The 72089-nt window shown below is 36.5% G+C and overlaps 2 protein-coding genes across 2 annotated transcripts; one reads left to right on the top strand and one right to left on the bottom strand.

The window, feature by feature from the left end:
- Positions 1-41545: 41545 nt before the first annotated feature.
- Positions 41546-56163, top strand: LOC135746155 (tetraspanin-1). Its single transcript, XM_065264689.2, has 7 exons — positions 41546-41602; positions 45565-45771; positions 46050-46124; positions 49828-49926; positions 52263-52409; positions 52835-52918; positions 55125-56163. Exons 1-7 carry the CDS (start codon positions 41546-41548, stop codon positions 55188-55190), a joined length of 735 nt encoding a protein of 244 aa, XP_065120761.1. The 3' UTR covers positions 55191-56163.
- A 548-nt stretch (positions 56164-56711) lies between these two features.
- On the bottom strand, positions 56712-71734 carry pomgnt1 (protein O-linked mannose N-acetylglucosaminyltransferase 1 (beta 1,2-)). The gene is made up of 22 exons (XM_065264661.2): positions 71597-71734; positions 71098-71280; positions 70815-70917; positions 70531-70646; positions 69877-69942; positions 69619-69732; positions 69173-69290; positions 68935-69033; positions 68720-68847; positions 66070-66140; positions 65774-65849; positions 65611-65694; positions 65487-65528; positions 65345-65403; positions 65084-65156; positions 64830-64958; positions 64477-64602; positions 64306-64370; positions 64160-64204; positions 63937-64072; positions 63062-63171; positions 56712-57996 (listed from the first exon to the last, which is right to left on the bottom strand). Exons 2-22 carry the CDS (start codon positions 71215-71217, stop codon positions 57915-57917), a joined length of 1962 nt encoding a protein of 653 aa, XP_065120733.2. The 5' UTR covers positions 71218-71280; positions 71597-71734; the 3' UTR covers positions 56712-57914.
- Between the last annotated feature and the right edge of the window lie 355 nt (positions 71735-72089).

Here is a 72089-nt window from a genome sequence, read left to right as displayed (position 1 = left end):
ACCAATTTCTAGGATGAGAAACCATATCAACTACCTCATCGTCTTATTAGAGATGTTCGGAGCCTGCAGAGGACAAGAAATAAAAGCTAACACTGTTATCTGCTCAATAGAGAGGTCTAAGAATTAGATCAAGATGTGCGAGTGAGAGTATATTATCAAATAAAGTATATATAGATAATCTATAGAAGAAAATAAACTATATTACAAAAAATGATAATGTATAGACAGTGTGGTTCAAAAGAATACAAGTAGAATTGCTTTTTTGTTGAGTATTTTTCCAGTCGGGTCCAAAAGTCTAACAATCAAACTGATAACCGATGCGGCCTCTGCTCACACAGATGGCTTGTGCAACATATCCAATTCAATCCCCAACACGGCAAATTAAAACCAGACATTCTTGGCTCTGCTTAATATAATTGAAAGCATTGAAGGCAGCCTTGAGGTGATAGTGGTTTTCTCTATTCACCTACACACAAATGCACAGCCAGGCAGAGCTGTAACATAATGGCAAATACAGCAATAAGATCATCAAATGCCCCCCAAGGTCCTATTTATAATTAAAGTTTGTATTAACAGTGTATACACCCTTGAAATAAAGGTTTGTGCTGGCTGTATGGTTTCAAAGAATCTTTAACATCCACAGAACCTTTCTGCTATGCAATGAACCAATTTTATAGCATTATTTATAAACGTTTCATGGGACACATGTGCGTTATCACGGTTAAGCGTCTGGTCCGAACTTTACTTCCAGTTGAACATTTTTAATGATCTGACTAGTTGTTAAACTGAACTCTTGAACAAATACCTCGTCGAAAATAACAAATATTTTGGTTTCCTAGATAATCAGAGTTTACAGGAAGTTACGTGTTGACCACGAAAGCCGCTTGTTTATGTTGTTACTACTGAAACCGTCTATACTTGGTGTAACGAAGTATGTATATATGTGGAGAAGAAGAAGGCGGAAACCGGAACACATTTAACATTTTAATATCTACATAAACAAAAACCAAACGAAAGTAAAAGCCGGCAGCCCCTCACAGACGACTGCCGGTTACAAACAAAACATCAACCACATTATAAAACAATGTCCAGGCCTGGTCCTCTCTCGTCCTCCACCGTCGTCAATCCTACATTTATACTTCCGGACTCCTCCGTGGGATACCAGACGGGTGTTCTCATTAACAGTCGCATTACCGCTCGCGCCCCGCTCTGACGGCTCACGCCCTCCCTGCTCGTCACACTTAGGACCCAAAATTCTCAGACCCCTAGTTAAATAGATTTTATAAAAACCCAGTTTAAAAACTGAAAAAAAAAAACCCTGAAAAAAACCTAACATGAATTTTACATATTCTTATTATCTGTTATGTCAGACATACTCTAAGGAAGTTTGGCCAAAACCTGGTCATCCATGTTATCCCCAATCTCACGGAAAGTTGTGTTATAGTCACAAAATATTTGATTAATTTATTCGTGTTCAGGACACGAATTTCCGCAGTTTTTCGTGCTACTGAGCACAAATGTCTTTTTTGTGTAACTCGGCACAAATTTCTACAAACAGTTTTTCATGACCGTGGCATGACTTTCTTTTTCCTGGTTAGATTTTTCCTTTTTTTTTTACCATTTTCACTTGGGATTTGGGTTAGAATCACTTTCTGTTACATTTTTAGACATCCTAACCCAAACCCCAATTCTAACCCCAACTCCAAGCGAGAATAGTTGTGAAAGCGAAAAAAAAAACATGTAGAAACCAATACATAAAATTACATCCTAACCCAAACCCCAAATCTAACACTAACCCCGAGCAACAATGATTTAAAAATAGGAAAAAACTACGAGAACAAACAAAGATACGAAAAAGAAAGTCGTGCCACGGACATGTTAAATTGTTTATAGAAATTTGTGCGAGTGACACAAAAAAGACATTCATGCTCAGTAGCTGAATTTTTTTTTAAATTTGTGTCTCGAACACAAATAAATTAATGAAATATTTTGTGACGATAACACAACTTTCCGTGAGATTATCCCATGGATGATTTCAAAATTTCCAAAATGTGTTCTTTAATGGAGGCAATTAAATCTGACCTTTACAAAGTTATCATGGTCAACTTCATGAATTTATTTAACAATGACCTCGAAATAGTGCTGAATCTTACATATTTCATTCAACCCACTCCTAAGCTGAACCGAGATACATGTTAGAACACAAAGGAATCTTCCTTTTCTGCTGTCCTTCCACGTCCGTCTCTGTAGTGGGGTAGAAAATGGTGTCCAGTCGGGTGTGAAATTTGGCTTGTGAAGAGATGAGGTCGAGATAAGAGGCCAAGATCAGCCGCCTGATGAAAAGTGTACCTGGAAGAAAGACTTAATTTAAAGATAGGCTACAGGGCTGAGAAAAAGAGAAAAGTTGTGTGGAAGAAAATGAAGGACTCATTGTGGCCAAAATTTTTCAGAGCCTGTCTAGTCTGTGTTCTAGGTTTGAGCACACGGGAGTAATGCAACCCATTTGTCTCTGCAGGTAGGGACCTGCCACAGCATCCTCCTGCACATCACTGGGGTTGTCCGTCGACATTTCTGCTTGCTATGCAAGGCAGGTCATCGCCATGGTCTCTAGAGAGTAAAAAAGCCGTAAGATTGAATAGACATGGTGATGGAAGGCGAGAGAAGAGGGCTGGACGGGAAATATGAAAGTTCTCAGTACCTTGTCAACCCTACATATTACTTCGTGAAGATAGATTCTTATGCCAGTGAAAGACTGAGGACTTAATCTGCTGTCAATTTGATACAGCAAGGGGGCTCTCGCCCTCATTTTTTAACCCCACACCCCACAGAGTGGCGTCAAGTTAATAGCCTCCCAACAGCAGGAGCCCAGACAGGGCGAGGAAGGTATGGGACAGAAAGAGAATAAAGAAAGATGGAAGAAAGGACTTGCTTGGTCATTATGCATCCTCTCTAGCTTCCAGGGATCATCTTTGCACACATTTTGACATTGTTTGGTGGAGCCATCGATCAGAAAGCTCCACATAGCGCAAGGAACACAGAACAGGTGAAGCTGGGGGAATACAAAGGGGGCTGATGATGATTGAAGATTATGATCAGCCCTATATTGGGTCAGTTTTAATCAAACTCCAACCCCATGCTGTGCCTAGCTGACATTGATGATGATGACGGTGTTGACGATTATGATGATGCTGATGATGATACCCACCACTGGGGTAGGCTGTCCCTTTAGGCAGCGCACTGACAATCTGACAATCCCCCAAAACGGTCAATCAAACCAACAACCGATGCGGCTTCTGCTCACACAGATGGCTTTGCACTACGTATCCAATTCAATCCCCAATACGACAAATTAAAACCAGACCTTCTCAGCCCTGCCTAATGGGATTGAGAGCATTGAAGACAGCCTTGAGGTCAAAGTTTCTCTATTCTCCTACACACCAAACACAGCCTGGCAGAGCTGTAACATAATTGTAAAAACAGCTATAAGGTCATCAAATGCCCCCCGAAGTCCTATTCATAATTAAAGTTTTTATTAACAGCTGTCACTGGTACCTGAAGGCCTCTGGGAACTTGGTTGACCTTTTGGAAAAAGATTTCTTGAGTTATAAACTGTGATCGAGAGTAAACTTACAAATCAACCAAAACGAAGGTTACATTTCCTAGAAGCACGTTCACCTGTGTGCCATGCTGTCAGTTTTTTATAGGATCTAAAGCTGAGAGACTCTTGTTGTTCTCCATCTATGATGTTTTGGAAACATGACTGAGGCAATTAAAGCTTAATAAATTAGTCATTGCCTCACCCTTGGCTTGCAGGTGTTATCAAGCTATCAATAAGATCTAATAAAGCTCCAGCTAAAGCTAGCTTTGTATGCACAAAGCAGATCTAATGTCATTGGAGAGGACATTTATGATGTTTTTGAAGTTAATTGTATGTATGGTTCCTTAATGCAGAAAAAAAACAACATAATGTAGTTTGAAATAGGACCAGAGAATTGTAACAATGTTCCCAGTGGCTCCAAATCTCTCTCTGATGGTGTTCACATTGCACAATGCACTTGGAATGAGCTAGACGATTTCATATTGATAGCCAATTTCATATTTACATGTAATACACATGCCTGAAAAAGAATATATTCTTTATAAAATAAATAATAGAATTGAAGAAAAAAGATTTTATAAGGCCTTATAGTTATTAAATAACCTGACCAAAGATAAAATACCATTAGCAGAGTAAAGAGGGAGTGGAGTTTTGCTCTGCCCGCAAGCGTAATGAAGGTGTTGGGTTTATAGGTATTTTAGTGGCTTGTGAAATACAAGCGGTGAAGCCAAACTGGTAAAGTTTTCTGCTTGGTTAGCTTAAGCAGACTGAATTTAGTACACAAAGAAGCAGTGTGCACACAAGGGAACAGCTGGCATGTAACATTTGGCACATGTGAAGATGCAAATAGAAACAGAAACACAAACAGCTAAAATTATTATTATCATTTACTTTAAGCTCACTGTAAGTCTGCCAAGCGTAAGTGTAAATGTAAACATACCGCCACATATCTTATCCACTGGTATGAATAATAATGCATAGTGTCAATAAAATCATACATTTCAGTATTTTCATGTTATGAATAAAAGTTTAACTATTGTATATTGAAGGCTTAGATTTTAATCTGTCATTTACAGCAATAATCACAAATAAAATATATTTTTGATTTTGTATGGTCATGATGACTTTTACAGGTAGGATCATTAGAAACATTTGCTTTTTTATATTTGTAAACCTAAAATACACTGAAATGGTGCCACCTTAAATATAAACAAATTTAATCTAAAATATTTCTCACTTTAGGTGAAAATTTTAAGTTGAAATAAAAGAACTACAATTTTAATGTGTTACTACATAAATTAATTTGTTTAGGTCCTCAGTTAAGGTCCCTGTGATAATGATGAAGCTTAAATACTGTAAAAAGTTAAATACTTCAATTGGTAACACCTACAAAAGTTTTTTCAACTTAAACATATAAGCCAAAATTAGATAAAGAACAGAATTTGTGTAAATGCATACAGCATGTACTGTATTATATGTTCATCATCAAATACTTCACTTTAGGCCATTTAGAAATACCAATGTGGCAGAATACGTTAAACGGCGCATCGTTTTTTTTTTAGCAAAGTCCTCAAAGTGCATGAAAGATGAATGTTTCTCACATTCATATTTAGGTCCCTTGTGAGTACATTGACCTGAACACAACCCAAATGTGGCTGTCACATGTATCAAGGTGCTTCTACTGTGTGGTTTAGTTTCTTCTTATTTTTACTTTTATAATTTGTTTCTAAAGGGTACATTTCACAAGACTTTTTTAGAATGTCAAATAAAACTTTGGTGTCCCTTTCTGACATCACAAAGGGAGCCAAATTTCAATGACCTATTTTTTCACATGCTTGCAGAGAATGGTTTACCAAAACTAAGTTACTGGGTTGATCTTATTTACATTTTCTAGATTGATAGAAGCACTAGGCACCCTTTTGACTCTTTCCCCGCCAGCGTTTAAAAAAAGTTGCCAGTCAGGGCCAGCGTTTTTTTATGATTTTCACAAAAATGTAATGACTTCCAGAAAATGTTTTTCTTAAAATATATAAACATACAACATATCAAATGAAAGAGCAGACCCCAGAAAAAAATCCTACCTTCATTACTTCTCTTTTATCACTTCTCAAATAGGTAGGTTTCTTCAAAAACACCAAATTTCGACCAAAAAGCTGAAATAATTCAATTGTGAAGGACTTTTGATAGAGATCAGATGCAGAGCGATCCTTAAAACTTACACGGACATACAGCTGTTTGCCCTAGGGCGATACTTCCTGGTTTTATAAGTTGCAGAAAGCCAGAAATACTCGTCATTGGCAGAAAAGTGAACTCATCAATGGAGGTGAAAGAGTTAATGATTTTGCTGTTTTTTTTGCTGAAGTTTTACTGTGTCATCTCCAAATAAGTGGATTTTTTTTTAGAAGTGGTGTTTGCCAAAGCTTGCATGCACTTTATTACCAGGTGTTATTTTTCCACCTAAAGTTACTGTAATAAAAATATACTAGAACATATACACGTTCACATTAGTTTTTCTATTAAAACGTTTTATTGAAATCTGCTTTTATATTAAACTACTGATACTTTCAACCACACCTTATCAGTCACACAAACATTCTTGTATGTTCAGATTTTTCATCAAGATGTTATTTAGTCTGTTTCTAAAGAAATTGTAACCTGGGGCCAAACGTCATAGCAGTTAAAAACAGAAAATATAAAACTGATGAACACTGTTTTATAGCTCACTGTGTGGATGCACTTTAGCCTGCTATCAGTGAAGAACAGGCTAAAAAACCTATTTAGATCCCTTTGCCCTCCTCCCCCCTATTTCATACCACGGCTTCCATCATCTTTATAAGAAATCTTTATGGCAGCGAGGTGGATGCGTTTGTTGTATCAGGTGGTAATGAAACCACAAAGGCTTGATATTGGGAGCCACACACGTATACACATCCATGCAGTGGACTGTAATACAGAGCTCTGATTGGGTTAAATCTAATCCAATCTGACGGTACTCTTTGGCGATCATTCCGTGAAATTACAACTAATCAGTCTTGTTGGTATGGAAGGTTTCCCTTGAGTATTCCTTCTGTGCAACATGGACACAAAGGCATCCATACATTATCTCTGAACTCTGCACATATCTTTCTCAACCCTTCAAACAAAGCAGTCAGTTTTTCACTATGTTCGTTGAGATCTCATCATGGCCAATTGCTGTAATTCATCTCAATCTGCAACCTCAGGCTCACTCTTTTGCTGTCTAATGAGGTCTCCGGGTCAGACCTCATTCGGCACCCCACCCCCATTTACTTCAATGATACCCTAAAGTGATGTATTCCTGAGGATCAGTCCTGGAAAACCTAAATTCATATAATCCAGAAGCAATCAGTCTGGCGGGTTGTTTGAAAGACATTAACGGGTATTAACAGCAATTTTACAGTGTACTTGTGCGATCATATATGTATATATATTGAGATGACCTGTAGTAATGCATAATAATGCATGCTCGCAAATAGGATCACAGTTTTAATCTCCCTTCATCTCCATCGCCATGCATACCATGTTGCAATTATATTGAGGGGTAAGGGCCGATGGTGAATTTTTCACCTGTCAATATCCCTTCCTTGACTGACAGTATCAGATGAAAGTATAATTTATTGCGCTCAGCCCTGAATAGTAAGCAATCGGCCTTCGCTTTGACATGAGGGTTTGAACACTATGAGGTCACAGTGCACGGAAATGTCTCATTTTGTAGTATGCATACTATAAATATGGCCAGGGACATGTGTACAAGTGTAGTTTTGACATGCATATATATAACTATATTTTCATTTGATGCATATTGGCTGTGTCCAAAAGCTTAGGAAGCTGTTGCCTCTGCAGTGTTGTATTCGAGACCAGCTCATTCGAGTCTTAGTCAAGACCGAGTCCAGAGAGGGTTGAGTCTGAGTCAAGACCGAGACGAGAAAAGGTTGAGTCCGAGTCAAGGCTGAGTCCACATAAAGTTGGGTCTGAGAAAAGACTTAAGGTCATAGTCTGTGCTATGGCATTTCTGATCTCACTCAATTCATGTTTTATTACAAATTTAAAAGTCCTACAATATACACAGGTCAACTGTAATACAAACCACAGCATTACAAATTTACAAAATAAATGGTAGCACTTTATTTTACACTTCGTGTACTTACCTTGTACATATATGGTAAATAAGTTGTACTTACCGACAAATGTGTGGTACTTACTTTTAGGTATCTACATGGTAATTAATTGGTATCATTACTGTACTTAACAGTGGTACATACTTGGTAGTTATTATGTAACTCTAGATAAGTACTGGGTAATAACAGATACATACATATAATGTAAGTATACTGTAACTAACGAGAAACATTACTGTACTTACAAATAAATGTACAATATAAGTATTTAGTATTTACAGGTTAGTAAGGGTAAATGACAGGTATTTATAGTGTACATATATGATAACTAATATCAAACACTACTGTATTACAAATTGTATATACACAATAAGTGTGTACTAGTGAATGTACCCAGTAGTTAATGCATAAGGTAGTCAATGGTTGGGTTTGCCTCACAGTGACATGTACTTTAAATGATGCTATATCTTAGGTGGTAGGTCCTATGCAATAACTGTGTAAAAAGCAACACTTTATTTTACAGTACTGTTTCCATGCAGTTACCATGGATGTACTAGTGAATGTACCCATTAGTTAATGCATACGGTTATTTAAAGCTTGGTTTAAAGGAGAAAGACACTGAGTACCGAAATGGCACATCAGTAATGTTTGTTCTTAGTTATCATATACGTATGGTATAACTTACACTTGCTTGCAGGTACCACACACTTATCGTTTATATACAATTTGTAAGTACAGTAGTGTTTCTCGTTAGTTACAGTATACATACACCATATGTGCCGGTCATTAACTTATACTGGCCTACAGGTACCATATACTTATTGTGTATATACAGTTTGTAAGTGAAGTAGTGTTTCTTGTTAGTTACAGTATACATACACCAAATGCCTTTCATTAACTTACACTGGCCTACACACTTATCATGTATATACAATTTGTAATATAGTAGTGTTTGATATTAGTTATCATATATGTACACTATAAATACCTGTCATTTACCCTAATTGGCCTGTTAATACTAAATACTTATATTGTACATTTATTTGTAAGTACAGTAATGTTTCTCGTTAGTTACAGTATACCTACACTATATGTATTTTTTATTACCCAGTACTTATCTAGAGTTACATAATAACTACCAAGTATGTACCACTGGTAAGTACAGTAATGATACCAATTATTTACCATGTAGATCCCTAAAAGTAAGTATCTTACATTTGTCGGTAAGTACAACTTATTTACCATATATGTACAAGGTAAGTACATGTACTGTAAAATAAAGTGAGTTTACCCTAAAACTTGACACTTCCGTTTTTATTTGTATACAGTTTTTAATACTATATGTAATGGTAATGAAATTACTTTCCTAGGATGTAACAGTCATGAAATTACCAAAAATGAGCAATAAAATACATAACTTGTACGTTGTGTGTTAGCTGAGGACTCGTTTACTGCTGGAATTATGTGTAGTGCCAATCTAATGCTTAAATCTCACTGGACGGGTCCATTTTATTGGACTGCCATGAGGTAAAAATCATGGCAGTGCAAAAACCTCCTCAGGTCTGACCTTGCGCCAGTCTGTTGCGCGCAAAAAAATCACCAATCACTGTTCATGTCAATCTTACATCAGTTTAAAGAAACAGTAATATATATTTTAGGGACTCGTGTGGACTCGAGAATAATTCCAAATGTATTCGAGTACGAGTCGAGACCGAGTCAAAATGCTCATGAGTCCATGACAAGATAAATATGCCATTAAAATATGGTCTCGAGACAGAGTCTAATGCGGCTTTCACATAGGACGGGGTGTGCGCTGCGCTATGAAACCCATTCATTTCAATGGCTTGCGCCGCGCGAGGGTGGTTTGTTCTTGCGTCGAGCAAAGCGCGAGCATAGCGGAGTCAAATAGCTTATTGTAGGCAGGCAGCTTAAAGTTACATGAAATGGGGACGGGAAACATCAGTCTCTGTATTCCTCATCGACTATTTAACGCAAATATAAACACTGTAGTAATTTATTGAAAACCCCGCCTACTTTGGTCTGGCCATCAGAGCACAAATCGCTTGGCTGCGCTGAACACAGCGGTGAGCGCAGTGCACACCGCATCCTATGTGAAAGCCGCATAAGACAGAGTCCGTGTCTCAAGTACTACAACACTGCCTCACTGCCATAAAGGCAATGACTTTGCAGGCAACTTAAATCAAAGGTAGTGCTTATTAATACCTTAAAGGGAGACTTCACCCATTTGCATTAAGCTTTGTATAGTAAGAACCCCAGTCATGTTTTTGAGTGGTCATGGATAATTTTCTCAGTTGCTGCTGAGACAGGATCCACAGATTTCAGTGTTGCACCTCTTTCTTTCAATGATGTAAAAATCGTCATTTTGCGTCATTGAAAGCAGGAAGTCTAATATCTTTGTTGAGGGGTTGAGACTACAAACACCCCTTTTTTCGGTCAAATATGCACCAAATTCAAAATGTATGATACATTTCGACTACAAATATGACACACTTTCAATAAACATTCATGTTTCTACGGGTGAAATGCTCCTTTAAAGTCACTTATTGGTACCAAATGTATACATTCTGAAAACAAATGGTGCTAAATAGCACTAAAAGTGGTTCTTTGCTCGTAATGTAGAAGAACCATTTTAAGTGCTATATAGCACCGGTGAAGCACCAATGAAGAACCATACGGGGGTCATTTAGCTCCACTATAGCACCACATATGGTTCTACATAGCACTATATGGTTCTACACAGGTGCTTTACCGGTGCTATATGGCACTAAAAATAGTTCTTATATGATTACGAGCAAACACTTTTAGCGCTATTTAGCACTGTTTGCTATTTAGCACCTATTAAGTGGTACATATGAGAACCTTTTTGCCACAGTGACAGTTGGACCATTTTTCTGACAGTGTAAATGAAGGCCCAATAGTTTATGTGTACCCACGGTTGTGTACATGCCCTCGTTTGTTAGTATAACTTACAGCTGTGTGTTTTTTAACAAAATTATTCTTTAACTATGACAAAATGCCTGCAGGAAATGTATGTACTGCCCTATTAGCAACATGTTCCTACATAAAAACTCAGCTCATTACATGGGTAAAGAAAATCACTCAGTGTAAGTGCTGGACTGAGACTAATTAGACCTCCATCACTTACTAACTCAATTACCACGTTCATGCTATTGAAAGCAATATAGCACAAAATGGATCAAAGAGCACAATTACAAAATTACTTAGTGGCAGGTGTACGCGGAAAATCATATTGTTATTTTTGACAGAGAAACGGAACCAACTTCAATCTTATTATAGAAGAAACATTCAGCTTCTAACTATTTGGCCTAGCACACTGTTGATTTCCCCCGGGCACAGCCAGTGTCCCCGCTTTTATGGTTATGGCCTATTAAATTCCATGATGGAGAGACCAAGTTGAGGATGGCATCTGTTCTGCCGGCCGTCCCAGATGGATACTTGCGACAAGTTATCCAAAGCAGACGAATTCTGTAGAGCTGAATATATTTGCTGAAAAGGTCAGATCGATTTCAGAATCATTTATTGTCTCCTTTAATGTCCTGTTCAAGCCTGTTGGCTTCTTTCCACCCTATATATTATCAGCGGTTGGAGCGCCTCAGTGAACTGTGGAGAGCTTTGGAGGAAATGTTCTGTTTCGGAGTGACCCCAGATTTCTGCCATTGACTGTTGAGTAGGAGGAGATGGACAGGAGAATACACTGGATGTGTTGTTTTGTTTGACAGCACGGATAAAAGCTACGAGGAAATCAAAAGGCAGTAGTATGTGCAGTCATCAGTCCGTTGGTAATGACTTCAATTTTGTAACACAAAGCTTCAAAATGACTTCAGAAGAGCTAGAATATGACACAGTCAGATGGACTTTTATAGAGATTGAAAGCTCTCAGCCCCCATTCACAACAGGAAAAAGGGCAAATGGTAAATTATTAAAAAATTCTCCTCTTATGTTGAAAGAAAATCATATACATGTAGATTTAGAATGACATAATAGTAGATAATAAAATAATAATTATTTCTGTGTGAACGATTCCTTTAATCTGGCCTTTTCCCTATTCTCTTTCTCTCTCTGTCTTTCGTTTATTCTCTCTCACTCGATTACATAAGAATTCAGCTAAGTTAATGTGAGGTCAGCCTTAAAGGGACATTCCACTTTTTAAAAAAATATGCTCATTTTCCAGATCCCCTAGAGTTAAACATTTGATTCTTACCGTTTTGGAATCCATTCAACTGATCTCCAGGTCTGGCGGTACCACTTTTAGCATAGCTTAGCATAATCCATTGAATCTGATTAGACCATTAGCATCACGCTAAAAAATTACCAAAGAGTTTCAATATTTTTCCTATTTAAAACTTGACTCTTCTGTAGTTACATCGTGTAATAAAACCGACAGAAAATTAAAAGTTGCGATTTTTCTAGGCATGTATGGCCAGGAACTATACTCTCATTCTGGTGTAATAATCAAGGACTTTGCTGCCGTAACATGGCTGCATCAGGCGTAGTGATAGCGTAGGGTAATATCATTGTCCCTCCTTAAGCTATGGAAAATTGCAACTTTTAATTTTCCGTTGGTCTTTGTACACGATGTAACTACAGAAGAATCAAGTTTTAAATAGAAAGAATATCAAAACACTTTTTGGTTATTTTGGAGTGTGATGCTAAATGGTCTAATCAGATTCAATGGATTATGCTAAGCTATGCTCTAAAGTGGTTTTAGGAGGTCCTAATATGTATTATTTAGGTACCAGTATGTTCCTCCAATGTATCAACAAATATGCACCGGAACAAATGTTACTTTTTTTAAAGGTCCAGTAATAAACTTTTGTACCTTGTTGTATTTGTTTTCAGTGAGTTAATATCACTAGAGGAACGGCTTACTTTTACCTTTGTCTTTTTTAAGACTTGTGATGGCAAAGTAAGGGCAAATTCCAATGTATAAAAATAACAAACCACTTTATATATATTTTTTGTCTTTCAAAGTGAGTAAATGATGACTTTGATGCATGCGGTTTGGTGCATCAACCGTAATGAAGTCAACAAGAAGCAGTGGAATCATTCCAACTTGTTGGCCAAACACATCCCACAACTATAACCCAGTTATTGTTCCAACAGAAGGAACAAAGCTACCATTTATGCCTATTTGGAAGACCTTCTCCTCAGTTCCATTTCCATCTCAATGACTTCCCATAATAATGGACCAACGAGTAGAATGGGAATTACAAAGGCATGGATTTTGAGGGATTAAACAGTCCAAAGACTGACATGGGTAAATGTCAGCACCCTGGCACAATTTAATATTCAAAATAGTCAAATTAGTCAAATGTCGGAATAACAAAGAAGAAATAAGCCGACGGCATCTGGCCCAGTAGATAAAACAGAAGCGTAATGTAAGCGATCGGGTTTTTACGCAACATCTAGTTAACCTTCCTGCTGCTGTTCTCATGAATTTCACATGATTAAAGCTGGAATTTTCGGATGGAATGGGGTAGGAGGGGATATTGTAGTTTGGGGTGACAGATCAAACAGGACAGCATGAATCCATGCAGGTACAGTGGCACGTGCTGTGAGCAGGTGAAGATTTGTAGGTTTCAGGCATGACAGGCGGCTCATTGTGTCGTTTATTTTCCTGCTTAATTTCCAGAGGATAACCGTTCTCCCCCACAGTATCAAGCACTGCCTTATCTACAAGCAGCCGGCGTAGACATTGTTCTGTGTTCCTGAAATATCCCTGGCACAATTAAGCTTTGACAGATGTATTATTCCCAACACTGACCGAGCTGGTGAAACAAAGAAACATACACCGCTTTAGCTCCACAAGCTTTTCTGATGCACGCCTGCTTCATCGTAATGATGTCACATGCACCGTGGAGATCTCCGTGAGAAATGCCTCAGATACGACTGCTCCGTTTATCATTCCAGCAGAGCGTTCCTGTATTGATGCGTGGCATTAGCGGACAAATAATTGCTTGTGGTTTGCGTGTTCAATCCAATACAGGTCCTGGCATCTGGACAACCAACATGCAATGCAAACAGCAGAGTACCTGCCTCCAAGGCCAACTGGCTGTAATGCAATATTCACAAAGGGGACTTCAGTGAATGGGTCAAATCCATCAATCTAACAGCACTGGGAACCGCTGCTAGCCTAATGGGCCCACCCAATGTCAAACTGAACACATTAGCATGGCTGGTGTTACATAACCTCCCTTAATGGATTATTAAATATCAGGCCAGGGAGGAGCAAAATGCTCATGAAACTATGGAGCATCAGACACACTCGTTCCCATGGGATGGTGAAGGTATGCACAAGTATTATGCTACAGGACCTTCAGAGCTTGAGAAAATCCACAGGCCCAATGCGTGTGCCAAACCTAAGGCTAAGAGTAAGGCAAACGGTGGCAGATGGTTGCCAAAAAAAAACAAAGAAATGCTTTGTACGTGATAGTACATGCTAACTGTCCCACACAAGGGATCTTCTAGTCGTGGTGTTTTTGATTAATGAAATTTGTAAATCATACTCAAGGGGGTTAAGCGAATTTAAAGTAGAGCAGCTGAAATCGAACAAGGGCGCTTAATTTATTCTTCATATCCCATGTCAACAAAACGTTCATGTGTATTCCAAATACCCTATGTGCTTCAAACCCAAAACAGGCTTTGTAGCTGGATGTTCATGGAAGACGGCCACGTGTAGTCGTAAACATGAAAGGGTAACAGTGTTCAGCGAACATTATTAAAACCAGTTAAAATCAACATTTCATCTCGCGTGCCAAGTGGCTTCAATGCCAACCATAAAAGGAACTACGTGCGTAATAAACCGCATGTGAAAATCTGACGTGACTTGTACAGATCTCAAATCACAAAGCTTAGTACAGAATTTAGTGAAACGCATATCATGTGTCCCAGCAACATTACCATAACCACTGCAATTTCCAAAGTATTTAGTGATTTATAGACAGCAAAATGAACAGAAATGAACTGCCTTAGATAGCATCTCATTCTCAAGCAATGGAACTCAACATTTCTTTTAATGATCTGTGTCCACACAAAACAAGCCAACGACAATATGTTAACGGTTTCCCAGAGTCTGTCTGCACTAACCAAAACAAATTAATCTTGCAAAAGTACAGGGCACACAAATCTTGACTAAAACAATCATTATTTATTCTTTTTTTAACTTTTTATTCATGTATTTTGGTGAAAATATGAACGTATTGGGGTGGTCTCCTGAAAAGGGCTTATACTAGTCCCAGACTAAAATGCATGTTTGAGATGCCTTAACTAAAAAATGTTTTGCATCTTAACATATATCAGTGCTATTATTTTGTATGAATATGCACACCAGAATTGTTTTTTGTAAGGTATGTTTTAAAAATGACTTAAATGTCCTAATATAACTAAAGCCTGAGATACACTAAACGATTTTTGGCTTTCCCAGACAAAAGATTGCCATGGTGGAACAATCTTCACGATTTATGTAATGGTGGCTCTTTATCGGTGGTCCTACATTGTTGTACAGTGAGAGAGGTTCAAAGACGACCGTGCCAGCCTACGATAGTTTTCTGACATTGTCAGAAGTTTAGCATGATCAATGCACAGTGTGTTTGCTGCTACCTAAACGCTGGTATTTGTTTACCATTAGTGTATGCAGATGACGTTAGCTAACGTGTGTCGCAGCCGTGACAGTCTACGATTCAAAAGGGGTCATCATGGCACATTTTACATGCTTGTCGTAACCAGGTTTAAACGCTCCATGTCGCACAGTGTGATAGGATGGCAAAAATCATGCAGTGTATTCCTAGTCCTGTATTAATCAAAACCTTGTCTGGGAAACTGCCCAATAATCAAAATGTACAGGGACTTTTATGCAAAGGATACAGTATGTCTGATATTGCTTTAAAAAAAAAAAACAATGGCGCAGGTATGAGTTGTCTTAAAAGGCAGCATAATTAAGTTGCCTACCATTTGGAACAGCATTCATGTCAGTAATGCCCTAAAATGCTGCCTATGAAACTGGAGACAGCTCAGGGTTTTGGAACAGAGCCCCAGTGTTGTCTTTATCCACCCCAGCCTACTAAGCCATCCCATATAACATGAGCCCCCAAACAATACCACAGGCTGCACTGCCAGCCGCATGTGCTGGGAAAACACTCCAGGCATGAACATCAAACAGCTTGGCACACAGACAAATCTAGCCTTGGCATTGGGTACGCTATTTGTTAGAGAAGTAAACCAGAAGCAATGATGAACAACCAGAAACAGGAGCTCAGGACTGTAATTGTTAACTGTGTAAACAATATTTGTGTAAGTTATTTTATTGTACTGTCTGTTAGTATAGAGGAATCTAGTAAAATACAGGCTAACGTCTCATAATCTAATTCATGTATGAGATTAGGAGCATTAAAGGGACACTCATTTAAATATTTGATTTTTACTGTTTTGGAATCCATTCAGATGATCTCCGGGTCTGGCAGTACCACTTTTAGCATATCTTAGCATAATCCATTGAATCTGATAAGACCATTAGCATCGCGCTCAAAAATAACCAAAGAGTTTCAAAATTTTACTATTTAAAACTTGACTCTTGTGTTGTTACATCGTGTACTAAGACCGAGGGAAAACTAATAGTTCAGATTTTCTAGGCCGATATAGCTAGAAACTATACTCTCATTCTGGCGTAATAATCAAGGACTTTGCCACTGTACCACGGCTTCAGGAGTCGTAATGATATTACGCAGTCCCTGAAAATAGTCCCCTTGGTAACTTTCAATAGCAGAGGACTATTTTTATCACGCCAGAATGACCAGGTCTATGCTTCTCTTAACTCTTTCCCATCCATTGACGAGATATCTCGTCAATCTGCAATACTGCTATTATCCACCAGGTGGCGCTCTTCCGCAACTTATAAAAACCAGAAGTATTGCCCTAGGGCAAACAGCTGTATGTCCGTGTATGTTTTAAAGATCGCTCTGCATCTGATCTCTATCAAAAGTCCTTCACAAAAATGGAATTATCTCAGCTTTTTGCTCAAAATTTTGTGTTTTTGATGAAACCTACACATATTTGAGAGGTGATAAAAACAGAACACATGAAGGTAGGAAGAAACTGATTTTTTTGTTTGAAAGCAGATGGTCTGTTCTTTTATTTCATATATTTTATATTTATATATTTTAAAAGGAGCATTTTCTGAAAGGCATTAAACTTTTGTGAAAATCATGAAAAATGCTGGCGGTGAAAGAGTTAAAGAGACAGTAACCTTAAATAACTTAAAAAATCACTTCTGTAGCTCTAAAAAAATTATAATTATATTTAATTCATACAATAAAGACAGTGTTATGATTTATTTGATTGGATTTCTGTACCTAATGCTAATTTTAGCCCTTACTTAATGTGTTTCTTAATTTGTTCTTTTTATAAATGTTTGTAATTTCTTTATTTTTTTTATAAAAAAAAAATGGTGGGAGGTGGGCCCCCAAACAAATTCTGCTTAGGGACCCCAAAAGGCTCGGGCCGGCACTGAAATGGAGTGTCCATTTAAAGCTTCATTTCAACCATTGATTTTATATTTCAATTTTAACATGGCTTTTCTCAATCAAGAAATCAAAGTTACATTTTCACAGAAAGTTCTTTACATTATGTAGGATGATTTTATGTTGAAAACGGTAAACAAATTACTTTAGCTGGTATTTACAGGCAGGACCACATATTTCTCTGCTATTTTCTTATTTCTTTAACAACACCCCATGTGACCCTTAGAGCAAAAGCTGCATTAATGAGCAGTTTGGAAAAGGCACAGTTACATAAACTTTGCTGTCCATCCCCTGCGACAAAAATGAGCTTGTGGAGTGATGTTGATGTAGTGGGGTATTTTAAGGGCAGCATAATGAGGGCATCTTAAAAACAGAAAAATACGACAAACTAAGTGATGCATGATTTAAAACAAGAAGACATTAGGCATGATGAAAAAGACAAGACTCTAAAAATACACTCATCCACACTCTAAAAAGCCATGTCCACAGTTATATAACATACAGATGTTAGGATTCATTAGAAGTGCAGAGTAAGATGCTACCCATGCATGCAAGCAAGCATATGCCACAACAGTGTGCAGATCTATAAATGGAATTTATGTGTACTATTATAACAGGCTGTACTGTAATGCAACTAAACACCTCTGATGCACTTAAGCCCTATATGAAACTTGCAATTGCATAGCACTATACTCTTGCTAATAGTGTCCATATCTGAAGATTTAAAGATCTGATTAAAGATCTCATGAACTTCCACTAATCTATGGTACTACTAGGCCTACTGTAGGTTCTCTGTTATACGACTATGTTTCCTGGTGGACCAATTAAAACGTGAACGGTCTATAATACCCTATTCATTAGCAATAATAATTTCTATAAAGTTTTTAAAATTAGAGCAGTTTAAACCCATAAATGGAAATGTGATAAAAGCTAGCAGCACTGGTCAATATCCACTATATAATAAAGCACTTTCAATAATTATAATTATAGTTATAGTGCTCCTGTAGGTCAACTGGTGAAGCATTGCATTAGCAGTGCAAAAGATCATCGATTCATATCCCAAGGAACATACATACTGATGAAAAATGTATACCATGTAATGCACTGAAAGTCCCTTTGGATAAAGCAGTTGCATAAATGAAAATAAAATGATAAGTGAAATAAAATAAAATAAAATATGAATAGATTTTAAAATGTACAATTCAAGGTAAAGCCTGCTATTCAGGTAAACCTTGATCCAAACCTTAGTGCAGCGTGACTCCTATTGTAGTCAGAAAGTTTGAGAATTAGAAGTGGCAATATTGTATACACAAACTTATCTATTTGCTATTAAAGCAAAGTAACTTTGAGCCACAAGGCAAAGACAAAATCTACAGCACTGTGTCTTACAGTGTATAGCAGCGTGAACACAATTTATCTGTTGTGTAATCAAATTAAAAAAGCGAAACAGAAATTGAAGCCATGTGTCTGTCAGACCTTTTTCATGTAGTAGGTGACAATGATGGTTAGTTTTGGTGAAAGAGGTTAATTGAACTATAATTCACTACCATGGGTTTGTACAAGCTGGGAGATTCAAGAGCAAAAAGAAAAAGGGGTGATGTAGGTTAGTTGGGGCGGGGGGTAGAGGGTTAAAGCACATGATAAATGTGCAGTCTCAGGTTAATTCACCAGCAAGGAGTGAGTAAAAGATTGGCTGACATGAACGTCTTTAGTTGTAGCCAAAGGCTGAAAGTATGAGACTGGATGGCTTTATTGCACTGAACTAGTGGGGTGTCTTACAATCCAGAGAAAGCCAGGCTTTTCACAAGTGTTTCAGAGTACAGACTGAGGCTATTAAGTAACACACGAGACTGCGAGAACTTTGGATTCAATTATAGAACGTCTCACGTTGCTATAAATACAAAAGACTATTGTATAACTCAGAGGAAAGAAAAAGAGAAGCTGTTCAATGCTGCTTATAGACTACCTCATTATTTAGTGTTGTGTAAGCTACTTGAAAACATAATTGTGAGTCTTGCTAACACTTGTTTTATAGAAAACATTTTCACTTCCTCTGCATCATCTGTGTCCATCACACTCATTAACAGTGACGGCGTGTGACTGCTCTTCTGAGGGGGGCAAATTCAAAATATGTGTTCGGAGTGTCATGTGTGATGCTCGTGTTTTCAAAATATGCGTTTGTTGCGTCATGTGAACCATGTGCATCACATGTTTTGTCAAAATAAGTGCCGGCAGCACACGCGTCAAAACCGTTTATGATAAAAGAGATGCTCACATTTACAAAATACACGCAAGAGACTACCTTAACAGTAAACTCTGATTAGCATGAGATTTTGCAAGTATCTGGCAAACGCGAGCTTTTCTTTTATCGAAAACCCTTTAGACTATTTCTAAATAGCCCGAGGCTGAGATTAAGCGGATTTGAAGGAAAATTATTTTTGAGGAACATACTGTATAATACATGCCGAAAGCCTTCGGTTAAATAATTATCTCATTTTTGACGGAGGTGGCATTTAAGCGTTTAAGAATCTTTACATGTTTAATATTTAAAATTTGGGATCAGCAGAAAACAAAACATTATGGTGCTACACAATCGAGGATTTTTTTCGATAAAAAGTTGAGTGCAACAAATCATATGTCCACACAATTACTTGGGGGGTTTTGGTCCAAACTCGTGCTTCAAATCTTCAAGTGTGTGGCCAGCCTAACAGAAAAAGTCTGTTTTATGAGTTTTCTCTGTATGTCCAAGTCTAATTTCAGACATCACCAGAGGCCATAACAGTACCAAGTAATAAAGTGCCTATAGCTACATATCATTCATGTTGCTTTGGCCGAATCCCTCTGAGTATAAGATCTTCATAAAAGCCTACACCAATCGATATCTTCAACTTAATTTTTCACAAAGTCCTCGGGCTCATGTTGGTCAACGCGCTATAACAATCTAAAACCGCAAATCCCATAATCCAATGCTCTGTCACATGGTTTCTATTTAGAGCTGGTTCACATATCTTTTGAAAGATTTACATTCCAGTGACATTCTAATCACAGTAACCTGAATATCCTTCTCAAAGTGAGAAATAGCCTTCATCATCATCATCATCATGACGAACCATGGATCACGTCCTTGGAGAGAGATACAATATTCGCTCAGATCCAAACCTGTTCACCTTCATTTCTGCAATGGTTCCTCCTCCAGGCTATTCCGACACTGCCGGGAGAAAATTGAGTTGTAACTCATTCAATCCTCAGAGCATGAGAACAGGTTTGTCAAACCGGTTAGACTGATTATAGAGTTTCTTGCCAAGATTGGACTTTTGGGTTGGTTCACTTACTGTGCATTTGGACACTTGACCTTTGCACAAGATGCAGCGTGTAATGAAACTGAGGTAAATACGAACAGAGGTGAATGTGGGAACACAAACATTCCAGACTATTTATATAAAATCCTAGCCTAGGAAAACTCAGACAACTTCCGGCAAATTTAGATTTGCTCTGCAAGAAATTCTGGCAAAGAGCCCATCTAAGTTCATTTCTAATCCGTCGAAATCACGGCACCAATCAGAAACGTTTGGGTGGGCTTCACACGATGGCGAGATTACAAAGATGGATGCCGACGTGGAACATCACTCTTTTGAATCAGCTATCGCGTCTGTTTTAAGCGATTTAAACTTTTTATTTTCGTTAAAAACCCGAGCAAAGAACAACCCTCGAAGCCTTCATATCTAAAAAGATGTTATCACTGTCTTACTCTGCATACGTCATCTCCTTCATCATTCTGATTGGTTTTAGGTCTATCCAATTGCCCATTTGAGCGATGTCTGTTGGTGACGCCCCATTGGAAATGATTTGCCAGACCATAACTCAGTTACTACTGAGAATGATCTGGTTTTATCCAGGCTAATAAAATCCCATATTTATTTACTTATGAATATAGGACAGACGCTTTAATCCAAAGCATCATTTAATCACTACGTTGAACCCTGACCTTTTGTGTCATGCAAACGCAATGCTTTACCAACTGAGCCACATGAACTCCCATTTTCTCCATCTTTTTTTAATGGTTTCCTGTTTTACATTATATGTAAAGAACATTCTGTGACAATATAACCTTCATATCTTTAATATTATTGATTAAGTAAGGTTGTGTCAAATATTAAAAGTAATGTGAAATTGAATATTAAAATAAAATGTTGATGCTCCTAATCTCATTCATGCATCAGATTATAAAACTTTAGCCAGGATTTCAAAGGGTCAGAAATCTTTAAAAAAAGCACAGGTTCCTCTCGCTTTAAAGGACCAGTAAAATACTTTTTCATGAATTAAAATTACATATCACAACAATACTGCAACTGAGGCTTCAGATGTGGCCTTTTAAGACAACAGAATGAAGACATCAATGGAAAAAAGAGGGCCAGAAAGCAACCATTGGGAATCACTGAGCATTAACCAAATCTCATAAGAGAGGGATCCTCAATCAGTTACTTTGCACTCACCGCCGGCAGCGAGCCGTTAAGACGACGTCTGGATTTATCTAGCCATGACCGTAGTCGCTGACTGCAACAGGCCCAGAGGTACATTGTGTCATCTGTTTATGTGGCCTTGCGAGCCATAAGAGTCAAGTTCACATTTAAAAGCTTCCTAAATGAAGCAATTGGTCCTCTTAACCTCTGTAGTTGTATGCAGCAAGCATCAGGGTTTATGTACATTGTATATATCCCTGAGGCTTCCTCCTACAGCGCTCACGAAGATCGAGCCCATTTAAACCAGCAAGGGACGTCGAAGTTCAAATGTAAAGTGCTTCTCAATGGGGCCACGAACAGAGAGGCGGCCCCCGGAGAAATCAAATTTGCATCAACACCAAAGCTCTGTGCGTCTGAGGGAGAGGCCCGGCCTGATTTGTAAGCTGTGTATATAGGGTCATCTGCAAATCAATACCATCTTTTTCCATTAACATCCTAAACGTTCAGTCTCCCATCGCTTGTGGCTCATTACAAGCTGTTTTCTTGTCAGGGAGGTGCTGGTAGTCGTTACGGCCCTTGAGGTTGGAGGACTCAAAGCATCCATGCGAAGGACATACGGCTTTGGCCTGTTTGTCAGCGCGTACAGTTCGGCGAATACAAAACATCCCATTGCCTAATTAGCCGTATTGATTGACCAAGTCTCTCTTTAGTTGAAAGCCTCACTATATGTCTTTAAACCGCACTTTGTCTTCACAAAAGGCTGACAAGGGAAAGAGTTATAACTGCTTTTTCACCCCAGGCCACTCAATGGTGGCCGTCTTAATAGCAAATCATGACCCTTTTAGGGTTCGTCAGGCAGAACCACACATTCAAGGTCAAGTCTAATTCGACATGGAGGTAATTTTAAATATTCATTGTTGACCCTAGGAGTTTTACTTCAAGCTTCCACTCCCTTGAGACAATCGGTAACCCTGTTCGAATGGGGTGAATGACATGTAATGCTGTTTAGCTTCGGGCGTGAATAAAGGACGGCTATTGGGATAGAAGCCCGGAATCAAAAGTACTCCCCTGAAGGGCTTAGTCCACGTAAAAGGATTTTACATGCATTTCTGTCCATGAATGATTTGCATTTAAATTCAGGGTGGTTTCAATGTCAATTAAGATTTGGCCCAGGGAGACCTTTTTATTTTATTTTATTGAACAGCGTGCAGTAGTTTTTACAGTGCGTTTAAGTACCTGGAGTCATGTGTTCCTGGCCTGTCCTTTAAACAAGACATGGAGGCTTTATTGGAATGTTTCAGGGCAGCGAACATCTCTTTAAATGGCACTAAATGGCAATAAACCCCAGTAGACCCTAACACAGCTTATATAATGTCATTCTTTTTTTTTTTACCTTTTTGGTGAGAAGTTTAAGTTACATAAGCATGTGCTGTTATAGAAGCTATAGTTGTATCAACAAAAGATGGCTTTGTATTTACACAGTGATATGTATTATGCAGCACAAGCATGTCAAACAGTAATGGATTCAACATACATGCACACACACACACACACACACACGCACCACACTTTTATGGGGTCCTTCCCAGTGTTCAAATTATGTCAAAGATTATGGGGCTTCACTAGCTAAACCAAAAAAACCACCAGGCCACGCCTGGATCAACATTTTTTGTTGGTCCTGGATCAACGTTTTAATCAAAGAAACCCCAAATTACCCTTAACTTAAACCCTTACCATACAGCAAAAATATATATTTTCAAATGTAATTTTAAATATATTTCAAAATATGCAAAAATTATATAATAAAATACTGAAATATATTTAGAAATATGTTTACAACTTTTTTTGCCAATATATTTTTGACAGTTTTTTATATATTTTGAAATATATTAAAAAAAAAAATATATGTATATACAGGGGCGTTGCACAAGATCTCGGGCCCTATGCATAGGCAGTCCTGATAGGCCCCAATGCCCCACCCCCATAATATATTCCAGACTTATCAAGGGCCCTATTTTCCTATATATATATATATATACTTTAAAGAATTTATATTCACATCACACAGGAAGAAAAAGTTTGTTTAGTTACAAACTTGTCAACATATATAAGGTTTGAACAGGTTAAAAATGTATTTTCAACTGTAAAAATATACTTTATAAACTTATATATTTTGGCCTGAAAAAATATATTTTTTGCCATATGGGTTGTGAAATTAAGGTATTTGTTACCCTGAAATACATTTTAAATATATTTGAAGATATATTGATATATGAAGGTTAAAACTAAATAAATTGTCTAATTAAAGAAATATATTTAATTAAATATATTAAGCTTTATTTTATGCAAATTTTATTTAGCATATATTTAAATACATATATTTAACACATATTTTTTGGCCAGAAAATTTTTATTTACCGTATGGGTAACAATTTTCTTACCCCTTAAATTAATGTGAAATAATAGTTTGAGAATTTTTTTAAAAGCTCCTAACCCAATCCTTAACCTAAATCTAACAATCTGTCAAATTCTCAAGAAAATATTGTGAGGAACACTTGAGAGTTTACATTTGTTTCAGACAGAAATATTTTGGATACTGTCCAAATAATGAACAGTATCACATTGTGGCGGTGCAGCGCGAGAATTTTAAATTCATGTAGTATTTTAATTTTAATAAAATCCAAGGGACCCTTTAAATTTATATTTTTGTGCTTTATCCCTTAATGCTTTAAAAGAAAACACCACCGTTTTTCAATATTTTACTATGTTTTACCCCAACTTAGCCGAATTAATGCATACCAATACGTGCACTTAATTTTTGTACTTGTCAGGAATGTGTTAGCTTTTAGCTTAGCCCCATTCATTCCTTAGAATCCAAACAGGGATGAATTAAGAAGGCACCAAACTTCCATGTTTTCCATATTTATAGACTGTTACATGAGTAGTTACACAAGTAAGTATGGTGGCACAAAATAAAACGTGGCGCGCAGAGGTCGAAGTGCTGCAAACTAAGTGATCTTCCGCCATACATAATAGTTCTCATTTTGGTGGCTTCTAAATTCACCTCTGTTTGGATCTGAAGGAATGAATGGGACATAGAAACGCATAGAACAACGCATAGAAAAAGATAGGTATGTATCAATTTGTCTAAGTTTAGGTAAGAACATAGTCAAATATTGAATGGTTTTGGTTACGGTGGTGTTTTCCTATAAGGAAGTCCGGGACCACCACTGCCAACTGACCGTCCCCCCCATTGGACTTCTGTAGATGTAATTACTTTTATACTTGATACGTATGAGCTTCAAAGGATGAAACTCATGAAAGTTTTTAATGATGGCGGTTACATACCACTCGAAAACCCAGCAGATCACAGCATGATATTAAAATTAAGCAGAGAAAACATTCTTGCCATATGAAGTGTATGTTCTCATCCCATCAGGATATTCTTGTTACCTGGATGTGACTTAGCTTACTGCCTGATAAAGAGGTCATTGCACTAACCAAGCCTGAGTCTGCTACAGTGGCTTTATTGTCAGGACTCATTGTCATCAGGTTAGAAGCAGGAACTAATGACTGTGGCTATGGGTTGACCTTTGCATCTCACCCTGTGTCTCAGTGGTACTGTCTATTTTTTTTATCTCAAACAACAGTTTATGCTATTACAGTATTGGGCAAATAAATAAATAAGAACAGCAAAGCTGACATAAATTGGTATCGGAAGAATTTTACATTAGTTTACATTTATGCATTTTACAGATGCTTTAATACAAAGACTTACAGTGCATTACATTAGGTACAGGGTATACATTTTATCAGTATGGGTGTTTGCTGGGATTGAACTCATGACTCATTTGGCACTGCTAACACAATGCTCTACTAAAACTAAGCTACATGAACATAAATTTGATGAGAAATGTTTGAGCACAAACCTAAACACAATTTGGGAAAATGTTTATATTTCTTCTAAAACTTCTGCGGAGACAAATAAAATCACCAAATTCTGGTTCTCAGGGGACGTATATGACCACAGGAGACCTAAGCAAAAGTCTTAATTCGCTCTCCTTTTAAACAATTGAGTTGCTCCCCATTGTCTAGAAGAAACAATTGAGATATAATACCAAGATAATTGGCAATTTTATATCCTGTGGGCATACGTGTGAAGTGTATTTTAGCTTGGTTAGCCTAGCATTCATTCTCAGTTTCAAGATCTTTGAGTTAAATTCTCCTCCTTTGCAAACACGTCATTATCCCAGCTTCGCGATCATGTGTTCGTGTTTGTATGCGTGTACCGTACAGGTGGAGGGATGATACCATCAGACTCACTGTGCTGGTTCAGTGAGCACAGTCCTGACCCACATTCACCAGCATCACATTAACTCCTCTACTCTGTCCCTTGCACAGACGTTGCATAATGCTGCATCTCTTTTCTGTTCTCGAATTTTCCATTTTTGTTCACAATGCATATACACTACAGAAGTAGTGAGTACTTATTATTTGATAGCTGTTGTAAATATCCATGTAGGTATTTATGTGCTTATGGATGTACTGGGCTCATTGTTCTACTCATGCATTGCAGAGCACTGCTGCCATTGCATAAGCAGTGCAAATGGTCAATAGAGTTAGATCTCCAGAAAACAGACATAAAACATTCTCGTAAAACTTGATTTCACCGTCGCTTTGGAGAAAAGCGTCTGTTAAATGCATGAATGTAAATGGATCAGAATTTCCCAGTTCACTTTTGACAGCTTAATGTCGCTTCAGGCAGCAATAATACTTTAACTATGTTTTGTTTGCTTTATTATGCAACACTGTATTTAATGTACTTACTCTACCAGGGGCAGCTTTCATTACAACAAGCAAATAAACACGGCTATCGCACATCAAAAGCTGTGCATAGCTCCTTAACCAGAGGTAAGCATACAACTGGAGGTACCTGGACATCTATAAAATAAACCTATAAAATAAAATAAAAGATTACATATTAGATAACCCATTATGATTATCTAATAATTAATTACCCACTGTAATGTAATTTCTGTTTAAAAAAAGTACTGTTTTCCAAACACTCGCTTGGCTTCCATTGTTTGGATAAACAGATAATTCGGCACCATTCACACCATTGTTTAAAAATATACTGTTGTGCAGACTCAAACACAGAGCAATGTTTTGAAAACGCTAATTATACAAAGTTGCTTTGCTTTTCTGTGAAAACAGCAAACACATTGTTTATTTACTGTAAACAATAATATTGCTTGCATAGCACTCTAGGATAGCAGAAAATAAACAAAATAAACAAAAAATATTACGTTTATGACTTTTAGGAAATGAAATACATAATAATGAGTGTAATGTGGACAAGTTTTATAGATCTGTGTGAAAAACCCACACTATTCTGCATCATCCAGTTAACAATGCGACCATTTGTATGGACAGGAACGTTTTTATCTAACCTGTTGCAGTAACACCATCGTTTTTCTGCAGGGATTCTGCTTCGTGAATGCAAATGAACATGTTTAATAAATGTTTTTTTTTTCTTTTTGGACCTTCTATTGTGTTGCATTTCTGCAGAAGGAACATATCATCCATATAACAAACACTGCCCCCTAGTGGCCAACATTATAAAGACGCACACCTCAGATTCTCCTCCATTGTTCCTTCTGGTGATATTTTTACCATGCAAAACCTCTCAACCATGAAATATTTATGAGCAATTTGAAGCTATACCATGCGATAACTGTTAACACTATTTGAATTATGTTTGACTGAAAGTGCGGTTGGTTTCTGGTTCAACTCATGCAATTAAAATGAAAACTATACAGTGTCATCTTACAACTCACTTATTCAAATTTCTTCATTCCATCGACCCATGCCCCGCATCAAGCACAATGAAATGCAAAAAATGCATCTTATCCCAATGTAAGATCATTAGAGTTGCTTGATTAACACTTGATTCTGTGGGAGCGCTCAATTTTACAGTCAGTGCACATGCAAATTTCCCCATGGCAGTGGTGTGAATCAGGCCTGCCCTGTTGGTGTGGTACAACACACTTATCATAGAAATACGACGGTGAAAGAAAGAAACACAGAATGGAACCAAGCGAGAGAGAGACACACACATAGAGCAAAGAAGGAGAGAGGGCTCTATTTTAACGATCTGAAACGCAAGTGCGAAGCGCAACGCGCAAGTGAGTTTGTGGGCGGATCTTGGGCGCTGTTGCTATTTTCCCGGCGTGAGAAATAACTCTTGCGCCGGGCGCAAATCAATAAGAGGTTGGTCTGAAGTAGGTTCATTATTCATAGGTGTGGTTTGGGCGTAACGTCAAATAAACCAATCAGAACGCTAGCCAACATTCCCTTTAAACGTAAGGGCGCAAGTTCCATGGCGGGTTGCTATTATTATGACGGATTTACCAGGCGCACGCCAGGAGCGGTTCACAGCCGAGGAGACCGACGTCCTTGTACGGGGGAATCCCACGCTTGCCAGCATAAATCGGGCACGCCGTGTAACGGGAGGTGGATCTGCCTCAGGACCTGACGCCAGCAGAGGACATCGCTGCGTCCACCCTCCCGCTGAAAGGGTTTGGGGGCTTTGAAATCGGACCCAAGAAACGCAAGCAAGGTCCAACCCCAAAGTACTCTTACAAATCAAGTTCATATACATTAAGGTTTCTTATGAAAACATTTTAACTATTATTTACATAAAATAAACGTAATACAGCCACACAACAAAGTTATGAAAATATTTTAATCGTTGCATGAGAATAAATACAAAATATCACCACAATGCTCCCCACTATGATTCCCCTTATCTCGTGTATTAATATTTTTAAGTGTAACAATTTATGATTTGCAAAAATAACTGTTGCATCTGTGTAGATTAGATAAGCAAAGTGTATGCGCGTTGTGCACGCTACACATTATGGTCAAGCATGCGCCCTTAAAATAGCATAATGAACCACGCGCAACGCGCCACTGACTTTAGACTAGTTTTTTTTGGTTAGTAGCGCAATTGTTTTTTGAAACTGCAAAATAGCATAAGAGATGGTTTGCGCCACAACACGCCTCCTTTTTGCGCTGAACCGCCCAGGGAGCGCAAGTTCATTCACTAGTTTGCTGACGTGCATCTGTGGAGGGAAAAACCCCGCTGTGCGCCGGCGCAAAATACGAATGATACATGCGTCACTGACAAAGTCAATTGCGCTGGGTGCAAGATAGGGCCCAGAGAGAGAAAATGGGATTCTAATGAGTCAGCCATCCAGAACCACTGCTGATGCCCTGGAGATGAGCCGGGGCATCCGCTCTACCAATCCTGTTTGTTCTTTTATTTCCACAGGTTAATAACTGTTTCCTTTACAAAACCCTAATTTCAATCTCATAAGGTGATTTAATGGAGCATTTCTGAATCTGACTGACACATGCAAAGGCATTCTAAAGGTAAATGTCATTTTAGCATACTTAAACAACTTGAGATGCGTGTATCTGAGATTGGGTTTGCACCACTTTAGCGTGACTTGAAGACATTTCACCTTATTGCATGCAGATTATATACAGTAGTGGCCAAATGTGATGTCTGGGGGATGGGAATTGTTAAAATATCAAAAAGTTAAAAACTGACAAAACAATATTGGTAAGGTATTTATTGGGCAAGATTATTTGGGAAACCATGGCATATTAGAGAATTTGGGTTTTATTTTATTGCTTTATGCTGATCCTCTTTTGTAGTAATATTTTGTAGTCATTGTCTTAGGCTATGGCTGCATCCAAACCGAAGCAGTTGACTTGTTGCCTCGATGCCTCGTGAGGCAATAATTTTGGTGGCATGAAGGCAGCTATGGGAAATGCATTCAGACTTCATAGCCAGCTGGCAACGTAATGGAATTCTGTTTGAAATATAAACAGAGAGCGCCTTTGCGATACCTAATCCCATATTTGAAAACTGCAATACTATTTTCTTACTAAAAAATGCAATCAAAAGTGTAAAAAGACGAAATATAACTTTATTTACCCCAAATGTGTGATCCAGCCACTTTCTTCCCATACGGCAAATACATATATTATTAAATATATTTCAAAATGTACAAAAATGGCCAAAAAATATATTTGCAAAAGATTTTCATTTATATATTTTTTGGCCCTTTTTAAAAATGTAAAATATAATAAAAAATAAGAAAACATTTTAAATCAATGGAAGAATTTTTTTTAAAAAAGGTTTAAATTAAATATATTTTTAACTTCAAAAATATACTTATAAAATGAACTTATTTAGCATAAATTTTAAATATATATTTTATGGCAAAGAATACATTTATTTTTTAAATATATGTTGATATATGAAGGTTAAAACTAAATATGTGTCCAAATTCAAAAATATATTAAATTAAGCATTTCTTTCTACAAAATGTATTAAGCATATATTTAAAATATATATTTTTGGCCAAAGAATTATTTTTTTTTTGCGTATGGGTTAGCTGCCATTTTATTTAACGTGACCAGGCTTGACCAATTACATTGCCTGCGTACAAACACGCATATAGATGTGGGACAAAAGACAATAAAGGTAGTCAGGAAGTAAACCAAACATTGAATTCAGACATGCCTTGATGCTTTCCTGCTTTCCTGCCTTGGAATGCTGCCCCCGAAGGCCGCATTTCAGAGATTTCGGATGCAGCCGATGTCATTATAAACTTTGCACATGTGTTCTGCATAAGTTGAGCTTCAGCTAATACTCCAAACACACCCATGCAACATGCATACAACATTTTTAATGCATCTTAAAAAATATATTTGAATGGAGGAACGAAATTTAAATGTTGAACATATATGTTCATATAAATTTAAGATTGCATTTTTTAAAGGAACACACTTTTTGAAAATATGCTCATTTTCCAGCTCCCCTAGAGTAAAATGTTTGATTTTATCCGATTCAGATGAACTCCGGGTCTGGTGGTACCACTTTTAGCATAGCTTAGCATAAATCATTGAATCTGATTAGACCATTAGCACCGCGCTTAAAAATGACGAAAGAGTTTCAATATTTTTCCTATTTAATACTTGACTCTTCTGTATTTACATTGCGAACTAAGACCGACGGAAAATTAAAAGTTGCTATTATCTAGGCAGATATGGCTAGGAACTTTACTCTCATTCTGGCGTAATAATCAAGGACTTTGCTGCTGTACCATGGCTGCAGCAAGTGCAATGATATTACGCAGTACCCGAAAATAGCCCCTTGCTATTGAAAGTTACCAAGGGGACTATTTTAGGGTGTACATATCATTTGTACGTAATATCATTGCACCTGCTGCAGCCAATATCCTTGATAATTACGCCTGAATGAGAGTATAGTTCCTAGCCATATTGGCCTAGAAAATCGCAACTTTTAATTTTCCATCGCTCTTAGTACACAATGTAACTACAGAAGAGTCAAGTTTTAAATAGGAAAAATATTGAAACTCGTTGGTCATTTTTAAGCAAGGCTAATGGTCTAATCAGATTCAATGGATTGTGCTAAGCTATGCTACCGCCAGACCTGGAGATCAGCTGAATGGATTCCAAAAAGGTAAAAATCAAATGTTTAACTCTAGGGGAGCTGTAAAATGAGTCTATGTCCCTTTAAAGGTTTGAATTTCTCTTTTAGGGAGTTTTGGCATTTGATTGAGACTGAGGGGTCCCATAAGCAGAGTTAAAGCTACTGGGGTGAAAAGTGGAAATTTATTCTATAGGCACAAAGATACAGGAAGGGCCACAACAATTTCAAGAGTATTGATGTAAGCCTGGAGCTATATATAATAAGGGGACTTTCTATAGCACAGCCCATAAGGATAATGAAATCTGAAAACACCTGCTGTACATTGTGGGGATCAGCAAACAGAATGTTGAGTATGACAGCTCTTATCATAAGTTTTGAATCTTAAAACTGTTTGTCATTTCTTCAAAACTGGCAGTTCCAGTTTTGGATGAGTAATAACTGATTGTTCTCTTCCCTGGACATTTCTCTGGATTTTGTTGTTGTTGAAACAGCCTGTCCTCAGACCTCCGTATTCATGTGCATGTCTACATGTGACACGCACCACCAATAAACCATTTGTCTTCATTTCGAAGCGTGCAACGTGGTTGCTTTTGAAAGCATGTCCCGTCTTTTCATCTGGCACCGAGCGGCACTCGTTCCAGGAAGACACATGGCGCGAGAAGCGCTGAGTCAGCGAACAGGCCTGACAGAAACATGGTGCTCAATCTCATCCAAAAAGACGTCCCTCGAGACCACGACCTGCTAGACAACAAAACGCAACAACAACAACAGGACGTGGGACAGTCATCTTTCACAGCCATGAGATAATGAAGCTGTTGAGAGATAAAGAAAATCAAAACCGGGAAGGGTTGGTTAAGAAGTGGGGGTACAAGAGCGAGTAATCATTACCAAAACGAGTGACAGTGTGAAAACAACAAAGGATGGGGAGGCATCGCGTGGAACGAACCCGTACTCCCCCCTCAAGGTCAACTCCTCGCGTACATGACGTGAGAAAAATGAGCTGGCGAAACGTCGGCACGGTCCCTGCCTCGCAGCGGAGCCCCGTTGGCGGATTTTGCTTTGACGACTTTCATTTATTAAGTGGTGGAGGGCTTTCATATGCGGCACGGTTGCCGGCAGTCACCTTTCGAGCATCCCAATTAACTCCTCTCTAATTGATGTTGGACGTATTAAAGTTAATGAGGCAATGGTCCATCTGTTGCGTGGGGAAGCGGAGATGATGTTGTCATTGATGGGGTAAACGTGTGCACAGTGCAGCAAGGACAACAGTTTTGGGAACTGACTTGAAGACAAAGAGCTGTTTGCATGGCGAGTGAGATCCATAACATCACTGCGTGATGATCTTTCACTTTTACGAGTTTCACATATCAGCTATATGAGGGATGTGTGAAACAATAAATGATTCACGAGGTCTGAACTGCCCAGTATGTCTAATAAATAATAAATCAAAATTTTACTGATACACACACTCTGTTCTGCTCTCAATTAAATTTTAATCAAGGTGACGGTGGTCACCCAGTGATGGTATCATAGATCGTTCAAATTTTTCTCTCTAATTCCCTTTCTTTCCCACTTTCTCTTTCACTCTTTCTTTGTTGTGTTTTCATCCCCCCGTGGCTTATCAGAGAGAAATATTTCAGACCGACCGAAAGTCTCATGGTTTATGTGTCTTTGTGTGCGTATGACCGTATAGTCGCAGGCATACAAATGCATGTGCTAATGGAAGAGCAGGGGGGACAGGAAAATGAAGAGGGGGACGTAGGGGCAAAGGTAATAAATACTGATGAATATGTGTGTGAGGGATGGAGAGAAAGCGAGAGAGCTGTATATATGCCTCACTGAGACTGTGTGTGTGAATAAATGTGTGGGGGAAGCAGTTATGGGTGGTTTGTATGTGAACGTGCCATCGATAGGGTGATTAACTGTTGCAACGGTTAATAAAATGTTTTCCTATAGCTCAGCAATAGAGCATTGGCACAAAAGGTTGTGGGTTCCATCCCAGGGAACACACATAATGAGAAAAATGTATATCTTGTAATGCACTAAACAGCAGACGACCCTGGGCCGGATCTGCTTGTTATCCAAGTTGCTTTGGATAAAAGCGTCTGCCATAGATATAAATGAAAATGTAAAATGTATAGGGTTAAAATAACCATTGTTTATATTTGACCTAACCATGTGTTAAAACAACCTACAATTATAGGTTAAAAGAACCCAGGATAGGTTAAATTACAACCCAACGCGTTGGGTTTTGCCCTTTTTGACCCAACGTTGGGTTGAAAATAACTCAGTGTTTTACTGTAGGTGTAGCTTTACTTATGTACTGTATTCACATAAGTAAAAATGTATATGTACAAACATGCAATTGTGTACATACATGCTGTTTCATTGTACTTAAATTTGAAGTATCTGCATATAATTACACTTTTGTCTTAAAACTAAAAAAATTAAAGAACTCCATGCATTCAACAGTCAATTACATTTTAAGACTGTAAGTTTTTCTCTCTCTTTCCTTTAAACCATCAAAACACTTTACAATCATTTGAAGCATTAACCTTTAGCAAGCTACAGCGTGACATCCCCTTAATGTCTTGGGAAGACACTTATAACACGTGCATGAAAATAGTACGAATGGAAAAACGCCTCAATGAGGTAAGAACACAAAGAGAGAGGGAGGGTGATGAGAAAAGATTGGCCGGCATCGAATGCGTGGCTGGCAAATTTAACCTGCCCATCTGCATGAAATATGGCCAGGCGGACGTAGCTCCGCTTCAGTGCTCCCGAGCCCGTACTTAACATTTCCGTAGGTGAAAGGGGAGGCGTCGTTAAGGGGAACCACGCTCCGGGGATGCTCATCTCCAGCTCTCCCTGAAGCCATTTATTGCATGACAGCCTCCATATCACGATCAATCCTTTGAAAAGAAACCAGAGGCTCCGTGCAACCACAGTGTCACGTGGCTAGACCTTTTTTGTCTTCAAATACGTATCTGTCTTCCTCGAAAACAGTTTGAGGGGGCATTAAACAGTTTAAGAGCTTTAAATGTGGTCATGTCCTATGCAGTAAATCATGGTAAATGTAAAACATGGCCTCTGATACAAGAGATCGATTACATTTGTAGTGAGACTAAAAATTTGTCTTCGTTTACTCATCTTCACCATCAATTCACTCCAAACCTGTGTTATTTTTGTTACATAGAACACAAAAGGAAAGTTTTCATCTTTAAAGGTACAATATGTAAAATTTAGGAGGGTCTATTGACACAAATGGAATATACATAACTATGTTTTTAGTGGTGTATAAAGACCTTATATAACGAACTGTATGGTTTTTATTACCGTAGAATGAGATGTTTTATCTACATACGTTGCGGGACTCCTTACATGAAAGTAGCCATCATGTACAGTAGTAGCCCTAAATGGACGGTTCTTATGAGCACGTTTTGTCAATACGTTGTCTCAGACAATGAGATGTTTGTCCTGTGCCGTGGCTTTACTATGCATTTCGAAAAGGTCACTTGACCTTTGAATTGAGCCGTTGGTTGCAATTCACAGTCTCACCGCTAGATGCCACTAAAACTACCAGGCTACACCTTTAAGCAGCACTTATTGACGGTTTAATTGGACGCACATGCAGTGACGCGATTAAGTGTCTGGTCTTAACTTAAATTTTGTTTTTTGTTTGTTTAATGGTCTTGCTGAAACTGAACTCTTAAACAAATACCTCGTCAAAAATAACACGTTTTGATTTTCTAGGTAAACTTTGTGTCATTTATTTTGCTTGTTATATAAATAAACTACTTTAAAAGGACTTTTTTTGTTATTTATTCTTAGCGGAGTTTACCGGAAGTTACATGTGTTCCACGAAAGCCGCTTGTTTATGTTATTAGTGTTGAAACATCTATATCTTATACAATGACAATGTCTGCTATAGCCATATGCAAGGTGTACAAAAGAATCAAAGTGAAAATTAATAAAAAAAATTTACCACTGGTTTATGTGCCAGAATATAAAACAATGTACTATAATATAAACACAATGTAAAGTGGCAAAAATTGATGTCCAACTTTAAACAATTGGCACCTTCGCACTTCATACAAATAAAATAAAGGCATTAAAGGGGACATTTCACAAGACTTTTTTAAGATGTAAAATAAATATTTGGTGTCCCCAGAGTAAATATGTAAAGTTTTTCCTTAAAATACCATATAGATCATTTATTATAGTATATTCAAATTGCCACTTCGTAGGTGTGAGCAAAAATGTGCTGTTTTTGGCTGTGTCCTTTTACATGCAAATGAGCTGATCTCTGCACTAAAAGGCAGTGCTGTGGTTGGATAGTGGCGGTATTATCCCCTTCTGGCATCACAAAGGGAGCCAAATTTCAATGACCTATTTTTTCACTTGCTTGCAGAGAATGGTTTACCAAAACAAAGTTACTGGTTTGATCTTTTTCACATTTTCCAGGTTGATAGAAGCACTGGGGACCCAATTATTCTTAAACATGGAAAAAGTCAGATTTTCATGATATGTCCCCTTTAAAAAAAACTGTATGCGTATTGCATTGAAGCTCAGCTTTAAGAATTTAAGGAGGCTTGGCAAAAAACACGTGCAAAGTATATAAAGCCACAGCCAAGGACATAAAATATATTATAAAATATTACCACAAAAAAAGGGTTCAACAAAATTAATAACAGTAAAATTGTTGGCAATGCTTTGTTACCTGTGAGCCTTTTTGACAAATTATTTTGTCTAATAAATTCCTTAAAGGGACCATTTAACATGTCCGCCCCAAAAAAAATCGATTCATACTCCACACGCCAAACAGACGGGGGCAGTATACCTCCAGAAAAGTGAGTTGGTCTATTTTAATTTAGCAGCTGCAAATTTAGCAGCATATATCAAGTTTGATTTACATTAGCAACTAAGTTATCATTAGTCACAAAAAAAAAAACATTCGGTCTCATTAAAATTGCAATGTTTTCCGCTACGTTTCGTGTGTCCATTTGGTGTTCATTATAATCGAAGACATTTCAAGCTTCTTAGCTAATGTTACATTTTAGCATCAGCTTGGTAGATAACGGGTGAAAACCGGATCGGATCCGTGGGTAGAGCTAACTATTAAACGTTAACAGCTAAGGATGCGCAATAATTTGCATGCGATAGTCATTGCGCTTCTCGTCAGTGAAGCCGGTTTATTGATTAAAAGTGAATCGCCATCAGCTGCTTTCAGATGGAGCCACATTTACTGCACAAAGCCGTAGTTCATGTACAAGCTGAGCATATAGGTTATGGCAATGCCTATTATAAGTGAACTTCTAGCGAAATACTAACAGCATCTTACTTACCAATCGAAAAGAAAAGTTGTCATTTCGGAGTCGAACCTCATTTCTTTCATGTCCATTAGTTGTCTCCAGCGATGAAAAGCAGTGCCAGTATTTACTCTGGTTCGGTTACTTTATTTATCATATTTTATTTGTGATTCCGAGCGCGTTGTTCCCTGCAGCAAATGTTTGTGGTAGTGGTAAATGTCTCTTGCTTTAGCCGTTCTTCCGCTCTCTTCCCTGAACTGAAATACGTCCGAAACCCCTATTGCAAGGCAGGAAGGCATCAAGGCAGGAAGGCATCAAGGCATGTCCGAATCCATGGCTGTCCGAATTGCATTTCTCTGAGCTGCATTCATGAATCTTAAATCAACAAGTCAGCTGCCTTAGTTTTCGGACGCAGCGGTAGTAGTAGAGGGCTGTACTCCCACACATGCGACTTATTCGTGTATTGCAGTTTGGCTGGCGGTTATGTGCGTGGCCCGCATACCGCCTCCCATGGTCGAAACTGGTATTACAACACCAGTCGGGCTGTAGCTAGTAATTTAGCATGCTAATTCAGATTGATATTTCTGCAGCACTATACCTTGTCATTTTTTAATGACATCTTTGCCCTCATTTCTTCTCATTCTTTTGATGCGTGTAACTAATTTTTAAAAATCTTTTACCTCAATTATTACAAATGGCACCTTTAAAAGTGTAGTGTTACACCAAACACTGCAGGAACATGGTCAAAAATAGCCGTTACTCGCTGTACCCTTTTAAAACTTTCCACAGAGGTACACTTCAGAACCAAAGAGTACATATTAGTACCCCAAAGGTTCCAAATGTATATATATATATCTGTAACTAAATGATAGGAACTTTTTAAAGGGTACTGCCCCAGTGATAGTCTGGGACCTTTTTTTTGTAAATTTTTCTGATAGTGTATTTTGATGGTTTAATCTAACCTGAGGAGGAGGCATTAAAAGCAAGCTGCCTCCTCAGAAACAACTTTTCTAATCTTGAAATATACAGAAAGACATGTGTTTTCATTGTTATAAAAGCCACACAGTCTCAATATACAGTACAATGTATAGAACAAAGGAATAACACAGGGCACTGCCTCTCTCTCTCTCTCTCTCTCTCTCTCTCTCTCTCTCTCTCTTCTCTATAAGCTGTGTTAGGCGCCATGCTCTGATTTATAGGTCTATTCTCCTATGGCATGATATACCAGCTTGAATTAATATGCATTTGCTTATGGCTTCCTGTGATAAATTAATACTACCGAAGACAATAGAGGTCACAGGGGAGTCTCTGTGTTTAGGCACAGTCACTGCCGCCTCACTATGATGAAAAGGAAAGTCTCGCACAGGGACTTACAGCCTGTGTTTACAATGCGATTATACTGACTGCTGTCAAGGTGGGCTCTCTTGTGGTGCTAATAAAGAAATAAGAATGCCTGAGGTACCCTAAACTACAATTTTTAGGGTATTTGTTTTGTCCAGATGGTGTACGTGAACAAATATGTTTTTGGGGAGAAGTGCAGTGTGGCCATTGTTAATGATATAATAAATCAGACTTTCACACAATCTTAGCTTTTTTCCAGTCAAATGAAACTGTGCTGAGATTCTTATACCTAGAGCCATTACGGTGGCGCTCTCCTGTCGCGTTCTTGTTAGAGCAAAGCTGCTTGTTTTGCAGGTTTGCGGGCGATTTCATTGGCCATCCTGTTTTAAGGGTCCTGTCCTGGGAGGAGATTCTTAATAATGGCATGATCCCTCTGGATGGCTGTATCAACCAGAAACCAACCATGTATCACCTGAGTTCCTGCACTGAAGCAAGTAGATAATAGTTAATATAGCCAACCTCATTACTGCTAGCCATCTTTTACTGGCTCTGCCAATAGGGCTGAATCTTCTTTCACTTGCCTTACTTACAATGAAAAAGTGTCCACTTAATACTTTTTCTCTTTTCTGTCAAATACAAGAGAACGCGTGGAGATTATAAAGTGGATTAATTCCTAATGATGCCTGACAGTTGCTCTTCTAGGTGAGATTGAGGACCGGCTGTGTTAATGATGGGATTGGTGAGATTGTCATAACTCACAATAGGACCATTAAAGTGATATTACGAAGTGGGCTGGTGCTGATATGTGTTTAACTCTGGCACGGTGGCACTAGGCAATCTATCAAGCTTTTTTTGTGATTTTCTTACCTGCAGGGCTCCCAGTTTTAGATGTGCCTGGAGTGTCAAATTGCTGGCCGTGAAGAAAGAAAGAAAGAAAGAAAGAAAGAAAGAAAGAAAGAAAGAAAGAAAGAAAGAAAGAAAGAAAGAAAGAAAGAAAGAAAGAAAGACATAAACATAGTAAAAAGAAGTAAAAATGATATCAAATCAACATATGTTTTATGTAACTTTAAAGGAAAACACCACCATTTTTCAATATTTTACCATGTTCTTACCTTAACTTAGACAAATTAATACATACCTATCTTTTTCAATGCGTGCACTTAATCTTTGTACAGCGCGTTGTGAATGTGTTAGCATTTAGCCTAGCCCCATTCATTTCTTAGGATCCAAACAGGGATGAATTTAGAAGCCATATTTAAAGACTGTTACATGAGTAGTTATACGAGTAAGTATGGTTGCACCAAATAAAACGTGGCAATTTTTTAAGCAGATAAAAAATGAGAACTATATTGTACGGCGGAAGAGCACTTAGTTTGCAGCATTTTGACCTCAGTGCGCACTGCGCAGTAACATCATCACTCCTGACTGGTAGTTATATTAAAATATGAAAAAAGGAGGTGTTTTCCCTTAAAGGAATAATGCATTTACTCTCATGATGTTCTAAACCTGTATGAGTATTTTGATGAACACAAAAAAGATATTTTGATAAATGATGGTAAACACACATTCATTGATTGTAACTATTGACTTCCATAGTAGGAAAAAAATATTTTGGAAGTATTGTGATAAATGATGAAGAAGATATTTTGATAAATGATGGTAAGCACACAGTTGATGGTACCCACTGAATTCCATTATATTTGTTTTTCCTACTATGAAAGTCAATGGTAACCATCGTCTGTGTGCTTACCATCATTTATCAAAATATCTTCTTTTGTGTTCATCAGAAAAAAGAAATTCATACAGATTTCTAACAACTTGAAGATGAGAAAATGATTACAGAATTTTCATTTTTTGGTTAACCCTTTAACTTAAATTAAAATAAACAATTTAAACTTGTTTTTCTAAGTCATGTCAACTTATCACAAGTCAAAACTTTAAAAAGTAGGTTGAATTGACTTGCATAATTAAGTTGTTTAAAATTCATGCTACATTTTTTTACAGTGACAGCTCATTAGAAAACCATTACATTATCAGCGCAAAAGGTCATGGGTTCAAACCCAGGAATACTAATACAAAATGCGTATCTTGTAATGCACTGTAATACACTTTAAATAAAAGTGTCTGCCAAATGACATGAACACTACTGAGGGATTTAAAAAAAATATTAGTGCTGCATTTAAAACAGAAAAAGTATGCAGCTGTATACTGGATATATCTCGAACACAAAAGCTTGTTCGTTTATTCTGACCTAGGAAAGCTCTAGGACACAGCTTGATCTTGGAAACCATTTGGTGGGGTGATTTCATTATCTCTTTGTTTTGGTTTTGTATGGTGGAAACTGGACAAAGAAAGACATTTTCCTCCACTAAGGGACCATCAATCATCTCCAGGTATCTACGATATTACTGAAGCCTTTTTACAGAGCCTTGGCACTGCAATACTGCCCTCTTCTGGCACAAGCAGGTGCTTGAGAACGAAAGAACAAAGGAATACGATGCAGAAAAACACACAAAGGAAAGTATGGGATCTGTACATAAACAACTGATAGGTAGTAAATCTAAACCTAACATCCATAAAAGCTTTCTACTTTCTCCTTGGCCTTTTGTCTGGGGAGACTCTCTGACCTTGAAATGTTAGAGGATGCCATTTCTCATAATTTAACTGTGGAAATCATATACAGCCATATACATGGATGTATTCAATCTATGGATCGGTGAACGCAGCACCTTTAAATGACTTTCTGTGCACGTTGACATAAACCGTGCATGATCAGTCCTGTACAGTACACACTCACTTAAAAGAAATGGTACAAAAGCTTACTGGGACAGTGGTAGTACGCTTTAAAAGGTCTTAATATAACATACAGATACACACAGATATACATTTGGGTACCAAAACAGTACCTTTGAGGCACTTATATGTGATTTTTAGCTACTACTTTTTGAGGAGGTACAGTTCCAGTGACAGGTTTGTACTTTTGGAGATAATTTCATTTTTAGGAAGTAGCAGCTGTTAAAACTCCAATTTTTCAACTCCAAAAGTCCAATTTTAGTCGTGTGACAGAAAAAAGCACACTTTGAGCAGCACTCTAACCAGCTTTTCCCAATCCTAACCACACCCATCTCACCTGTGCACATCTCTTCCTCTGTCTTTTCCTCTTAATCCCTCTCTCATTCCCCTCCTCTCTCACTGTCTATCACTCGCTTAACTGCTTACTCAACTCAACTACATTGACTTCTATTAGTGTACTGCAGCTCGAAAACAGGTGGGTTTCTTTCATAGCAGACTTTATTTTATTTCAAATAATGAAATTTGACACAAATGTATTTAAGTGAAAGGCAGTTTTTTTAGTAAAGGTTTGGTTTGTGGGGTGAAAGGGTAAATAAAAAAAAAATTACAAATAACGTCAAAACTGACAAGTAACAGCTCATATATCAACTGAATTGTTTTACTTTCAATCTAATAATGTCTGTAAGAGTTTTGTGAGGGTTAGGTTTTGCGGTAAGGGATAAAACATAATTGGAAGTCTAAATAAAATATACTATTTTTTGTGTGTGTTAGATGTAGAGAAAGAGCAGCACTGATTTATCTATCTCTTTATTACAGATTAAAATGGGCGGCTTCACATGTGTCAAATTTATGATGGTTGTGTTCAACTTGATTGTTTTTGTAAGTATCCTTTTTTTCTCATTATATGCATACGTTGAGGCAAAGGAATGTATAAAATAATAATTGCATTTTTATCTATTGGCCGATGTTTTTATATGAGGTGTAAAGAATGGAATAGATTTGGCTAGCTTGTAGAAAATGTATCCTCTCCTCTTTACAAACGAACACATGCACTATAAACACATAAATTGAACAAATGCAAGCTGATAACAGAAGAATCCATTTCCTTGATAATAACACTAAGTGTGAATGTGACTAAAGCAATCACACTCACTCAAATGTAACAATTTTCATCTCATTATTGTTCACACGATGCTGGTTTTACCACTTTTGTTTGAGAGCTAAAGCTTGCAAGAGTTTAAATTGAACGCAATCAGTCGCTTGGTGGGACTGAAGGATTTTAATGCTGCGGATGCTGGAACAAAACAGGGGAAGGGGAACATTAAATAGCATTATTGTTATTGTGTGCTATATTTCATGAAGTATATTGCTAGTTTCTAAATCTAAACCAGTGACTTGATCATACTTGTCTTTGCCTGTTAACCGTGACAGCCAACTGACATTACATTATATACTGTAGAAAATACGAGTTTAGGTTTTTTGCATTTCAAACTATGTCAATTAAATGAAGTAAAAGTTTGCCATGTGATGAATATAACATATTGTGCCATTTTAGGATAGGGCCTGTCTGTGCACCTATTTGAAAATGTGAAAGAGTACAGTGTATGCAAGTACTGGGACAGTACTGGGACATACTGTACTTAAACCAAATATTGTTGTGTAGACATTTTAACGTGTATGATTTTGGACGTGTTAATTCAAATTCTCCGCTACTATTTTAGACAGATACAGATTCACTTTTAATATCACAGATATGCTGTAATTTCCATACAACACCATGCATTGCATCATCTTGAAATGCTGAGATGTCTGGTTTGCAAATGTTTTTGGTTATACTGTACTGTATTGTACTAGCGTGTACTCGTGCTACAATCCCTCACCTATTCACAGACAAGGAAATTCACATGTGAAATTCTAGTAATTCGAGACATTCACGCGGAATTCTGCGACTCCGCTTGCTTCCTGTAATCACGTCACTACAAGCGCAAGCTCCTGATTGTTTAACGAGGCATAATTTTCCGCACAAGTTTAGATTTTTAAACTCACGCGTTTCCCACATCAATGCTCAATTCGCATCTTTCGCATGTCAATTTGCGCAAACTAGATGCGCGAATGAGGCGGATCTGCGTCTACTGCGCCACGCAGTGAAATTGAAACTTAATTGTGCTGTCAATTATTTTTTTACTCTCTGTCTCTCTCTCTTTCTCTTTCTCTCTGCAATTAACGGCAGTGCCATGGTTGGATAGTGCAGATTAAAGGGCTGTATTATTATAATAAGATCCCATTTTGACATCACAAGGGGAGCCAAATTTCAATGACCTATTGTTTTACATGCTTCCAGAGAATGGTATACCAAAACGAAGTTACTGAGTTGGTCTTTTTCACATTTTCTAGGTTAATAGAAGCACTGGGGACCAAATTATGGCACTTAAACATGGAAAATTCAGATTTTCAAAGTCAGATTTTCATGATATGTCCCCTTTAACTGAAAGCGCTCTTTGTCTGTTGGTAAGGGAATGAGGAGCAGTAGCTTATTTGCATTTAAACAGACATGAAAACAATGTTTTTTTGCCCCCATCCAAGTAGGGGCATTTTGGACATATAACAAATTATCTGTGGGGTATTTTGAGCAGAAACTAGACAGACACATTCTAGGCACACCTGAGACTTCTGCAGTATTACATCTTGTAAAAATGAGCATAATATGTGCCCTTTAACTCATTCCCAACCAGCCTTTTTTGAAAAGTTGACCGCCACCATTTTTTTTGTGATATTTACAAAAGTTTCACAAAATGCCTTCCAGGAAAAATTTCTTCCAAAAATACATAAACACAAATATATCAAATGAAAGAACAGACCCTCTGCTTTCAAACAAACAAACAAACAAACAAACAAACTAACTAACAAACAAACAAAACGTGAAAAAAAACGTTTCATCCTATCTATAAAAAAATAATAATTACAAAAAGCTGAAATAAATGCATTTTTGTGAAGGAATTTTGGTAGAGATCAGATTCAGAATGATGATCGATCAAAACATACACAGAGTTAAAAATTTGTAAATATATATTTTTTGTTTCAGTTTTTTTATAAATTGAACAAGGTGGATAATCGCGGTATTACAGATTAACATAAAACTCATCAGGAACAAATTTTTTCATGCAAATGTTTTCTCTTAATTGACAAGATAACTCGTCAATGGCAGGGAAAGAGTTAATTTCAAGTGAAACTGCAAGCCAAGAACTTGCAAACTTTGACAAAAAAGTATATCTTTGACTTTAAAAGCTTTTTTCTGTTTGAATAGAGTATTCAGATCAACATTTCCATGCGGCAATCATCTATATTACTTTCCCCCCTATTCAATTACTCCCGCATTTTGGGCTCTACAACGCTCCTATCTCTATTGTCATATAAATCCGCAATTTTCCTCTACCCAGGTCTAATAGGTTTTTTCCACACCTATACAACATGCAATTTCATTTCCTCAGTTTACCCATACACATAACCCAACTTACATGTAATCTCTTCCTGTGCATCTTCTTTTGACACCCCATTCCCAGCAAATGCCATTTCATTAAAGGATTATTGACTAAAAGAAAACCCAACAGCAATACTAATTATGGAAATCAGGTAGAAATGTTCGAAGATAAGAAGTTGAAGGTAATATGCCTGTCACATCTTGTTCCCCGAGAGGCGTGTCCATTATAAAAGCAGACAGTTAGACTGCTAAAACATGTAGACAAATCCCAAAGCTACATGAAAGCAAAAGTGAAAAGACGAATAGTGAATAATTCTTACGTGGATGAAGTATAGCCTAATGCAGCATTGAGGGCTTTGTGTTCAGCTGTCAGGCAGTCCAGTTGGATGTGAGCAGCACTGACAGCCGTGATTGGTTTGACAGAATATCTGTGGGTTCAGAATTGGTTACAGCATCAACTGTAAATTAACAAGCTGATATCAATCCACCCATTAACCTTCAGATGAGAAAATGCGATTTTTGATACCCGATTGAAGGCATATGATACTGCTTTGAAAGATCTTGCTGGCTTTCAAAGCTCTGAATGATCAACATGGAAATGGTATTGTGTGTCCATCACTACCACTGGAGATCCTTAACCAAACCTGGACATAAATGAACATTCAAGCACATAATGGTCAATAAAGGTTTCCTATGGATCTACCATCATGGTTGAATGACCTGTCACTGGTAGAACATCCATAACTTGGTTCTATTCTGGAAATAATAGGAAATCCATCCAGGGACTCTTATCATACAACATACAGTAATCTTTGGAAAAAATCATGGAATAAAGGAGTGGATTCTTCATGATGATCATGATTCTTATCTTGAAAGGGTGCTGTGCTAAGCTAGTTTAATGTAAACATTAGTCATATACAGAATCATTTTTATTCATTATCTTTGAAATGGATCCTTCTTATTTGATTTTTGCCCCGTTTCACAGACAAGGTTTAATGCTAGTACCAGACTAAAATGAATGTTTGAGCTGAAAATAACTTGCCCTGACACAGAAAAAAATGTATTTTTATATTACGGAAAATTTCTGTAATTTATTGATATTTTATATAATTTTACCGCTTTTTTACAGAATTCTTTTTTTTCAGTGTATGTCAGTGTCATTGTTTTGTCTCAAGATGCAGACCAGCAATGTTTTAATAAAAGTCATTTTTATAAAATATCCCAATTTAACTAAGGCATAGTCCAGGCCTAAGCTAAGCCTGGTCTGTGAAACCGGGCCATTGAATTGAAAAGATAGGGCATCAGCATAATTTTAAAATGCAATGGCAAGTAAATAATCAAATAACAAACACTATTTTGGCAGCTCATGGGTGCATGCCTGACAGCTACAGGGACATGGGCCATTGTTGCGGGAACTGAATTTCTCAGAGTTATAGTACCATTCATGACGGAATACCTAAAGCATGCCAATGTGAGCGTCTTATTCATCATTATGGGATCGATTATGGTTATGATGGGATTGCTGGGTTGCTGTGGAGCCCAGAAAGAAAGCAAATGTCTTCTTATAACGGTAAAACTCATTTATTTTATTACTGTCTTTTAGTAATATGAAATGCTGTGTATACACATAAAAATGTTTTGCTTGTGTGCTTGATTAAAATACTGTATGTGCTGTTCCCTTACAGCCACAGCATTTACATGTGACCTCTTTCTGCCATAACCTAATTGCATAGTCAACCTCATTATACCAATCTCTCTCTCTCTCTCTCTCTCTCTCTCTCTCTCTCTCTCTCTCTCTCTCTCTCTCTCTCTCTCTCTCTCTCTCTCTCCATTTCTGTGTAAAATCAGTTCTTTTCCATCATCGTGATCATTTGGGTTACTCAGGTGTCGGCCGGAGCAGCTGTCATTAATTTATCCAGATTTGTGAGTTTTGCACCACTAAATCACTGAATCACTAAATCTCACCCTTGCTCACTTTCTCTCTCTCTCTCTCTCTCTCTCTCTCTCTCATTTAGCTGAATGTAAATTTACATCATATTTTGGCCATTATTAAATTAGGGGGGTTTGCAATGGCTCCACCACATTCACCCACTTAATAACTCCCAGATTGCCTCAGGCAGTATGCCAGCACTCTCACTTTGAGCAATTTATTGCACCACAATATCGACGGTTAGGCATTTTATATGCAAAACAGGCTATTTACATATAGAGTTTCACCCATTTAGTGAAATGTATAATAATTACAACAACTATGAATGAGTTATGGAGGGCATGTTAAGAGAGTAATGCCATTTAATTAAAAAACACAAAGGTCTTTAAGAGCGAAATAAAAAATTCATTTCATTGAACAGGCAGCAATCTCATTTAATACATTTGAAAGTCTTGCTGTATTGAAAGATATGATTGTATAATTTTTTTTAACTAATTTCTTATACGTATTTAATGATAAAATCCTCACATATATGACCTTTTTTTGTTCTACGGGTTACTTTTCATTAAAACAGATTTCAATGTCATGTATAGCCCTACCATGCATTCTTTTTATATTTTTTTTCTACTTTGTCTTTTATGTATGGTTGTCTCTGGATATGGATTTTCAATAAAAAAAATACTTTTTATATTTTTAATAATACAATGTTGAGTGAAATTAAACATAGCATTATATGACGATAATTTAAATGGTCTAATTACATATCTTTCTAAATCTATATTAATCTTTACACAAATATATTTAGCACATATAAAATATAAATATAATAAATAAAATAAAACAGATAAAAAACCTTTGAAGCTCAATATCTCAAAACTACCCAGACTGCAGATAAAACTGAATAATTTCAAAGTGGTGATATATAAAATACTAGCTCTGAAATTAACCTTAGAAAGACAAATGAGTCTGTCACTTTTTTACTAAAAGGTTACAAATGGAATTTCCACAACATATGGTTAACATCATTAGAAATGGAGATTACATACAGTAGAAAAAATTACAAAGATGATAGCAGCATGGTGCTATATAGCACTTAAATTCGTTCCTTTATGGTTACGAGCCAATGAACGGCATACAGAAACGTATATTGTAAAAAGTCAAAGTTGGATTACCTTAAAAAGATTCTTAAATTGGTAACAGCTAAAAAATAAACAAAAAAACATTCAGCCTAATTTTTCTCAATTTAAGTGAAAATTTTTAAAGTAATTTTACCACCTAAATTCTTAACTTAAAGTGACAAAATTTAAGTTGATAAAACAATTTTTAAATGTTCCCAATTTATGTATTTTTAAGTAGATCCAATATTTATTTTTGAAAAAATTAGCTTTTTCAAAAGTTCATAGCTGAAAGCTGAAGAAATACCCATGATACTGCATATATTTTGATACTTGGTAATTGTGGTTAAACTCCATTGAGAGTTCAAATGGCCTTTTAGGTATTTATGCAAGCAGAAAATCAGTTTGTTTATAAAGCATCATTTATACAGCATCATTTATCTGGATGAAACACGGCACTTCATCAGCAAGCCAGTGAGGTTAATGCTGCTGGGGAATCATGGGAAAGAAGAGTATAGGACATTTTTGTGAATAATAGATTGTCTAAATCGTTCTGGGGAACATTAAGCATGCAAATATCCATTTAATGTGTAGTTTGTCACTATCGCACATTCATCCATTCATTTATTTATCATCACGACAGAAGAAATTGGTGTTTCAATAATTCATGTGCTGTGAGCAGCTGCCCCTGTTGCAGTTTTGATACAAACTAGGCCTTACAAAGTCATAAAAAAGTCACATAATATGAATTTGAATGGTATTACATGTTTACATCAATGCGAAAATTGTTACAGAATAAGCTAAATCATTTTGTGAATTACATTTTTAATGTTCAATTGGCTACAGCTGTTTACTGTGCAATCCAATACACAATCACACCCATTTTGGGCTGACAGTTTGGTAATGTTTGACAATAACATTGTCACTATTTAAATGAAAGATTGTTATTAGAAACAGAAGAACCACAGTAAACCTGCTTTATTTTTAATGAACCACTTCAGATTAGTTTAATACACACTGGTCTCAGATCAGCAATTAGCCATCTCATTTTATTCTGTACAATGCTTTGTCCTGTCGAGATTGTGAGGGAATTGTTGCAGACATTGATGGATTAGCTGGCACGCAATAACTCTACTGATCTGTGTTCCTTCCCTTGCTCTGTAGATGGGAGGTGGGACACTTTAAATTGCATTTTGTCTGCACATACCCACAGGCATGCTGTTCTGAAGACCAGTTTTTCTGGCGTCAACACACACACACACACACATCGCACTTGTCATGAGAGTCACCCTGAGACCAAAACTCATTTAGGTTATTAATCAAATTCCAACTTATTTAATTAGAGGCAGAGACTTAAAGCAACAGTTCTCCCCAAATCATTATTTTAGCTAAAAACACAAAGTTTTTAAAATATATATTACATACATATATGGGTCCAAAAGTATTTAAGCTCCAAATCACATAGATTTACCAATAAGGTATTAAATGTGATTCATCAATCCAGTGAGTTGATATATGTCTTCTTAAGCTAACCAATATGTTTGCAAGTAAAAACAATTAATATTTTTACATTTACATTTAGTAAAATTGAAACCAAAACAAGCATTAAATTCAAATATGGTGACACTTCATTGGGTCCTGCGAGTTGTGTGATGTAACATTAAATGATAACAAGGCACATAAGATTTAAAATGTCACCATATCTGAATTTGGCGCCTTAATCAGGGTTGCCAGATCTGATAACAAAACCAGCCCAATGGCCATTCAAAAACAGTTCAAAAGCATCCCAACGAATATTTACAGCCCAAATACCAACAACTAATGAACCAAATCCTTAAATCTCTAACCTACAGAAAAAACATCAACCTGCAGAAACAGTTTAAAAGTAGCCCAATTCAGAACTCTGCCAAAAGGCAGAGGACCTGGCAACGCTGAGCCTAATGTACTTGCTTAGGGTCTGATGACACAATTTAAGTACAATTATAGAAAGTTTGCAATTTCAGTTTATTTTTTCAATGAGCAGTATAGTTTATCAGCATTTGTTAATCTTTGTTAATGTTAGTTAATGATAAGTGTCCATGGTAATTCATTGTGCATTAACAAATGTTAACAAATTCAACTTCTGATTAAAAAAATGTATTAGTAAATGCTGAAATTAACATGAACTTTTATTAATAAATGCTTTTTGGTTTTATTTAGTATTGTTCATTGTTCATGTTGTTCACTAATACATAATGTTAACAAATACAACCCTGTTGCAAAGTGAAACCGAAATGATATAAAAACAGGTCGACAATAAAAACATGGTATTACGCAAGTCTATTATTTTACAAAAAAGATTAAACACACACTCTCTTTATAAAATCATAAAATGAAAAAGGCCTTAATAAATGTCATAGCAGGGCATAGGGAGACCCTTGTGGTTAAACAAAATAGTGAATGCTGTTTGCTTTGAAATGTGTTTATATGTGCTGAGTCAAGCGTTGCAGTTTTATATCTGTACTGAAAGTGACTTTTTTACTGCTATTTTTGTACACCTTTTCTTCTCCATTAATTTGTCATTGTCTATGTTTTTCAAAAGACTGAGATCACCTTACAGGAATGGGCCAAACCTCAACTGAAGAATCAATATGGGAAACATAACGCTTTCACAAACTTGTGGAACTCAACCATGACAACAGTAAGCCATGGCTAACCAAATACCTAACATGCATGCTACATCTGTAATATTATTAACATCAGTGTGTATCGATTTTTCCTCAGGCTTTTCAGTATGTGGTCAAATAGGATCATCCGTCATGTCATATTTAATGGCTAAAAGCACCAGAAAATCTGTAAAGTAAATGTGAGAATTAGCTTACTAAAAAGACTAAAGCGAATATTTGACAGGCTATATGAAAACCATTCAAAGGGCTTACAGATCAATGCTTGCATATATGAGAGACAGAGGCTTGTCACAATATTTCAGTAACTAAAGTAGGGTTTTGCCAATAAATATTGTATTTTCCAAATGTACAGTGTTAAAAATTATTTGTTGCCTTAAATGTTTTTGTCATGTCATCCTACTATTATTTATCTTCACAAGAGATAAGTTGTTATAACTACAGATGAGTTGTTATAACTTTAAAAATATATTTTTGAAAAATCAATCTTACGTCAAAGCAAATCTTATGTCAAGATAAGTTGATTCAACAGCAAAAAAAATTAATGCAGCAAAGATTTTTTTTACAGTGTATATACAGTGTATACATACACTGTAAATGCAGCCTATATTTGTCAAATCAACATATAGTTTTTTGTTACTTCAGCTTAACAAATTAATTTAAACTTGCTTTTATAAGTTATGTCAACTTATCAAAGGTCAAAACTTAAAATATTAGGTTGAACTGACTTGCAAAACCATTTGTTTTAACTTCATGTTGCATTTTTACAGTGTACATTTAAAACATGCACCTATTTCAATTCAACCTACTAGTTTTTACTTGTAATATGCACTGTAAAAAAATACTTTGCTGCCTTAAATTTTTTTGTTAAATCAACTCAGATTTTCGAGTCATGACAACAGAGGAGAGTTGTCACAACTTATAAAATATAGTTGAGAAAAGTCAACTTAATTTTATAAGTTATAACAACTCACCTGTAGTTATAACAACTCATCTCTAGTCAAGATAAATAATAGTAAGTTGAAATGACTTGTAAATCCGAGTTAATTCAACAAAAAATTTTAAGGCAGCAAAGTATTTTTTACAGTGTGTAGGCATAACTTTTAACAAGTTGAATTTTTTTTAACCTAATTTGTAAAGTTAAAACTATATGTTGATTTGACATAACTGTTTACAGTGTGAGAACACAGCTCACTGTTTTAAATTGCGTTTTAACTTGTAAGCTGTTATGAAAATTATTATGTATTCTCATTATTAAGTATTCAGATCTTAGGTTTAACACTGGTGTATAAAACCACATTGTAAAAAGTAAAAGTTGATCAATTAAAAAAAAAAATCAATTGGTAACACCAAAAATGTATAAACATTTTCAACTTAAATGTATCCCTTAAAGTGAGAACATTTAGGTTGAACAAACTAATATTTTTAGCCCATACAAACTGAAATAATTTTTTTATCAAACTTTTACTTTTTAAAGTGCAACACACAATACAACTGTTAGAGAAAACAAATTTGCGAAATTAGTCTTGCAGCTCAAATGTTTTATTATTGTTTTACTGTTTACATTTTTCTAAAAGCCAATAATAATAGGCTGTTAAATGACAGATTCCAGTGTGGCAATGTATGCAAAATAGTGGGACAAGATGCCCCAATAGCACAAAAGGTCAAAATGTGCTGAGTAAACTATATGTTTGTTCTTTAATAAAAGTGAAAGTCTTCACTTTTGTGCTGTTATAAGCCTCATGTTCCTTAACAAAACAGTATACATTATATTAACTTATTCCCCACCAGCTTTTTTTTTTTTTAAGTTGCTCGCCAGCATTTTTTGTGATTTTCTCAGAAGTTTCATAAAATTTTCTTCTAAAAATATATAAACATGATACAAATATATCAAATGAAAGAACAGATCCTCTTCTTTCAAACGAACAAAAAACAAACAAACAACATGCGGAAAAAAACTTTCAAACTATATTGATTTTTTTCTCTGTTTATAAACTCTTAAATATATTTTTCTGAAAGAATTTTGAAAGAAGATCAGATTCAGAATGATTATCAAAACATAAACAGAGTGTAAAATTAACAAATAATGTTTTGCTTCATTTTTTATTTTTATTTGTTTTGCTTCATCTAGTTGATAATCGCGGTATTACAGATTATCATATAAACTAATCAGAAACAAAATAACTTGTCAATGGCGGGGAATGAGTTAAAATCCAAGAAAACTGTCCCTACTGTATATAGCTAGATCTATTGGTATTTCGTTAGACCTATATGTATTGTTTAGAAAGCTATATATGTGAATATAAATACAGTTTGCTGACTGTTCGTGTACCTCTGTTGTTGTGTGTAACAGTTGAGGTGCTGTGGCTTCAGCAACTACACAGACTTCTCTGAATCTTACTATTACCAGCAAAATAAGCCTCTTTACCCTCCAACCTGCTGTGCGCTACCTGCAAGCTACCCATGTGTTGAGCAAAACGCAGCTTCCAGTCACATGATGGTGAGAAAACCTGAGAACTTTCAAACAATTCCAAGGCAAATGCTGCCAAGAGCAGTTTTGTCATGTTCAGCTGCTAATACTGCCCTACAAAGGCAAAAGACCTTAACTCGCTACAGTGTAGAACCGGGGAAAATGACTTTAAAGTTTAGACTTTTTAGTGACTTTAGTTGTCAGTTATTTTCTTCTTGATTTTAATTTTCTTGAAAAAACAACAAAATGGGACTAAAGATACTTATCCACATGTTAAAGGAAGTCTTGAATGTTCCAAAAATATCAATAACTATTTTTCGACCAAAAACGAAGTTACTGCCTTTTGCCTTTGTAGGGCAGAATATTAGGTAGTGAATTCACAATGAAATTGTTAAACTTTTTGGAAATTGGGAGAATATGACCTGTTTTTATTTGATGTTGGTTTCTCCTCCCAGGGATGTTATAAAACAATTGTTAAACTCGTCAAGAGAAATCTCCATATTTTTGGTGCCATAGCACTTGGAGTGGCTTTCCTTGAGGTAACCACAACACATCCATCACATTGTTTTTAGTAGGGTTGCAAAAGGCTGGAAACTTTCATGGGAATTTACGTGAATATATGGGAATTAATGGGAATAAACTGGGAATTTGAAAAATTGCAGAGAGTTGCCTATAATAGGGAACTTAAAGGGATAGTTCGGCCAAAAACGATATTAAACCCATGATTTACTCACCCCCAAGCTGTCCGAGTTGCACATGTCCATCGTTTTTCAGACAAACACATTTTCGGATATTTTAGAAAATATTTTATATCTTTCAGTTGATTAAATGTAATGTTACGGGGTCCAGCAATAGTCCACGACCTTCAAGTCCAAAAAAAGTGCGTCCATCCTTCACAAATTAAATCCAAACGGCTCCAGGATGATAAACAAAGGTCTTCTGTGGGTAATCCGTGCGGTGTTGTTGTAGAAATATCCATATTTAAAATGTTATTAACGTTATAAACTACCTTCCGGTAGCGCCGCCATCTTAGACTCAGGAGAGAGTATTAGCGTAGTGTACGCACTTTTCTTAGTGACGTATGACAAATTCGGAGGGTGGGGGCACAGAGCAGCAGCAGAGAAACTCTGTACGCTGCGTAAGCTCTCATCCTGAATGCGCATCACTCTAAGATGGCGGCGCTACCGGAAGGTAGTTTATAACGTTAATAACATTTTAAATATGGATATTTCTACAACAACACCGCACGGATTACCCACAGAAGACCTTTGTTTATCATCCTGGAGCCGTTTGGATTTAATTTGTGAAGGATGGACGCACTTTTTTTGGACTTGAAGGTCGTGGACTATTGCTGGACCCCGTAACATTACATTTAATCAACTGAAAGATATAAAATATTTTCTAAAATATCCGAAAATGTGTTTGTCTGAAAAACGATGGACATATTCAACTCGGACAGCTTGGGGGTGAGTAAATCATGGGTTTAATATCGTTTTTTGCCGAACTATCCCTTTAAATGTCATTTCTTGCAGCATAATTTTATTTAAAACAATTAAGATTTCATGCAATTTCAACTGAATTTCTACCCTGCACATTCTTCAGTCACATGCACAAGCACATTGCTTATTGAAGGGCCATTTAGGCCACACCCCATGCATGTACTTGCATTCTTTCATAACATGTACAGAACATTTCTTAAAGGAACAGTATATTGGATTGTGGCCAAAACTGGTACTGCTATCACAAAACTTGTGGCTAAAACTGGTACTGCAATCACAAAACTGATAACCAATACACAAAATGACAACATAAACATCAGTTGAGGGCTGCAACTCCACTTTTTAAATGACAATATCCTGGCCAGACCACTGTTGTCGGTAATATAAGTATTTGAAATGAAAATGATTTCTTAATGTCTAGTGACATATCAGGGCTATTTTATGATTAATTGATAGGCTATACATTTCTTACATACGGTTCCTTTAAATCCTGCACAATAATCAAAATAATTTAATTGTGCTGTGTGTAAGCTAGTGTGTCACAACACATAAAGACAACTATATTGAATTTTAGTCAAGCAATTTTTAATGATAAAACTAATATATATATATTTTTATTTAATCTATATTTAATCTTACATTTGATATCTAAATGTAAGCTAGCACTATTTCATTAAAAATTAAGGCTAGCTATCATGTAGCCAAAAGTTTGGACACATTAGACATTACTATTTTTAATGTTTTTGAAAGATGTCTTTCAAGCCTGTATTTATTTGATCAAAAATCTTTCAGAAATCAATAATATTAGAATGATTTTTTAGAAATATTTTGATCAAATAAAAACACGTCTTGATGAGCGCAAGGATCAGGATTCTTCCAAATTCTGCTCATGACCAAACAAAATGTTTATGTTTGTATATAGTTTTTATACATTTCCAAGTAATTCCCATAAATTCCTGTTAACTTTCCAATTTGGAATATTTCCCCAGATTTACTTATATTACCAAAAACTTTCCGTCCTTTGCAACCCTATTTTTTAGAAGCATTATTCATTTAATTAGGCATATTAGAAGCTTTTGAGTTATACTAATCTTTAACAGGACCGATTAAGCCCAGTCTGGTATACCGAAGTTTCCGCTTTGCATGTCCTGCACAAGCTTTTGTCATAATCTAATTTACATGACCCTGTCATCCTGACATAACATTTGGTAACACCTAAAGAGGACAATGTCTTTTTCTTTCCTAGTTGATAATGATGGGGTTCTCCGTTTATCTCTATTGCTGCCTGTACGATCAAGACATCTCAAAGTGATCAAGATTATAAAAAAATGTCCATTGTCTTTTGGTAGATAGATAAGCTACTTCAATATTTATTGATTACATTTGCAATGCTTTGTAACCAGGTAAAATAAAATAAATTGAAGTTTACAGATATACTTTTGATATAACATTTCAAAATCACCTCACAAACATTATGGGTTGTGACAATGTGTAAAATAGCTCATTGTTTCTTTTCATTATGTAAATTGAAAATGTTTATGAAATATACAATACATGAAGTATAAAAATATACATGAAGTGTAAAATGTTAATTTAAAGCAATATTTATATTGCACTGACATATGTGCAATAGACACAGACTGTCATTTCTTAGTCATACTTACGAAAATGTTATTATAGATTGAGAAAATAAATTGTGAGATTTAATATACATGTACTTAGTAATGTGCTTTCATATATATACATATATATATATATATATATATATATATATTACTTTTGTGTGATATAAACTTGTGATTCAGTTCAGAATACTTTCCCAGACAGCAGACGACTCCGGGCCAGATCCTCACCAGAGCTGCTGATTTCGGCACAGATTCACTACGGATTCAGCCCAGAGTCCTCTGCTGTCTGAGTTGTAATGAAAGACAAATGGGTGGTGTGACATCTACCAGTTATCATTTTAGATCATTTATATTTCAAATAAACAGTAAGCAAGGTTTTAATTCATTCTATACCTCAATCAATAACATAACATATGGTCAGTCCAGCTGGTGCATTGAACCACACATTTACGCAGACGATCAGCCACACGGTAAATTTGCATTGATTTCAATAACCACATAATTTCCTCTGTGGCTGCTATGAATTTCCACACACTTAGCCTGTTGTCTGCTTATCTGCCATGAAATATATAGCAAAAACAAGGTACATCATATTACTGTACTGAGAATTAAGTTTTTAAAGTGTATTAAACAAATAAATATTTATTTATTGAACAAGGAGACAGACTATAACAGTATTGTTTGTTTATGAACACTTGCATCAATTGCAACTATTTAAAACTGATTCAAGCACATAAGAAAAATTGAACAAAGACAAAGGATTTTCAGAAAACAATTTTATTTTGTATACGATAACAAACCATTTTCAACTACTTAGATATACAGTACAAAACTAATGCAATAAGCCTTTGATAAACTGAACTTGATAAACTTGAAAAAAATGGATAAACAGAACATCATCTTGAAATCAAAATATTTTTGTTCTGGTATTGCACATGTATTGTATCGGTATTTCCAGATATTTCGAATATGTTTTATGGCAAAGACAATGTTTGTTGTAGAAATATCCAGTATGATCTCATGAGAATTCGAACGCAACTACATATTTTACAAGTTGGCTAATTCATGTGAAGTGAATCGTACAAAAAAACTTAAAATCATCATAAAAAATGAAACCCCACCCCTAACCCCAACGTCATGGGCAAAATCAAACCGTACGAATCTGGTCGTACGAATGGTTACGAATTAGCCACCTTGTATAAAATACGTACGAATTGCCATGAGATAGCATTGCAATAGTGTAAAACTGGACCACTGAAGCTTCAGACTAACCAAAGCCTTCAGAACGCTTGAATCTGAAATCTCACCCATAAAATGATTTGACCACCATTATTGCATAATACATCCACATTTCCCAGTTATCCTCAAATACAGTATCTTGTGTTAACACAGGAAAGGTTAATGAAGCAACGGATTATGAAGCTTTGATTTTTTTAAGTGTTGATCTTCCCCCTCTTCTTACGGCTATTTAGTGGTTGTGTGGAAACATAGATCTTGTCATTCAAATAAAATCCATCACCTTGAGTTCTCTGGGGCAACAAGGATTCGTAAAGCTGTTGCTGGAGGACAATCTCAGCTCATCAGTGTACCACATTAAAAAACTCTGAAAATTTCTTGAATAGATACGGGTTTATGAAAAACGTACACTATGAGGACACAAACCTGTCCCTGGGATGGTACCACCCCAGTAACACCTTTAGTACCTTATTTTTCAGTCACCAATGACCTTTTAAACCAATTAAAACCACGGCATTCAAAATGTAATATTTAAAAACACAATGACAATCGTTTGCTGTAAAACTAAATGTCTGTGGATAAATTTAGTTAACTGTAAACAAATCCAGGCCTTTGTTGCTTAAAGTATCGTTCTTGAGTAAAAGCTCACTAAGTCAAATAAACCCTGATACTGACAAAATAAATAGACATAAGTTAAAACATATGTGCAGGACATCAGTAGTGTTATAAAAAAAATAAAACATGTACCTGCCATATCCCCCTATCCCTTTTGTCTTCACAGCATTCTGATTTCCACCATCACATTCAGTAACTAAAACCGGCACTGGCCTTTGTTATAAACCAGTAGGTAAAAAACTTCTAGTGATAAACCTCCCAGCATAAACATATGAAATGTCATGACCTCACAATTAGGTCCCGATCAGCAAACCACAAACCAACAACACGAGGAGATTCAGTTACACACCATTTCAGAAGATCTCGCATCATTCCAGTTTAAAAGATCGTGCCTGAAGGTCACCCGAGCAGGACAGTTCACAGAGGTTCATTCCACACTTCACACTCTTCAAACTTGTGATTGCCTGAATAGTAACATAAGGCCCAGTGTCGGCCTGACGTAGGCCTTGCGTGTCAGTGGTTTGAAAAGGCCCCTGGGTGGAATTAGGATTGTTACTGCTTTAAATCTGTTCTACAGGAGGTCCTTCCTCTTTAGGTGCCGGTTCCAGGACAATTGGAGTGATATTACTGGGCTTCTTTACACTGTGGGGAAAGATGCCAGTATGGTTATACAGAGGTATAATCCACTCAATATATCTTGATCTTTTTTGCTTTTGCTGTAGAATAGTTTAAAAAAAAAAGATTTTCTTCTGCCCCATAAAAACCAATAATTAAAGCCCGGGATACACTGTACGACTTTAGGCTGTCCCAGATGAAAGATTGGCATCGTGAAACAATGGTCATGATTTCTGTGATCGTGGATCTTCATCGCTGGTCCTATGTGGGACAGTAAGAGAGGTTCAAAGACGGACGATTTCCCAGTCTTGCGTCCAAATATAACCTACTATAGTTTTCTGATAGAAATTCAGGCAGATCAACGCACAGTGTGTTTACTGCTACGATCTGCGTACTGGTATTTATTTACCACTAGTGCATGCTGGCGACGCTGCGCTAACGTGTCAGTATAAATTTGAAAAAGTTAAAGAATTGACCCCAGAGACCATATTAAATTAAATTAAATTTGATTTATTTCATTTATTTATTAATAAATAAATAAATTAACTAAATAAATGTTTAATTTATCTAAAATAATTTATCTATATTTAATTTAGAAGTAAAACTAATACCTAAATTAAGCTTAGACACTTAACTGAAAATATCCTAAAATAACATTTTAATAAATAGTCACACCAAAAATTATTCAGACACTAGATATAATTTTTGAAATTTTTTACAATTTTGTATGACACTATTATCAATTGAGGATAGAAAAATAAAGTAAAATGTGACACATTATATCCAAAAATCATTTATATAGTGGACTACCAGTAAAACTGCTAAAAAATTGGAACCCTGACCATGTTTTGCTTAAGTGTTTTTTCTTTAATTGCTAATGCAAACTTTTACACAACAGATTGAACAAAATTAGGCATTGCTTGGTAATTGGTTGACCTAAATTTGTATGATCTAATTGTGAAGATTTAACAGCTGTCAGCTATTCAACCTTATAACAGAAGGATGGCCAAAACCAGTAAAATAAATAGTTAAGTTCTTGCCATATTTTGTTACCATTATCGAAACTAAAGCGAATAAATTGTGATAATGTGAAAAAATTGTAAGATGTCAGAATAAATTTAGGTTTGACCGTACATCACTTCCATTGTTTGTCTCAAGATGCACACAGTACACTGTTAGAAGAAAAAGAACAAAACTGTACCTTTATTTTGTATTTTTTGTTGCTGTTGTGGTATCCCAAGGTTACATTTTGTACAGGTATACTAAACATAATACAATGTTGTACCTTGTTGGGTACTAGGGATGTGACGAGATCTCGTGCGACGAGATCTCGCGAGATTAAATGTGTATCGCGAGATTAAGTGTGTCTCGCGAGATTTCTTGTGTAGGTGAAATTCTGGCCGTTTCTCAAAAAAAAAAGGCTGCATCCTTCGGAGGTCGCATTTTTAAACTGCATTTACTTCATAAAGACTGTCTTTTTAGAGACTAACAATTATAAAGTTTACTAATAATTTAGTTAATCGCAAATTGTTGTAATATGCTCACGACTTGCGAATGTAATGCTCAGTTAATGATCTGAAATAAACCTTAATAATGACGTATGCAGCCTGCATATGCGACCTCCGGAGGAGGCAGTTGCAGGCGCCTTTTTTAAATGATATTCTATGGGCATGGAGCGTTTGCGCGCTGTTTATGCGCGCTGAGCGCCTTGCGGTTTTTGCCGGCGGCCGCAGCACGCGCCTTTGAAGGAACGCTGAGAGCGGAGAAGCGCCCGACGTCATTCGCGTATTTCCATTGTCCACTCGAATGAGGGGAGATGCGGGCCTTACGTTGTGGTGAGGGAAGTTTACAGTTGCTTTGAAGAACCGGACTCCACTCGCTCACTCTCTCCTGCGTGTTTGTGCACCTCTCACCTTCAAACAAGGTCAGATCAAGCATCCTCTTTTTAAAGTTTCTGCTAATATGACAGTCAACAGCAAAAGAGCGCACGCTTCAATATTTGATTGACAAGACAGCTGACTAGGTGGTTGCCTAGCAATATTAAAAGCCGCGTCGACACGCACTGCTCTTTTTTTTTTTAAAGGCAGTGCGTCGCGCCTTGCGTTTCCAAGCGTTTAAAGCGTGGTTGGTATAATTAGCCTCTTACAGTGCATGCATTATATTCTGTCTTTTACTGCATTTGCTTTTTTGTTTGGGTTTCCAATAATGTTCGTTTGGGAGCTCGTATGAAGTCTGAGACGTGTTGTGTTTTTCTGTAGATCAGTGTCAGATGTGAAGTCTCAGCAGATTAAACCATCACAGAGTTTACATGATTTAATGTCTGCATGTTCATTTCTATTGTAAAGAAATGGACGTTTATTAAATATTCAAATGGATTTAAACATTGTTTGGCTAAAAAATAAGCGTTTTTTTCCGTCTAAAGTGAAAGTGAAAGTGAAGATAGCATCCGAGACGAGTCTACTATCGCCCCCTGCAGGCATTTGTTATAATATATACATAATGCTATTTATTTATAGACCACAAATGTAATGTGTTTGTTAATGTAATGTTGTTTAAAGCGGAAGTCCACCCTAAAACAACATTATGCTCCAACACTATATTTCATGCCATATATGTAGTTGATTGTGCTGCCATCAAATGTACTAACTCCATATAAAAAATTAAAGCTTTTAACTGCTACAGTAACGGTGATTTGACGCGTCATCAAATCACCGGAAGAAAAATGCACGACTACATTAATTCTGAATGTTCTAAATGGGGGCGGGTCTTGAGGCGAGATGATTGACAGTAGATGATAACGTTTTTGATTGACAGCTGCACAGAAGCTAACGTTAGCTTGCTTTGCTCGTGTTTATAATAACAACAACATGATAATAACTTTCTACGTAGTATGTTTACCGTAGTTACACAAAACAAGCAACAACTAAGCCAAATGATGTTTTAGATATTTTAACAATTTTACATTACCTGAGTCCGCGGAAAAACTGGGCTGAAAACAGTACTCAAAATCTTCCTGACGAAAGTGCTGGCTGCATATTCAAAGTAGTGTAGTGGTGGGTCAGCTGAGGGTCGCGTTGATGTCAACAATAAAAACTCCCGGTGGCCTGAATTTGTTGTCCTTACATCCACATACTGCACAGGTTCTAGTCATCTTTTATCGAGGGCTTTGGTGATTTCCCCCTCAGAGACGGTTAAAGCGGAGTTACTCTTTGGATGGGTTCGTCTGCCGGCTAACTTCAAGTTGACTTGAGTTGATTTGAGAGCTAGTTGAGCGGTAAAAGAAGTTATAAGGCTTGTTCAACTTCATGTGGCGTTGCAAGAATCGACAGCGGGATGACGTCAAAGTACCGCGAGAGCGATTCGCGAAATCATACGGAGGAGTTTGCTTTTAAATCCCTTTCGCGGAACCTTGACGTCATCCAGCTGTCGGTTCCTGCGGCGCCGCATGAAGTCAAACAAACCTGACGACTGCATCGAACAGTGGTTAGTGGGTGGAGCTAATGAATCAGTTTCGCGCAGTGCATTCTGGTTAATTGTGTCCATTAAAGACGTTACGAAAATTCCGCTTCAACACACTATCAATCTAATAATCGAAATCGTGCAAATGTATTTATTTTTCCTCATGTATAATGCAAAGTGGACATAAATTACCCGTGATAAACAGGCTAAAATGTATAGATTGGACTTCCCCTTTAATGTAACTTGGTTTTAATATTTTTTTATTAGTTTTTTATTTGAACCAATTATTATTGCATCTTCGTTATTATGTAATTTTAAAGGCTACTGCTCACTTGGGTCTATTTTTATTACCCAAAAATAACAAATTACTTCATTATCAGTTAGTAAAATAATTGTTAGGGGCAGTCCTTGATTAGTTAAAACATTTAAAAATAACATGATTTCAGTTTCTTATTCATTTATTTTATCATCGAGGGTTTCTTAAAAAGTGTAAAAATATCGTCTCGTCTCGTTCTCGTGAACCCAATCTCGTGTCTCGTCTCGTCTCGTGGATTAAGTGTCTCGTCACACCCCTATTGGGTACATAACTGTACCTTAAGGATAGATTCTGTTAAAGCAATAAGCCCCAAGAAGCAGTGGGTTACCAGTACATTTTATAACAACTAAGGGGCGTTGTTAGGCACGACTCAAAGCGGAGTGCCTAAAACCCCCTTAGCTGTTATAAAATGCACTTTAACCCCACTGCTTCGTGGGGCTTATTGCGTTTATAAAACGGTTACTTCATATGCAAAGCAGGATTTCATAAAATACAACACAAATAAGTTGTAATTATATTAGTACAAATATTACTCTTCCGCCAAACAAAGTAGTTCCTCAGTTCCTCAGAATGTGTCATGTTTAAGTTGGGTAAGATCGGCACGCAGTGGATAGCGGAAATATGAATTTGAGGGAGAACACCTCAGGGAGTTTCTCTTTATAACGTTTTCTTTTTATTGACTCAACGATATTTATTGACAGTTATCTGAATATCGCCATTAATTGTGCAATTGTAGACAAATTAAAAATGTGATTAAAGACTGTGATGTTTATTTTCATAAATCAGTACACAGCAACAGTGGCGCAGTGATACTTATGTAATGTGGTCTGAACCGTGGGTTTACCGGGGTATTTTATCACGGATTAGAAAGCGTTTCAACCAATCAGAATGAAGAACCAGAACTGCCCGTTTTATATGTACAATTTTGTACCCCAAAAATGTACTGTTACAAAATTGTTAATTAAGGTACACAATAGGTCCTTAGGGTATAATATCCTACCCCACATCATTTCAATGTGTTGTTTATCCATAAAGGTACAAAAATGAACCTTTGAGGATACCACCCCAGCAACAGAAAGGGACATTTGGAGATTTTTTTAAAGCTACTTAAATGTTCTAATTTAAGAAAGACTGGCTTAAGCCCTCCTTGTAAAACCACAGGCCTAATAATGTCTTACAATGGCCAGTTCAGACAATTGTCTTTTAATTGCTGCAGAAATAATCTGATTACATTTTTTTACTAAGATTTTTTTCATTACAATATTAAAACAGTATTGCGGATGATTAATTTCAAGGTCTAGACCAACATATACTCACGAGTAGGGAGAGATTGGAACAGCCACTACTAAGACATGGTTCTTTTTCCTGAAGAGCCTCCACAGTCCTTTGTGATAACCTCGTACATCCAGGTCCCACACATGCAGGCACTGTAAGCAGTAAACAAGATATGGCCACAAGATAATACTACAGTTTTATTACCCACACTCCAAGTTTTTATTATGTCTTTCTTCTCTGTGTTTACAATGAGTCATTTATATCCATACTTCCAAGATTTGTACCTTTAGCTCACAGTTGTTACAGGAAAGACATATCACCATTTCCCTGTGCTTCAATGTAATCCACAAGCACCCAGTAAGTACGAAGATGGTGGAGATAAGAAGATTTGTCTTATCGGATTTGAATCAATTTAGTTTCTTTGCAGTATAAATATAACTACAAAATAAATAATGTATTATGCATAAAATCCAATCCCAAAATATCTAATGTTATATAGTTTGACCAACTTTCTGTAAATTTCTTGTTTTATTCTGCGGCACTGTGTGTGAAAGTCTCTTAAAATCGATTACATCATTCTTATTCCACTGAAAGTAAGGAAATATAATGTATTTTTTAGACAGTCAGTCCTAAATACTGCATTTAATCTCAGTTTTGAAGTAAATAACATGCTTCTAGGGGAGGTTTCCCAAACAGGGTTTATCCTAATCCCAGACTTATATGCATGTTTGAGATTTTTTAATTTAAAAACACCTTGTCCTGTTTAATATTCTGTTTAGTCTTAAGTTGCACACCTGTAGTGTTTTTTGTAAGGTATGTTTGTAAAAACGTATTAAATGACGTATTATTAATAAGGCCTAGTCTTGGATTAACCTTAACCCTGTCCGAAAAACCGCCCCCTAGAATTCAAGTCGTACCTTTGCCAATTCAGTCCAAGTGTTTGTGTCCGTCTCCTGCTCCATTTTGATGAACATTACAAAGGTCTTTCCTTCAGTGTCTGGGATGAACGAATCTTCACATGGGTTTTTACTGTGGTCTAGGACCTCAGCATCACTGCAGACACACAATGGATTATTGCAGTAATAGTGCACGACTGAAGCGTGTCCATATGGAGCAGCAAGATCTTTAAAAGATACTTACCGTAGTAAGTTTTGGATTTCAATCTCATAAGCATCAGTCTTCAAACTGTAAATATAGAAAAAACAACATTTAACTTTCACTATTTTTAACAACCAAACAGGATATTAATAAAAAGCAATTGTCAGTGAAAGAGACAACATATTTACCCATCTACATTTTTCATCTGAACATTTGGAATTGTGTTGAATTTGTGCTTTTTAAAGTAAACTTCCTGTAGAAAACAGAAAATCATGGTCAAACTGTGGTATTTGTATTTTAATAAAAACCACCACATCACCATTGAGTTTCCCATGAAAAACACACTTAATCTTACATACATGGAAGTAACCATTCATGTTAAGGCCAATGATGCCAAAGTGATACGAGCGAGAGACATCAGGGATAATACACTCTCTCCCTTTCCTCTGTTCTGGCATCCGCATCCACATGTCCCAATCCCAAAGCTAATGGACGACAAAAAAAAAACAGATGAAATGGAAAGATTAGGCTTAATAAATTTTAGCTGATATGAGGAAGTGTATAATCTCCATAACATGATTGGTACTACGGTCCTTATCCTATTTTTAGAATTAAGGGAGGCACTATATGTGCCCAGCTAAATGCACAGCAAATACTTCTGGGTTTTAATACCCACAGCCATAAATAAATATTGAAATGACCTCTCCCTTACCTTCTCAGGAGTTGGCCATTTGGGTTCCAGTTCATCCTTATAAAGGCTTTTTTTAAGCACCCAGCCGAGGCCAGGCATACTTTCTACTCTGTAGAGCAGAGATGGGTCCTCTGCTGTGTGCTCGTAGCCCTAAAAAAACAAAGCTGAGGAATCAAACATACTGCTTGAAAGACATTGAGAGTATACTACGGAAATATGTTAGGATAGACCCTGGCAAAGTAAAAAATAAATAAAAATCTCTCTTTTCCACTCACTTGGTCATTCCAGGCTGAGATACAATACAGACTGTCATCCTCACGCAATAAGTGAATGGTCTGACTGAGAAAGCTGGAGATAAATGTGGGAAAGAAACGGATAAATCACATATTTAAGTGCTGTCAAATGTTGTTGTTCAATCTGCACTAAAATTATTAGAACTAATAGCTGTCCTTCTAGCAAAATTAATAGTGTTAGAATTTGCTACCCCCTAGTGACCACTTACAATATTACAACTTGAACAATTACATTGACCATACCTGAAAAAATCTATGGAAATATCCAGGTCCTCCTCGAGAACAATGGCAAAATCTGCATCCTAAGACAATATATTTTTTAAGTCGAACACTTGCAAGCTGTTTAACCATTTCATTGTTCACAGGTTGTAAAGTATATACTCACTGGATGCAGATTAAAGGTTGCAGTCAAGCTGGCTTTGTAGTGCTGTGGAAAAAATATTTGTGTTATGTTAATGTTATTCATAATGTAATTACCAGCCATTCATACAATATGATATATACATCACCTGTGATACTCTAGCATTCTTAATACTGATAGGTGTATGCTGAACTCCTTTGAGACCAAAAAGCTCCACCACATCCATGGGTTCCTAATAATAGAAAATACACTTTTGTGAATATGTAAAGATGTGCATTGTAGAATGCAAAAATGATAAGCAAAGACATTACCTCATAATACCCATCAATAAAGACAGTGATCATATGTGGATTAACGCCATGGGAAGAAAGCAGAGAGCGCAACATTCTAGAAAAACAAATGTGATTTTAGTTAGATATTCTAGGTACAAGATTTCAAACAAAACCACAGAAAAATATTATTCAAAGGATCCTGATTGGCCAGGAAAGAAAAAAAAAATAAACATATAAGCTTGGAAAACACAAATACTTTACACAAATGTTACCAATATATTCAATTGCACAATTTAGTAGAATGGAAAAAAAAACAGAAAAGCAAATCTACTAACCTATACAGATAGTTTGGTCTATTTCCAGCTATAACTGCAACTGGGATGTTGTTGACATTGTTTTTAGGCAGCTAAATAAGACACAGAAATGTTAAGTAAACATAAAAATGTCTCAGAATGAGGACTAACCAAAAATAAATATTAACTCATTCCATGCCAGCCATTTTTTGAAAAGTTTCCCGCCGGCATTTTTTTTTTCAAAAGTTTCACAAAATGCCTTCCAGGAAAGATTTCAATATATATATATATATATATATATATATATATATATATATATAAAAACACAAATATATCAAATGAAAGAATAGACATTCTGCTTTCTAACAAAAAAAAAAAAACTTTATTCTCTGCTTATAAACTCTTAAATATTGGTATTTTTCTTTAATTTTTTTTTTTTTTAGCAAAAGCTGAAATAATTGCATTTTTGTGAAGGAATTTTGTTAGAGATCAGATTCAGAGCGATTATCAAAATATATACAGAGTTAAAATTAGTAAATAACATTTTGGCTTCAATTTGTTCATAAATTGTGTACGTTTGCGCCAACCAGTGGATAATCGCAGTATTGCAGATTAACATAAAAATTCATCAGGAACATGTTTTTATGCAAATGTTTTCTCTTAATTCGTCAATGGCGGGGAAAAAGTTAAAGGGGACATTTCACAAGGCTTTTTAAAAATGTAAAATAAAAATTTGGTGTCCCCAGAGTACATGTGTGAAGTTATAGCTCAAAATACCATATAGATAATTTATTATAACATGCTAAAAGTTTCATGGTTGAACAGTTCAGATTAAGGGCCGGTATTATCCCCTTCTGACATCACAAGGGAGCCAAATTTCAATGACCTTTTTTTTCCCACATGCTTGCAGAGAATGGTTCATCAAAAGTAGGTTACTGGGTTGCTCTGTATTACATTTCTGGGTTGATAAAAGCACTGAGGACCCAATTATAGCACTTAAATATGGAAAAAGTGAGATTATTAAGATATGTGCCCTTTAAAGTCTGCTTTAATCAGACATTACATATAAAAAAACAATACTAATATTTCTATAACTAATGTAAACCTTAGTTATGGAAATAGTTCACCCAATTTAATTTAAACATTCTCTTATAATTTAGTCTCATAATATTTCCTTCCACAAATAATTCCTTTGAGTTAATATATTCCTTCTGAAGTGAAACAATACTTTTGTAAGAGAAAACAATTCATGTTTTGAGCGTATTTAGTAGAGCCCGACCGATATGCGTTTTTTCGGGCCGATGCCGATACAGATATTAGGGAGTAAAAAAAGACCGATAACGATATATCGGCCGATATTCTTTATGTGTATATTATAGTTCAGTATATACTACTATTATACTAAAGTACTGTACATAGAATACACTATATACTTTAACATAATATACTGTATATGAATAAATACAATGCAATGCAATGATCACTCACATATGTGGTGATCACTCACAAATGTGGTGATCCAACACTTATATTGATGTGACAAAGATATGTACTATAGGCAAGAAGTTAACAATAAACTTTATTATCCAAAATTAGTTGGATATCAGTGCACTAAACAGTAAACTTGACTTATTATAAATAACTTTAAAACACAAAGAGAACAAAATACATAAAACTTGCATCATTTGCAGTTTTGACGAGAATAGCGTTATAAAGAGAAACTTATGAAGTCATTGATTAATATTAGCTTTACAGTAAGTTGTGTTCTTCACAAATTAGTTAGCCACTCAGTTACGAAGACAATGCTTGACGGAGCACATACTAATGTACGCTATGTTTAATGTTGTGCACAACGTTTTTATAACACAAACCCAGGGTTCCGTGCAAACTTTAGACTTTTATAAAAATAAAGCCTCTTCGCTCCGCCTCTTTTATTTAGCAAGGGTGTAGAGTTGCGCGAGCTTATTGAATCAATTGCTAACTAACAACACAAGCAGCAGTAATCTCATATAGTGATATATAAGTGCACGGCTGCGCGTAGTTTAAACGTGTCATTTCTCCGTCTCGCGTCATTTCTCCCGCTTGCGTTTTAACTCGCAAGTCGACAAAGAGACGGATTAAAAACACCAAATGTAAGCGGGAATGCGTCTCTCTTGTCCATTTATAATCCAATCGACCAAAGCGCGTCTTAATACCAGGTGTAAAAATGTTGTGAAGAAGACACTGCGTGACTGCTTCAATGCCACCTGAACTGAGAGACTGACTGAACTGAAGTGAAAGGGGTGGGGGATTGGCTGGTGTCACTACAGTGAGTGATCTGGGTCGCCATTAGCAACCAGTATGGCGCACTCTGCTGGACAAACAAGTACTTACATCTTTCAAATGCATTTAATGTGTTCTGTAACAAACGTTCATATCGGCGCATATCTGCGGCTTATACGCCGATACAGATATATCTGCGACATGCTCATATCGGCCGATAAAATCGGCAAAACGATAAATCGGTCGGGCTCTAGTATTTAGTGAAATAAATAAAAATATCTTTTTCATTGTGTATGAATGAATGTATACAATAAAACTATTTGTTTGTGATCAACTAAAAAGCAAGTCAAATACTCTGGGATTGCATGAGGGTGAGAATTTTCATATTTAGGTGAACTATTTTTTTCGAAGGTGAGACTTTGTGTCTTACTGAATCTGGATTGAACTCTATAGGTGCTGGATCCTTGCAGCTACAAATACTACCATAACCCTCCACTTTACTGCAAAAAAGTTTTCTCCTACGGTTCAGCTCTGTATCCGGCCAGTGACACTCCGCCTCTGAAATAATTAAGTGAAGTGAGTTGTATAAAGAATGACTATATATAAGGGCCATGATAGTGAGACTCAGAAAAAAGGCAGAAATACCTTCAGAAGCAGTAAGTTGAACCTCGGTTTTCAACAGCACAGGATCTCCCCACGTAGAGAGAGCTGGAGACTTTGAGTGCTTCTCCCCATACACTTGACCTAAACAAATAACAGTAAATATGTATTACAGTGGCACAGTAAGTATACAAATAGATATTATAAAACAAGCATCATGTGTGTTCATGAAAGAGGGAGAGAACGAGAGGTGAGAAAGGTGATAAAGACTCAATGTTCTTACCTCCCTTCTTCACAACCAGCGTCCACATATCTCTCCAACTCAAGGTGACAGCCACCTGACTCCCAAAACTTTTCAAAAGATTCTTTGCAGCATCTTTCAGATGAAAAGTACCCTCATCCTGAAGATACCAGGGAGAAGTGTACATATATTAGCAAGCGAAAATGTGTGTTATTGTAGCTGAGTGGTTCTTAAACTGGGGGGCGGCCCGAGATGGTGCAAGGGGTCCCAGGTTCATGACATTTTTAAAAAATACAATAGTTTATCATAAATTCTGTGGCGTTAAACCTCAGAAGAATAAAGGTATTAACCAACAGCACTACATTGTATAATTAAATATGTTTTGTTTAATTCAAATTCTAAGTTTGAGATTGTTTGGTCATAAATGTATTTGGGGGGGGGGGGGGGGGGGGGTTAATACAAATAATACATAATTGTGGAAATATAACCTTAATAGTGAAAATAAGGATTCTGCCACGTGTGACCATGTTGAGGAAGAGGATCATGGCATCATCCTCATGTGGAGAATATGTGTCAAACACTCTTTTGGCCATCACATGACCCTAAAAAAGCACAAGATGAGCACTAGTCATACAACCACATAAATACCCAAAACAGCCAAGTTATGCAGGAGATTTCTGAAAGGTACACTATTATTACATCAGACAGATATGTAAATGTGTTTAATGGTAAGGATGTGATCTCACAGTGGCCTGATTCAAAACTATGACATGTATGCCTCTGCCCTGCTCCCTTATCTCATCTTCCAGCACCTGCAAGACAAAAAAGTATATGATCTAAAGTACATTGATACAGATCAGCACATGAACGCTGTGCAAATAACATATTGTACCCTCATATTATTTTATTAGGGATGCACCGATAGGATTTTTTTGGGGCGATACCGATTTAAACAGACAACTTCTGGCCGATACCGATGCCGACACCGATATTAAACACTTGTATACAACACTATACAGTTAGTCTATTAGCTAGTTTATTTCTGCATCAAATTATTTTTACTGAACATGGATTGGATCTAATTAACATTCAACTGACCAACATAATAAGAGAGGCACAAATTAAGCTACAACAAATATAATAAGACAGCATGACAACCTTCAAAGGTGGTTTTTGATATTCAGCATTTATTTTATTAACAATATTAACTCATTTTATTTTACATATAATGGATTTCTTTATGCAGTTAATTAATAAACAATCGGTATCTGCCTTTCTCATGCTATTGCCAATATGCCGATGGTTTCAAATTCATCAAAAATCGGCCGATAAATATCGGCGGCCGATACATCGGTGAATCACTATATTTTATACAACAAAAGAGGCCCAGAATCACTTACTGTGGTGCCGTCCACTGCCACATAGACCTTAGATCGACTAGAGTACACCTCAATATCCAAAACCTTCCTCCCGCTGGCTGGTCTGCGTGGAGTTTCCATGTTAGGCAGCGCATCATCTGAGAAAATCAAGATATGTGAGAAACAAACAAAAAAAATGTGAGCGAACAAACAAGATGCACAACTAAAAGTGTGTAAAGCCTAAGACATTGACGAGTTTAGTCTGTTTACAATCTAATTAAGAACCATATCACAGCATTCAGAGCATTACAAACATCCACAATTACCATAATCTTGGGCCACATCATCCTCATTTGCAACTCTCCTTGTATCAAGAATGAGTTTGATATTCAAAAACACTGTGATCAGTAGAAAGAGGACAGCACTGGCCTGCAAATTCAGCAAGAGAAATTCACTTAACTTAGTTTAGTTGGAATTATATACATTACTGCTGCCTTAATATTAAGTACTGCATTCTTGGTTTCAGGGAAACTCAAACTACTAGTAGGTTATTTGAAACATCTTTGGATACAAAGCAAAAGATAATCTGATTAAGTCGAAAATGCTGACCTGGCAGATTCGTCGTAATGATCTTTTGTTGGTGAGTCTGTATTTCCAGGTGAGGTAGAGGCTGCGCTGCTGGCGAGGGATGAACGGTTTGGCTTTTGGGTTGGGTGTCCAGGTGTCCATACCTGCAGTACACTATTAACACCTGCCTGTATCCAACAGCACCTGCGATCACGTCTTCTTCATCTAAACAACACACAGTAAATAGCGGTTGTAAATGAGTATAATTAAGCAATGTAAAAAAAAAAACACGATGCAGGTGGAACAACTTCAATGTTCTCGAAATATTGCAAAATTGCACATTTCAGTAAACAATTAAGGCACGTGCACGAGATAGAGAAACGGACGTTTAATTTTAGCAAATAGTGCAAATGTTGAGGTACAATATTAACAGTAACATTAGCTGAGAACTAGTTGGAATTCTTTTAAAGAGCTATTTCTGTTGACACTTGATTTTTGTTGACTGTAACACAGTATAGAATAAAATCTGTTGACGGTTTACCTCATCGTTTTATGCCGCCCCAAAAGCGACGTCCGGAATCGCTAAAAGATATAAGTGTAATTTATTTACTGCAGATTTGGTACCATTTGGCCATATGCAAGGAATGAGCGGTGTGAAGCCAGAGCGCAGACAGACTCCCACTCGTGTGCTTTTCAAAATAAAAGCCACATTCCTTTAAACAAATGTTTATGAATTTATTTACAAAAAATATATAAATACAACATAATTTAAGGATATATATATATATATCAAAAGATGTACAAAGTATAATTTACACGATTATATAACATAAAAATTAATAAACCTGGTAACAAAACACATTTGCATTTGTTTTTGGTAGAGACAAGGTACAATGAGGGCATTACAAAGTACAAATTTTATTAATATCAAAACATCCTAAGTCGTATTTGTGGAAAATAAAAAAAAATTACTTATACTCATAACTACATGTGCCTTGGTATGACCACATTGTCACCACAAATGTGTTAATAAA

Source organism: Paramisgurnus dabryanus, chromosome 7 (genome assembly GCF_030506205.2).
Source record: "Paramisgurnus dabryanus chromosome 7, PD_genome_1.1, whole genome shotgun sequence".
NCBI lineage: Eukaryota > Metazoa > Chordata > Actinopteri > Cypriniformes > Cobitidae > Paramisgurnus > Paramisgurnus dabryanus.
Note: the sequence above shows the minus strand (reverse complement) of the source record. Positions and strands in the feature narration are given on the sequence as shown.

What these genes read in the sequence shown, in the direction of transcription:
- LOC135746155 (XM_065264689.2), top strand. Translation starts at nt 41,546, where the DNA reads ATGGGCGGCTTCACATGTGTCAAATTTATGATGGTTGTGTTCAACTTG. An exon ending in TGTTCAACTTGATTGTTTTT is followed by an intron (nt 41,603 to 45,564) that starts GTAAGTATCCTT and finishes CTATTTTGGCAG; the next exon opens with CTCATGGGTGCATGCCTGAC. An exon ending in GCAAATGTCTTCTTATAACG is followed by an intron (nt 45,772 to 46,049) that starts GTAAAACTCATT and finishes GTGTAAAATCAG; the next exon opens with TTCTTTTCCATCATCGTGAT.
- pomgnt1 (XM_065264661.2), bottom strand. Translation starts at nt 71,217, where the DNA reads ATGGACACCTGGACACCCAACCCAAAAGCCAAACCGTTCATCCCTCGC. An exon ending in CAACCTTTAATCTGCATCCA is followed by an intron (nt 65,404 to 65,486) that starts GTGAGTATATAC and finishes ATATTGTCTTAG; the next exon opens with GATGCAGATTTTGCCATTGT. An exon ending in CTTGGACTGAATTGGCAAAG is followed by an intron (nt 63,172 to 63,936) that starts GTACGACTTGAA and finishes TACTGCTTACAG; the next exon opens with TGCCTGCATGTGTGGGACCT.